This window comes from Ascaphus truei, chromosome 13, assembly GCF_040206685.1.
Source record: "Ascaphus truei isolate aAscTru1 chromosome 13, aAscTru1.hap1, whole genome shotgun sequence".
Lineage (NCBI taxonomy): Eukaryota > Metazoa > Chordata > Amphibia > Anura > Ascaphidae > Ascaphus > Ascaphus truei.
In genome coordinates this window covers 24,834,724-24,906,812 of record NC_134495.1, presented here as the reverse complement: position 1 = coordinate 24,906,812, position 72,089 = coordinate 24,834,724, and positions in this window count along the sequence as shown.

Here is a 72,089-nt window from a genome sequence, read left to right as displayed (position 1 = left end):
GATTGCGCAGTGTCGGAAATTCTGGCACTTGTCACCTCTCAGTCATTTGTTTAAATAGGCAGAAGGAAAAACACTTAGCCAAGCAATTAGTCTGTCCTTTAATTGACTGGAGAGATCTGATTTCTAATGAGAACAGGCGGACAGAAGAGTTTTTTCAGGATTCTTTAGGCTAGACATACAGTATAATGGGTTTTGTCATTTTATTATGGCTTGTCATCTGCTTGTATATACAGTAGCTACCTATTGTTTATTAATATTCATATGGAAGGTCCCCTGCTTCTTATTCATTTCAAGGTTTTTGTATTAAGGGGTAGAGTCTATATACTCCTAAGTGACCGATTGGGTCATTTTCGACTGAAATTTCCTTTGGACTCAAATGGGGATTTTAGACTAAATGGCCCTAAAGCTTTGGGCGCCGAAATGTCCGCAAGCCAATTGTGACCATATGGTGTTAATCTGGACACTCCTACTGATGTGGTTTCCATATGATGCTAGATGTCTGTGCCAGTCTGGAAACAGAACAAGGGCCATATACCAGTATGTGCTGGTTCTTTTAATTTCCAGAAGGGCACCATTTACCATATTTACAAACCAGTGCTCCTCCAACAGACAACTTCAGGAATGGCGTAGAACTGTCCCTTAAAGTCCATTCAAATGAATGAACTGTATCATGTCGTCCGGCCCAGAAGGTGTACTATAAAGTCACACCGCTTAGCGAATATGGTCCATTAGGGCTCATTCACTATAATGTGGCTGTTAGTTGTCTTCCAGCATGTAAGGTGTCTTATGAAGAAGTTCTGTACTTCTTAGTAAATTTGGCCCCATGTGGGTTAATCGAGGGGGGGGGGGGGTTTGATGGACCATCTTAGTGGCTAGAACACTGAAAATTAAACTAGGTTCCGCCACTGTATCCCCCCAGGCACTGAGATTAGATTGTAAGCCCTTTAGGGTAGGAAGTAAATGACTAATTGTGCCTGTAAAATTCTATGTGCAGCGCTGTCAGCGCCATGCAAAACAAAGGTCATTATCATTCATCTTTGTGGATTCTGTATAAATCAGTCCAGTGTATAGTCACTGCCCATGAAGTAGGTGAGCTTCCAGTCTCATGATCTTTGTGAAGTTACAAAAACTCCATAAAATACAGTATCAGATTTATTAAATAAAACTCTGTTGAACACAATAGGATGTTTTTTTCATTGATATATCGCTGCTAAGTTTTGACCCAGAAGACTTTGATGTAGAACCCAACAATAGCAAAACAATCACACATGGTTTCAACCTTTCAAGAAAAGCAGAACCCTTAATAAATGTATTTTGACTCCCTCAAATATTTATTGTGTCAACGCAGACTCTCAGTCCACTTATCCAATGTTCTTCCATACTAGAGCTGTCGTAGGACTAACATTTTTGGAAGGAACCAGCTGCATATTGTATGCTGGGTGATTTATAATATTCAAATAAAGGGAGGGCAGAGAAAGGCCTCTATTAGATATATATGGCTTAATCACATTTAATAGTACATCAAACACTTACAATTTAAAATAACACTGTGGGCATCGCTGACATCTTCCCCCTGTACCACTCCTTGGAAAAGACTGCAACGACCTCCAGATCGCTTCCTGGATTCGCTCTTTGTGCTCAGATCTTGCTGGAGCACTAAACGGCCACTTTGTCCGAGGTTGCCGGACTACAAGTCCCCGGAAACACCGTGAATCTAGCAAGTCCGAGATACATCTCAGAAAGACCAAAGTGGTGTCCAACAAATGTGTCAACTCTACAAAAATCTAAATAAATCGAATACAACGACGAGTTGAAAACTATGTCTATCTTGGCAAGCAAGTATCAAAGGATTGGAACTTTAGAATTAAATCAATAGGAGAATGAAGATGGGATGGCGGCATTTGGAAGAAGCAAGACAATCTTTAAGGGAACCTTCCACGGTGCCTCAAGAGGAAAGTTTTCGACCAGTGTATTCTGCTGGGGCTCGTGTATGATATGAAACTTGGACCCTAAATATGAAAAATCTTTCAGTAGCTTCAGACAACTCGAAGAAGTATGGAAAGGTGCATGCTGGGTATTACCCAAAGAGACAGGAAAAAGAATGAATAGGTTCGGAAGGAAACAAAAGCCTGTGACATCATCACACCGGTGTAAAAATTAAAATGGCAGACAGGTCGCAAGAAGAAATTACAATCGTTGGAAAAAGATGGTAATTGACCAAAAGTAAGATGGCAGGATTAAGTTAGGACATGTGTTGGAGAAACATGGAGAGGTCTAGCAACCAGTACCTGAAAGATCATTGTAGAGGCCTTCATGCAGCAGTGGATTGTCAAGGGCTGAAGAGGATGCTGATGATATATACAGTGTGTGTATATATATATATATATATATATACATATATATATATATATATATATATATATATATATATATATATATATATATATATGTCATAGATTTTATCAATATTTCTGTGCATGTGTTATATATATATATATATATATATATATATAATGTGATGCATTCTTAATAGCAACCCTGAAGTAATGTCGCCAACAGTCATCTTTTTATATCAAGTCAGGACCTGTTAACAGCTGTGGAGGCCTGTTAAGGTTTTCTGGTTAGTTTCTTCTGAGAAAGTACAGTAGATGACTGCAGGATTTCCACAAGTCTCCTTTATCAAGATCTGCAACTAGGAAAAAAAATTATATTGATAATGGGAGATTTCCACTTTAACCTTGATGATGCGTCTCTCATGATGGCTGTCATTGTCACGGCCTTTGCTGGTGTCCAGTTTTGATTGGAGCCAATAGTAATCACAGGACCCTGAAGCTGGAACATCTGTGGTCAGCACATATGGACATTTTTATACCAGGCTAACAAGTATTTTTTAGTTTGCAAAACTCTAGCTTACGGTTTGGGGAGCAGATAACGGGACAATGGTGGAATGTGGGGAGTCCAATAAAATTCAGCTGTGACTAAGCTGATACGGACCTTTCTGGTTAACAAATCTCCATTAATTATAAGTAACTTGTTTATAAATCTCTCCTGTACACAAAGTTTGATTTGTTTCCAGATGGGTTTTTTTTGAGAAGTTTGTTACCAAACACTGCAAATCCATTGCATTCCATCCCCTATCGTCTCTGTAAGTCTCCCAACATACCACTTAGATTGCAAGCTCTGCAGAGCATCGGTTAAAATGTGTGGCCACAATTTGCCCCATCTGACTCCCTGCTGTTTCTCTTGAATGCTAAACACATGCTTGTTTTTTTAACTGCATCTCCGGGGGTTTCTATGACGAGAATGCGTGCTCTACTATTCAACAGTGGGACACTGAAAGAGTGCTTACCCATGTTAAATATTGAGAAGTGTTGACATCCTATTTCACATAATCATCCTTTATCCTCCCTGATTCTGCCACAAATGATGAGCCTGTGCTCCCTGCGTTCTGTGAATGCGGGCACTGCAGCATTGATGGATGACTTCATTATGATATGGTGTATGGCAAATGACAGGTGTGAATGTATTGTTTTTGTTTTTTTTGTTTTTTTCTTTAAAGCTGGGAAACAGAGGAAATGATACACCATGAGATTTGGTGCTCTTGTCCTGTATGATGTATTGGATCCGTGCTCTCGTCTCCAGAATCTAGTTTCAACTAATTCACTGATAAGTCCTTTAATAAAAGCCTAAGAAATAATTAAGAAAAATTTGCTCCTAAGGTTTTCATGTAAGGTATCTATGGAAGTTGACAATGCCAACAAAGGGTTAAACATGAATACATCATTGATGCATGTTCAGCAACTAAGTGTTGCCTAGGCAGGCCTACCCACACCTTTTACAGGCCCAGGATAGGGTATTGACCTGAGCTCGGGTTGTTGAGGGAGGGTGGGGGCATGGTGTGCAAGCCCTTATTACTTGTGGCATCTGGCTGCAAGGAAAACAAGAGGCCCAGCCACATAAAGGCCGTAATGTCATGAAGCCGTGTCGTGGGTGGAGGACCGGTAAGACAGAGGGCCATATATCTGTCTCCAATCCGCCCCTGGTGGCAAGTAACGGATTCCATGTTCAGTGTTCTGCATCTCTCTGCTGTCCACATGTAATTGTTTCACTTAGAGTGTAAGCTCGTTCCTGCTTCCTATGGAGAGTTGATATTCATATTTTGAAACTCCTATGAAGACTGGAATTTACTGTATCATAAATGACATCACCAAAGTTTAAATGACAATTAAAACAAAACAGAACGACTTACGTTTTAGGGTGTAATCCTTGCAACATACAGTATATATTAGCTGTTGTCTACAACAATACATATTCCCATTGAGTTTAACCCTTTGCTAAATTCTAACTGGGTGAGATACTCCTAGTATGTTTATATAGATGCAGAAAAATACACAGAAAAAACGTTTGCCATTGCCAGTTATATTTCAAATGGGAAAAAAAAAGAATAGAACGCATAAGGCCTTTCACCTTATTCAATCAAGATACCTCTTCAGCATTCTGGGAGGATGTGTTCCTGGAGAAGAGGTCAGCTTCATTCAGTCATCATGGGACAAAAGTATCCAGCAAAGAGTAGACAACTTCACAGTCACAGTATACTGAACAGAGGCCGCAGTGATAAGTGGGGTAACACCCAGTTAATGATGTTTCCATTGACAACAATCAACATTGATGCATTATTAACTGCATGTAACCCCAATTCTCACTATATTCAACTTGGGCCACATGCTAAGATTCACTAAGCTCCGGTAAACCATAATGCGGCGTGTCACTTAATGTCACGTTAAGGCTGCAGACCGAGCAATATCCTACTTGTGTTTTATAAAATAAATCAGTTCTGGAGAGCGCCCTATTTCGGGGTCTGGATCGGAGTAACGCCAAGACTGGCATAGCTACCCGTTACAGGACGATAACGTAACATTGCGCTACAATAACGTGACTGTCACGGGAGACCAGGCAGCTTACACCTTTTATACCAGGATCATTTCACTGAGCAAAACAAGGTCATGAAATAAATTGTAGTTTATTCGCACAAATTCGCTTACACACAATGGAACACAAAATACAGACACAAAGATACACTTACTGGGGGTCTGGGGTTGAAAACTAGACTTTCCTAGGTGCAGGGAACTCTAAATAAGAGTTTTACCCTGACCGGGACTTTACATTACAATGTATTAATAAACTATACTTTAATACATCTCTATGTCCCTGGGTATGGGGAATAGAATAGAAATCTGTACTTTTATTCCTATCAGCCTTATTCCCCATACACTATCTATTGGACTTAGACTGGACTCTGAGAGTCCCCTCACAACCTTATATATGGTTGGAGCACCCATAAACCCAATACAGGTTCTGGGCTACCTGGGCACTAACTGGGGTACACCCCTTAACCTAAGGATCCCCTCAGCTACAGGGGCACTTATTCATCCCTGTGCCTCATTAATCTTTCTGGGCTATGCTGAATCAGGGAACCCTAGCGGTGAGATGCGCTCGCGTTTTCAAGGGGAGGTATTGCCGGGACAATGTGCCTACATGTATCCGAGAAATAGGCATGATTCTTGGGTACATTTATAGGAGAACCGACAACTACGGACCCCGACCTCCTAGGCACATTCTAACAACAATTCGTCCGCAAACCCCCCCTTGAAACTCATGCCCTAGCAATCCCTGCTCGCTGACATGCCCGGAAAGATAAAAACACATAAAATATTTTTATTACATGTTATGCATTGCAAAGTTACAATGTTACTGGGTCCAAGACCTAACTCTCTTGAACCATTACATACGGATCAGGGGTAATCAAAAACAGGCTAAACCTTTATTTGAGAGCCTGGTTACCCCTACCATCCCAGTGACCTAAACCTATGCTAATGAGATGTATTATGGCCGCTGTTTCTGCATATAATTAGCTTTGAGGATACCATGTTACGTCAGGGAATGTAGTGTCCGTTCCTGTTTTAGGTAACGTCACGAGCCCGGATTCAACAGCTGTGTGTGTCTGGGCCATTGAGTTCTGCAGGAAAACAAAGTGTGCACTGATTGTGTGCAATGAAGTATAAAATAAGGAAAATTACAATGTTAGCCATAATTTAGGAGTCCCTAAAACATTGTTGTACAGGCATACCCCGGTTTAAGGACACTCATTTTAAGTACACTCTCGAGTAAAGACATATATCGCCCAATAGGCAAACAGCAGTTCACGCATGCGCCTGTCAGCACATCCTGAACAGCAATACTGGCTCCCTACCTGTACCGAAGCTGTGCGCAAGCGGGGAGACTATAGAGCCTGTTACAAATGCGTTATTTACATCAGTTATGCACGTATATGATGATTGCAGTACAGTACTTGCATCGATACGTGAAAAAAGGTTGTGCTTCACTTTAAGTACATTTTCGCTTTACATACATGCTCCGGTCCCATTGCGCACGTTAATGCGGGGTATGCCTGTATGTTGTATTTATCCAAGATAGTAACATTACTTGAGTACAGCATTTCACAATAACGTATGTGATCAGCATGGAAACATCATTATTTTAAAGCTTTGCATACAACAGCCCGGTTTGTTTACCTATCAAACTTCAATTAGAAAAGTAAGCTTTTTAATACAGCTAAATAAACAATCGTGTTTTCTGCCGACGCTGAAATCCAAATTCAGAGTTTGGAAACTAATTTATTCATTCTGCTGTTTACAACACATTACGCATTTTCAAGGTGCTCAGGAGACAAAATTCCTATTAGTCATATCACAGACTTCATGCTGCAACATTAATTCCCAGGATGGAGGAGTCTGTCTTGAATTTTTATTTCGCTTCTGGGCTGTCAGGGGGAACCTAATAAACAGGCAGCTGAAAAAGTTGGGAAAAGAAAGATTGAAGGGCCGACTTCATATATTTGTCTTTATATACCCCCAACCATGTGCACAAGCAGACATGAGAAAACAGTCAATTGTAAATGTAGCCGGTGTTACCTTTCCCGTTAACGCAATGGTTTGCGTTAACGCCTGAGCGTTCTTAAAAGCGTGTAGAAAACAAGGGTTGAAGAGAACGTGCCGTTTTTAACGCGATATTTTACATTGTGGGGAATAACGTCTACTATAAAAAAAAGTTGGGCATCTTTTTGGAAGGGAAAGGTATACAGGGATATACCAAATAAATAAACATGGGAAGGATGTTGATCCAGGGAATAATCCGATGGCCGATTCTTGGAGTCGGGAAGGAATTTATTTTTCCCCTTGTGAGATATCATTAGATGATATTTCACTGGGGTTTTTTGTTTGCCTTCCTCTGGATCAAAATACTGTATGTACGGATATAGGATAAAGTATCTGTCATCAAAATTTAGCATAGGTTGAACTTGATGGACGCATGTCTTTTTTTAAACGTCATCTACTATGTAACTATGTCTGTATGACCCAATGGAGCATAGATATCAAAGTGCAATTCTGGGGCAAAGAAAAATTACTATTAGTTTGAATTGTACTACTTTTGTCTTGATACATACAGTATGGGCCAATAGGTGCATCAAACAACATAGCACTTAATTGGAAATGGAATGCATGTTCTGAATAACTATCAATCTAGTGTCCAGACCCACAAAAGGGTGCTAAGATTTTGACTGCCTCCACTATCACTCATGCCAATAGGAGTAAAATAATCCCTTTTGTGGATATGGACTTAAGTGGTATATTGGAAGACCTGCAGACAGAAGGTGTAAATGTAGTTGATAGAGTGTAGAAGGTGGTTGGTGCAAATATGGGTGTACAGAATGGCTGTTAGTGTTCCAGGCTATTGAAATGCTTTATTTAGAAGGTGCTTGGCGGATCCGGAGAAAAAGTACGTGTCATACTGTAGGCTGGGGGAAGTGAGCTGGAAAGGTTTTAGGTGCGATAAAGCAGTAGAGACAAGAGATAGGAAAGGAGATGGCCCTGAGCAGAGCGTAGGGATACAAGCACGCTACGAAAATCACTTTATAAATAAATGGACCCTCCCACCTCAAGTTTAATTAACAAGAACAATTCACAATAATCATAATGATTTGTTTTATTATTTCATTATATTTTTTATTTTAGGTAAATGTGTGTGCTGTAACAAGTTCCGTTCTGTTGCCCTATGTACTGTCTCAAACCAAAAAACACCATGTTTGTTGTTAAATTGATGTCAGAATAGGCATTTTCATCATGTCTCTCAGTCAATGGGTTAAGTTACTTTACCCCTATTTTGGGCTGGGTGTGTCCGCATATGTTTGGTGTAAATGAGAAGTCAACTCATACGCTGCTGCCCTTATGGTGTTCCCTGAACAAACCAAGTTGTAGAGAGAAAGGTTGAGTTATTAAACACAATTTTAAAGCTGCAGTTCAAGCAATATCCTACATGTGTTTTTTTTTTAAAATAAATCAGTTCTGTACTATGAGAAAATACTTGTAGCATTTAAAAAAAATTAAAATAAACAATTTTAAAGACTTAGTAATGTTTTCTAATGTAACAAGCATTTTTGTTCCTATAGCAACCATTTACAAAGCCAATAGTGTATACGATAGACATAAAGTCCAGGTATCGGTGCAACAGATTACAATCCACAGGTAGATAGTTACATCAAAAATCTGCATTGAATCCCTTGGTAGTGAGCAATAAGCATCAATCTTGAAAATATATAATTGCTCTTGGAGTATACAGAGCATCAGTAGTATACAAGATAGTAATCACCTGTAGCTCATATAATAGTAGTCGCCCAGGTAGGCTAATAAAAGTGGGATTTATAGGATACTAGGGGACATAACAACCCAAAGGTACAAGTGTACCGCCGTTCGCCACCACACTTAAATAGGACTACTAAGAACACACAGGGTATCAGGTATAAAGATATAAAGGAAGTCCATTGATAACTCACTTTAAAGTGAAGGCTCAACGGAGCCTATATCCTATAGATGCAGGTAGTAGCTCATCCAGGCATGCGTCCAGCTGTAGTAGATTATGGCAAGAAAAAGCAACCTCGTGGGAGGAATGAGTGGAGCACTGCAGGCAGGGAGGGTCGCAGGTAGAAACGGCACACCATAGATAAAAAAATCTAATTTATTGAGTGACTGGAGACATAACAAAAAGGAACAGAGTGGTGCACTCTGACGCGTTTCGGGTCAAAGTGTACTCTTTGACAAAGGGCCATGGCTCGAAACGCGTCACAGTGCACCACTCTGTTCCTTTTTGTTATGTCTCCAGTCACTCAATAAATTAGATTTTTTATCTATGGTGTGCCGTTTCTACCTGCGACCCTCCCTGCCTGCAGTGCTCCACTCATTTACAAAACCACATACCCTTCCCCTTTTGAAACAGCATCACATTTTTGACCCCTGCCCTCTCTCTAGCAGTGAACCAATTGAATCTAGCGCCTGCCTGATCACATGATCTTCCTCACAGAACTTTGCCTGTCAGTGCAGCAGAAGAGGACCCAGTATGCATTTAGTGAACCCCGAGCCGAATCTTCAGCGATCGATTACAGGAAAACAGATCGAACAGCAACTTAGCTAATCACTTGTGTGTAGACTGTATTGATGCACATATTGAATGAAAAAAAAAACAACAGCTTGAACTGCAGCTTTAATATTAATCTTTCATTAGCACTTTCAACTAAACCTTTTCTGAAACTAAAAGTTCTGAATGTAAAAAAAAATATTTTACCTGAATGGGGAACTTTCCTTATAATTAACTATAGAAATAATCAATATACATTTTTGGGGCGAAACAGTAATTTACAGAATAATATGCAGTATATCTTCCCATATTCTTCCATTTTCGCTATAAGAAATCTAATAGGATCTAACTGCAGCATCCTCTGTCTGCAGACCACCTAAGTCTGATTATACGGCATGCATAAAGCCAACAATTTGTCATGTAGTCACTTTACTTTGTTGCTTTGTACCTTAGATAATGCAGCCTAATGACCTGAGACGTTACAATGATAAATTGCTGGATCGCCACCAAATATATAAATGCTGTATACCTAATGAAGGTGTCATTCTCCCTTCTCGTATGCTCTCCATCAGAACGAACCAGGTGCAATGGGGCAAAGTAAATATTTAAAATTGGAGAGCCCGTGTCAAATAGGAAAATATGTATTAGATCTTCAAATGTTTGTTTTTGTACATGAGTCTACAGTGAAGTTATGAATACATTTTGGAGCACAGTTATTGGATTCATTTGAGGAATGATAACATCTGGCATGATATGGTTCATAAAACACAATGGACTGAGTCAACATTGCCATTGATTTCTATGTCACAAGCCCAAAAGACCTTCAGCAACTAATCAGAGAACTTGCTGAAGCTAGTAAAATATGGGGCTTCATATGGATCTCAGCAGTGATGTCCAACAAAAATGTAAACTGTACAAAGATTGAAATAAATAGAATAGAACTACAGTAGTAGAAGTTGAAAATGATGTCTACCTTGGTCAGCAAGTACCAATGGATGGAAAAATTTCAAATGAAATGAATAGGAGAATGAAGATGGGGTGGAGCGCATTTAGAAGAAACAGGACAATATTTCAAGGGAGCCTTCCACTGGGGCGCAAGAGGAAAATGTTTGACCAGTGTATTCTCCGTCTGCTCGCATGTGGATATGAAACTTGGCTCCTAAATGTAAAGATAATTCAGCAGCTTAACTTAAAGAGGAATGGAGAATTGGATGCTGGGTATTACCACAAGAGACAGGAGAAATAATGAATGGGTTTGGAAGAAGACAAGTCTGTGACATCCTCACATGGAGAAGAACGTAAAATGGCAGTTGGCCTGACATATTGACATATAGAACTTGACCGGATTCCGAAGACCAAGACAAAGACCAAATGGAAGATGGGAGGATGAAAATGGGAAATGAGTTTGATCATTGGGGAGTATTTCATGCACCAGTGGATCGACCAGGGCAGGAAATGATGATGCTGCCTGTGTGTGTACATATCTATGTATATATAGATGTAGCAAGACTTACTGTTTGTGTGATCGCGGCGCGGATGGATTAACGCTGCGGGGGGGTGGGGCGGGTCTGATCCGGAAGCATGGACTCCCCGCAACGCGATTGCAGCAAACACTATCCCCAGCACTGCGACCGTTTGCTTTTTCGGCCTTGGCACTGGCGACAGTAAGTCTTGCTACAGTACATCTGAAGAAAGAAAGAAATACAGTACACAGAGCGCAACGGAGAGTAAAAAGCTATATTATAAATGCTATAAAAAGTATATGCACACTTACAGTGTAGAACGCATTGGTAAAAATGAAATCCTGTAGAGTTAGTCGTATTTGCCTCCACAGTGCTCCACGCGCTGAAGTCTTCCTGTGTGTGGTGAGTTCACAGCACTTCCTGTAAGATCTCTTGTGGGGTATGTATGCCCACCAAGTTCTAGCGTACTATGCCACAGGATGTTGTACAACGTAACATCAACGCGTTTCGCACTTTCGTGCTTGATCATGTGTGTATGGCTTAAATTAATAAGTAGTTGCATATATCAGTGAGTGTACGTCATAACTACAGTAAGTAATATAGGTATAGTACACCCAAACACAGCACACCAAGATAATAGTATATTTGCCCAAAATAAAATAAAAATTCCAATGTTTCAGTTCTGCTAAGGACCCTTCATCTTTATTGAAATGTTCTACTCATTTCACATTACAGATGTAGTGGGTACAATTTTGCGGCAGGCCGGGGTCTATTTCATGCACGGCTAATCCTTTTCAATGGCGTCTGCTCCCGCTGGTCTGTTCTGTGTCCTGCTGCAAGGTGCCAGTGGGATCAATAATGGCTGCTATATCTGACAACAGCAGTTGAGGCTAGAGATCTGGAAACCTGTCTCAGCTCACTTTGAGGAAAGAAACAAAGATTATCTAAGGCGCTTATACCCAAACGCAGTATTTAAAAATAACAGTGTACACTGGCGACACACTTTATTCGAGCTTGGCTAGTCCCACGAATTCGGGTATACCCGGGTGTATTGAGGTTTGTGACTGTTTTCTGCCCGAGTGCATTGAGTTATTTTCCAAGCAGGGATTGAAGCATTTTATTCCCGCTGGCTGCAATACTGCACAGTATATATATATAAACTGCATTACAATTCATGAATTTATGCCATCTGGTAGACACGCGAAGCATTGCAGCCTATTAAATCCTAATCATTATCATTTAACAGATTAGCCGCCCATCAGCCAGGCATGAACCCAGGCTGGGAAGGCAAATGCAACGGGGCTTGTCAGAGGTTAGGAGCGGCACATTCCAGGTATCTGCCAGGTACATACTGGGTATTTGCTCGAATAAAGTGTGTCGGTGCAGTATTATATTCACTGATATACAGTACAGTATTCATTAAACTATAAAGTGAATTTTCCAGTTAACTAACATTTTAACTTGTGAAAGTATATAAATAACCAACCAAGTACAGTATTAAATAAGTATTAAATAACCCAAATTGTTGATTGCAGCTCTTAACCATTGATTGGGTGGATTGCTTTTTCAATCCTGTTTTGCAGCACTTTTTCAAGCTCATGGGGAGCGGAGGTCAATATGAAAACATAAAGAACATATGATAGTGACAAGGATTCACACACAGCTGCCACTAATTTAGGATATGCTACAAAGAGCTGGGAATGTGTGAGTACATTATATCCCTGTGGATTCACATACTCAGTCCACACACTGGTACAGACATAGCACTATTACTGTATATGTTCTATATGTTTTCATATTGACCTGCACTCCCCATGATCTTGAAAATCAGCTCACTTTGAGAACGTCTTGCAAATGTCTCAAAATATTGGAGAACAGACTATTTATTCATTTACAAATGTAAAATTGAGCACTGTAGGAGCCAAATGACTACATTTGTCAATATTGCATCCACTTCCTTTCATTAAGCACCGGTACAGGTTCGTGCACATGAGCCAGTGTTAACTCACATTTGCACTTTGCTTGTGCCCCTTGGATTGGGGTGATGTTATGGCATTGTACTGCATGGTGCCTCATAGGTAATAGGAAAAGGAAAAAAGAAGAAAATATCACAGCACAATATTATATAAAACTTTACTAGAATACACATAACAGAGACTGCTAGAATTACACTCACGAATTCCAACGATAAAATGTGCAGTGTGAGCTTCATGGCCGTCACCAGCTTTTATCCTCCGGTTTGTGTGGGGTTGTTTGGATCTTACTGTGGGCGCCTCAATGCCCCTCTCACTCTGTGTGTGTATATGTATATGTATATGTGTATATGTATATGTGTATATGTGTATATGTGTATATGTGTATATGTATATGTGTATGTGTATATATATATATATATATATATATATATATCAAAACAAAACAGAAATAGTAAAGGAGCGCCTAATGCAACAACCTGCCTAACTGTGAGTAAGTAGCCAACTGCGTTGATACAACCTGTGGCTAAGGTGAAATAATATAATTAAAAAACCCTATGTAATTTTAAGATAAAATGTGTAATAACTTTAATACAAAGTGTACATAACAAAATATGTTAAAAAATGTTTCTGGAAAAAAATGTGTGTTGTAATACAAAAAATATCTTGAATGAAATAAAAAATATAAAAAAATATATAAAAATATATAAAAAATATGAAAAAATGAAAATAATAACTTTTTTCCAAAAAACTTTTAAAAAGTCACAGAGTCCTGTTCCAAATGAATGCATCCAGGTATAGGCAGCCCGTTTATAAGGGATCACAACTCCCTAGGAATACCTATGAAAGAAAAAAAAAAAAAAAAAAACAGGCGCACACCTAGTGCATTAAAGTTTAACAATAATTTGATGGAACATTTAAAACCAGACAAATGCTCACTCACAAGTAAAGCGTTATTTGAAAGCAGTTATGAGATTGGCCCTCATAAGCCAGTGGTGCCTTTCGAGCCTGTAATGGTGTCCTCTCGTGCGCGGTCTCCTTCTACCGGAAGTGACGCTCACCCGGTCTGGTGTCCCGCACAAAACGGAAGTCCCTCCAGGAAACCGAGGCCTCTCCTGACTGCCTCTAGCTGCTGCACCACCAATCATGTTCCATAAAATTATTGTTAAACTTTAATGCACTAGGTGTGCGCCTGTTTTTTTTTTTTCTTTTTTTTTTTTTTGTACTATCATAATGTCCCACACGTATGGACTTTATAGTGGACTGTGCTGTGCTGACCTATGATTGCAGTACAATTGTACCAAGGAGCTGAGTATCATTTTTCATCCCATTTTCCTTTTTCCCATTTGCTTTCATTTATGTATTTGGGTCACTAAATGAACTCATTTATAGGTCTCCCTTGCTAAAGTATTATCTGAGTGGCAATAGGTTTATATTTTGTAATTTACATTCATACTGCCATTAGTACAGCACTTATGTTGTTTTTTGTGTATTTCTGCATGTTTATTTTTGTAGACCTATGATGTCTTTAAGCCTATTATACATATGGTGACCGGCCGGTCTGTTTTGCTTCATTGCGGGAATTTCGGTTCCCTCAGTGAGCTAGTAGTTTGAGGATATCATCTTCCATATTTTTGGGTCTATTATATTGTGTCTTAGTATATTTCTTTGTTTTTTGTCCACTTATTTTTCTTATTTTTTAGTCAGGCAGGCTCTTCAGTTTGTTGTTTGTATGTCTGTTATTTTTTTGATTTAATTAAAGTACCTTTTCTATTTTTGCAAACATTTGTCTGAGTGCTCCTTTAGAGGTTTTCTTTTTTTGTGTTTCCATATTCATTTTTTCCTCTAGCACCACCTACAGTTTTTATTTTTTCTGTTACAACTTTTTCAGATATATTTTTCTGATTTAGGTAGGTTTTGACATTGCAATATTTATTGGTAGTGTATGCGGTATTCGTTTTCTGGGTATGTTATATATATACTGTATATACACATATATATGTATATATATATATATTATACAAAAGACAAAAGGAAGCGTAACCTCCATAGCATAAATCTCAGAAAAACTATGGGGGTCACACGATCCCAGACTCCCTCTCCCATTGGTGAAACGTCTCCAGCACAGAGTATTATCTCTACATGCTTATATGTTTTAGCCCTCTTGTAAGTGCAGGTCCTAAAGACGGGGCTTCTCTTTTTAATAAATCCCCCATATTTTTCTCTGATTTATGCTATGGAGCTTGCGCTTCCTTTTGTTTTTTGTCTGTACGTACTCTGTGGTTGGCTAAACTGCACAAGAAGCTGCAGTTTTGCTCCAAGGGATCAGCTTGTTTGAAAATGGGATTTTCTTCTTTGTTTCAAATCGTGTGGAACAGGTTGTAAATATTACGATTTATGCACATGCCCTATTATAATTTTTGCTATTATATACTGTATTGTGTATATTTAGGATCACATTTAGTTGATTTATTTATTTATTATCACTATCACTTAGCACTTTTATATTTAAGCACATTTTAATTATAATATACCAATATCACTATTATATATACTGTATATATAAACCCCCTCCTAAATGGTTACTAGCATTGTTAGCGTGTGTAAAGCTCCATCCTTTTTTTGCGAAAGTAAGTTCCGGAGGTCAATAGGAGGGCAGCTTCGGGGAGAGTGGATACGTATGTTTATAAAGAATTAGCATAGACCAGGCCCCCTGTTTATTATGTGGTTGATAGGGACAGCACTCCTTAAGTTAGGATCCCAAAAAGAAGGAATGGAGTCATGAATAGTTGATGAGAAGGAATACTGCATGCCACAGACTTTAAGGAACTGCAGCTGAAACCCAGTTGTGTCAGTTTAGGTCTTAATCAACATTAGCAGTAAAGAGGGAGAAGCAAATCGGGGCATATTTAAGAAAGAAAACATTCTGTTAGCTCAAGGCATATTGATTCTGTGGTTATGTTCCCAGTATACAGTTTAACCCTGTAATGAGGTTGTGCTATTCATTAAACATTCTGAGGATTTAAAGAAATGGAAGTGGCAGTTCATTCCAGGGCCAAAAAAATCCTCTCCCTTTCTATCCCAAAAAGATATAGAGATGTAGCCAGGCTAACGGTCTCCAATGCCGCTACCACACATGGTCATGTGATCGCGACCCGGGCGTGAGGAGGGGAGGTCCCAGTCGTGCACGGACTTATTTATTATGGTCTCTGCCTAACATTGGAGATTTAAATGTAAATTGACAGCTTCTCCGCTAGGTGCTGAGCCCTACGATAATGAAATGAGTTTAACTGTTCCCGTTGCTAGAGCTGTTGCGTTAGTTGTAGGAGGTGATGGTCCCAGTTACCATCTCCTTGACCACTTTGCACTAAGGGGGTCCTACAACATGCAGTCTCATGGCAATACAAGGTGTTGCAAGTCCATTAAGCCTGGGATGGCCAACTCCAGTCCTCAATGGCCACCAACAGATCAGGTTTTCAGGATAACCCTGTTTTAGCACAGGTGGCTCAATCAGTGGCTCAGCCAGGGACTGATCCACTGATCGAGCCTCCTGTGCTGAAGCAGGGATATCCTGAAAACCTGACCTGCTGGTGGCCATTAAAGACTGGAGTTGGCCACTCTTGCATTAAGCAGCGAAGTTTCTAATCGAGGAGCTAACCTTTACAGTGCCCATATAAGGTACCATGAACATCATGGGCACACTTGCTAGATTTCCAAGAAGTGATTGGGCTGGACTCTAAGGAGGAGCAGTCAGCCCAACTGAAAAGGGAAGTTGAACCCCACCCCCTAGACTATTGTTTCCGGCATCCTGGACTTGGCGCGGTCATGTGATTACCCCCAGAGCAATCACATGACCTGGAGGTTGCGGTGGCACTGTTGACCCTCAGCAATGTAGAGGTTTATCACTTTCCTTCAGTGGTTCCTGTATTGGTGTCTGACTTGGGTAACAGGGCACATTGGGAAATGTTATTCTAGGGGTCCACTACAACAGACCCCATGCCCCAAGAAACACCATCCCCACCTCCCCCCACTTCCTATTACAGAGTGCGGGCGCTAACATGGTCTGTCGGCTCCCCATCCCCAATGTGTGCTGCAGCTCTGCTAACACTGAGAGAAGGAAAGCAGGGGAGGGGGAGCATGCAATGCCTCCTTGGGGTCCACCAGGACTGTAAGTGTGATTCCTATAATAACTCTGTACTATTATTTATAGTTACGCTGCATATACAGTATTGTGTGAACAGGAGCACTGTCCAACACTACATCTGTGGGAAGATGTGTGACATTTAAATTGTAGTGTTGCTCCTCTAGCAAGATAACAGTTTAGCATACAGTAGGTGTGGACATAACGGGGAAAAGATAGCCACGGTATTGTAGCAAATGTATTTAGGATGAGTGTCTTATTTGCTTCTCTGTACATTTAGGGTGTATATAATGATGGTCTATCTTAGAAGAAGTGGCTCAGTCCTGGTGATGCAACTGAGGAGAGGACCATTATGACAAGTCCTGCAGGCATTGTGTCTCAATATCATATTAGTGTCAATGAACCTCTCCTTAAACAACATGTGCGCATTCAACATATATGCCGCACAGAAACGACATAATTACATAGTTGACAGCTGAATCAGAGTGACAATGATCTCCATCTGGTTTAGTATTGTTCTGCGAACTGATAGCAACTTTTGTATAATAGAGTAAATCTGAAGAGAGACTGGTCCACGTCCTTTACAAAATTATGATATGCCAACCTGTCAAAAACACATTTGTGACATTTTAAGCATTTTTTCCCCCCAAAACAGTCACAAAATTGGTAAGCTTTCAGCCAGAAATATCACCAGGAAGTGAGAAAAACATGGTGCGCCCTACATATTGTCTCTGAATTCAGCAGGTCTCGCGATTTAAGAGCATTTTTGCACATTCGCATATTAAGGCGAGAATTCTATATCAGCCGAAGTGGACAAAAATTCCCCATTGAAGTCCATACAGGCATACCCTGCTATAAGGACACTCACTTAAAGTACACTCGCGAGTAAGGACATATCGCCCAATAGGCAAACGGCAGCTCGCGCATGCGCCTGGCAGCACGTCCTGAACTGCAATACCGGCTCCCTACCTGTACCGAAGCTGTGTGCAAGCGGGGAGACTATAGAGCCTGTTACAAATGCGTTATTTACATCAGTTATGCATGTATAGACAGAAAAACCGGCGCCTCCAAATGGAAAAAATAAATCTGACCAAATATATATATATATAGTCCAAGGTAAATGGAATGGAGTCCTGAGGGGAATCTTCAATGAAGTCTCATGGAAGGACAAACAAACATGAAAAACAAAAACAGAGAAGACAAAAGAAAAGATCATAGTGCAACTCAAATAACAAAACAAATGTAGACAAACAGACACTGAAAAGATTGGCAAAGAAATAATTACAGATTTAATGCAATTAAATAAAATATTAATAAAACAACAGGCACATGAATGTTAGGCTAAGGACACTAATAGGCTGAGTCATCCGGTTGGAGTAAAATTAAAATCCTACTTACAGCAAGGCTGAATGATTTAAACCCATGTAGCAACTGTCCTTGAATCCAGACCAGAGCCTCTGCAGAGATTGAAAACAGCACAGCCTCCAAGGATCCACACTGCCAGGACGACCACTGGTGCCACTCACGCAGACCTTCCAGGTGGGTGAGGGGTACCGCAAGGAGGAACCGGAACTACACGCTGTTGGAGGAATCACCGACACCGAAAGCACAAACCCACAGGTCGCGCGATGTGTCGGTGACGTCACACCACAGCGCGAGGGCAGGGGGAGCGCCCGAGAAGGCAGTGGAGCTCAGAGAACCGAGGCAGAGCCTGAAGGGGACAGTGCACAAACGGGGAAGAATGATCCAAGTCTAAGCCAGAAATAAACCACCCTACACGTTTCGTGACGTCAGTCACTTCGTCAGTTGCACTATGATTTTTTTCTTTTGTCTTCTCTGTTTTTGTTTTTCATGTTTGTTTGTCCTTCCATGAGACTTCATTCCCCCCAGGACTCCATTCCATTTACCTTGGACTATATATTTGGTCAGATTTATTTTTTCCATTTGGAGGCACCAGTTTTTCTGTCTTTACTGTTTGTATTGGTTTGTGTACACCTATTTGCCTAGGCAGCCCCCACTTTAAGTTTAAAGTGTACTTAATGTATGTTTGTCACTTATAGTGTCACTGTTTTATATTTACTGCATTAGCGCTGATTTCACTGCTCTTCTCTTTTATCAGTTATACACGTATATGAGGAATGCAGAACAGTACATGCATCGATAAGTGGGAAAAAGGTAAGTGTACTTTAAGTACATTTTCGCTTTACATACATGCTCCGGTCCCAATGCGTACGTTACTGCGGGGTATGCCTGTACTCCCTAAATGGAAATGCAATGCACATTGACTTCATGCTTGGAGAGCCATCTGTGACCGTTGACTCAGCCACAGCTGTTTTTGTATGGTTCATGACCTTGAACGAAAGGTTCAAACATCTCTAATCATCACACAGTTATACTGGAGTGAGTTGACAGATGCAGTATGTACAGGTATCTTATCTTTGGAAAATGCATATTAAAAATAAGATTTTTCCCATCCTAAAAAGGTGATATTCCTGTGTTGGAGCTTGAAACATAATGTAGTCCTATATGAGTTGTTATTAGTGCCAATGTTATGAAAGATTTAAGGGTCCATTTCGCTTGTGATTTTGTTGTCATCATTAAAACCCAAAAAGATGAAACCATTCATAATTAATTGGCAAGTAATGAGTTTCCGTCACGTTCTTCCCATGGTATAGTACATTCCACCTAACTTTAATTGCATGTGCATTGGAAGGTAAATACAAGACCCCACAGTATTTAATAATTTACGCAAGTTATTGGCTTTGCTGCTTATCATAAAACTTTGTGTCAAAGAAACGATTAGTAATGGTGCAGAAAAGAAGTAGGGGGTAGAAATGAGAACTTTATTGGCTACCTAGTCTTTTAAAACTCAATCTTGTAGAAGTGTTAAAGGTGCAGCTCCTCACTGGCAGTGATATGTTTAAGGGCTTAGACTATATTTACTAATCGGTGCTATTCCATAAGACACTTTCCAGCAGCAGAAGACATTGTACAACTAGGGATAGGCACATTTGGGGGGGCGAATTTGACCTGCAGGGTATCGGACAGTTACTTTGGTTCGCGGATCAATCTCAAATAGGGCGATTCAACATTTTTTCTTTTTCTTTCATCATTATTCCCAATACACTCCGCAGATTCCGCTACCGCAAATTCTTAAGAATCCACCAACAGATTGCTGAATCCACGGATTAGAATCTACAAATCAGTACACCGGTTGTATCCAATGGCGTTTTTTAACTAATCTGCGTGGATTAAAACTGGCCAAATCCATTTGTGGATTTTATACCTCGAAATGAATGTGGGGTTGAAAATGTGAGAAAATACGGAAACCGGATTTGGGGCGGATCCGCCCATCTCTACTTACAACCCATTCATTTGTTGATGATGACGATGATGATTATTATTATGATACCATCGTACTCATACAGCACCGACAAAGCTTATTCTAACACGGCTGGAGCCGCAACCCGCGTGAAGACGCGGGTTTGTCATTTTTTTTTTGCAGCGTGCCGCGCGTCACTGATGCGCGGTCACGCTGCATCGGGTGCGTGCGCGCGTGGTGCGCGTGCCCAGGGCTCCCCGAAGGGAGCCCTGGTTAAGGGAGATGTGGGGATGGCGGTGGGGGGCCCGGGGGACCCGGTGGACCCGGAGAAGCAGAGGGGAGAGGCATCGATCGGAGGACCGATCTGAGAGGCTCCGGCTGGCGTGCGGGAAAATTCGGCGCCAGCCCGGAATCTGCCGCGGGACAAACCGGGTAAGTGTTAGAATAAGCTTTGTCGCTGCTGTACCTTTTTTGTTCTTATCTGGTCCCCATGGAAAACTATTTGTAGAGTATGATGGTATGTTCCCTGGTCCCTCTTACAGTCTCTGCTTTTGATACCAGCATCACATCTTCTTTCTTGAAGTGTTCTCACTTGGAGCAACCCTTTCCCTAACTTCAGCCCTTCTTCATACACCAATTAACCACGAATAAGGCCAACAAGTTACTCAACACCCACAAGTCGAATTACCGTATGTGTATGGAATATGCACACAAATAATAATTGTGGGTCATCAAATGCGTTCTATTTTTTTCCCCCATCTTTGGAAACTTCTACAAAACCATCTTGATCTGTTTATTTATTTTTTCTTCTCCTTGGCCTGAGACTTCCTCTTCTCCTTAGATACAGATAAGACCTTTCATCGGAGGCTCCGGCTCAGAAACGCTTGAGCTATTTTCCAGTAAATAAACAGGAAATGTCATGTTTCACCTGCTTTGGGGATGATTCATTGTTTTATTTGCTGTGGAGAGTCTCCTGGGTCTATATGTGGTTGACGCACCAATCTCTTTAGAGGCCCAAGTTCAATACTGCACCGACACACTTTATTCGAGCAAATACCCAGTATGTACCTGGCAGATACCTGGAATGCGCCGCTCCTCACCTCTGGCAAGCCCCGTTGCGTTTGCCTTCCCAGCCTGGGTTCATGCCTGGCTGACGGGCGGCTGATCTGTTAAATGATAATGATTAGGATTTAATAGGCTGCAATGCTTTCCGTGTCTACCAGATGGCATAAATTCATGAATTGTAATGCAGTATATATATATATACTGTGCAGTATTGCAGCCAGCGGGAATAAAATGCTTCAATCCCTGCTTGGAAAATACCTCAATGCACTCGGGCAGAAAACAGTCACAAACCTCAATACACCCGGGTATACCCGAATTCGTGGGACTAGCCGAGCTCGAATAAAGTGTGTCGCCAGTGTATGCTTTGAAGCCACTTCTCAGTTCTGGTGAAGCTTTTAGCCCTGGTCATGTGAATGGAGCTGATCTCTTCTCCAGCATTGGGGAGCATCTTCAAAGGATAGAAAGATGTATTGGAGCTGCAATTAAGGGAAAGCAATCAACTCCAAAACACATTCAATACCATGTATCCCATTTGACCTTCATAGAGTGAGATCTATTTATTAATGCAAAGGCTTTCATTATAAGCCACAGCTTCAAGGACCAGGCCTGTGTTGTTCAAGTTCCTGAAGCAAGGGCAAAGCGGCGTTACAGCACTTAGATTGTAAGCTTTCCGAGCAGGGATTCCCACATATTGTTTGCTGCACTTACAATAATTCCCTGTATTGTCTCATTAGTAAAGTGCTGAGTATACAGTAGGCTCTATATAAATAAAGATAAACCTACAATCATAGCATATTCAGTCCTGGCCTCTTGGAGATGATTTCTCTGCTGCTGCTACTCTGGTCGGAAGAGAAATAACAGAATAATGAAATCCAGCATGCCGCCTTGGTCATTTAGCCCTCAGCACATTTTAGGAATGCTCTGATGACCACGGTTGTTAAGTCTCATCTAACAGCACCTAATTTCACCAAGCAACACGTAATATACCTACCGTATGCACACACTAATGTTCAACCCACTTCGTAATGTCTACCTCTTGACTTAAGATTGGCAGTGCAAGAATAATGGTGATTACTATAAACACATGTTTAAGGTCTCTAAATGTAACAAGGTACTTTGCTACAGAACGAAAGAGCCGCATTATCACCTTCTGCTGCGCTTAGGAAGTATTTCAAACTTTTAGAAGTGCAGTTGTGTGTTCAGCAAGTAAGTACAAAAAAGTTTAGAGCAGGCCAAATCCAGTCCTCAAGGGTAACCAAGAGGCCAGTTATTAGGGATATCCCTGCTTCAGCACAGGTGGCTCAATCAATGAGCCATTGATCACGTTGCCGCAGACAATAAGTCTTGCTTTTGTTTCCTTAAAAGAACAAATCGTTGCCCCGTGAAGTAGCATAATCTCCTTTGAACAATGATCTGTGTTCAATGTAACCCACTCGATGAACAATTTTCTTACAGTACGTCTGTAGACCCAAGGAAAAAAAATTGGGAATATTGATTGATGCGGTTTGGTGCTATTAAAAGTGTACTCTCTTAGCATTAGGTAAACAGCAAAACTGCCTTTTGTTAAGCGTGATAATATTGTACAGTAGCAGCCTCCCTGTGTGTAAAAGGGGTTTCACGCCCCTGTAGAAAACAATAACATGTACAGTACATGACAACCGGGAAACTGTTTTGGTTTTTTTTACATTTTATTTATTGTTTAATGCCTTGGGAACCAATTAAACCTGATACACTGAGATAGGGTTCAGACTCTGAAGTGTACAAACCTGAAATGATTAGAAGCACGAGTTGTCAGTCATAGATTGGCGGCTTTCTGAAAGATTTCTCCCTATTCATTTTAACTCCTTCAGAGCCGGGGAGACATGCAGCACCTGACAAAGAGGTTTACATAGGATTACTGGTGGCCAAATCCCACTATTTAATTTATTATATAGCTACCGTAGAATGCAGTGATTGACAGCATATTAAAATAGATAGTTCCGGACCCATTCTTTATAAACACATAATGGACTAGGGAGTGGCTATGGGAAGACTTGTAGGAGGGAGAGTTATAGGAACAATTAGAGAGTAGTTATTTGAGTAGTGAGGGGAGGAGTTATAGTGATTGATTTTAGGAGCAGGTAGAGGAGGAGCTATAGTGATTGCTTATAGGAGCAGTGAGGGGAGGAGTTATAGGGAGCGGCTATAGGAGCAGTGAGGGGAGGAGTTATAGGGAGCAGTTGTTTGAGCAGTGAGGTGAGGAATTGCTATAGGTGCAGTTAGGGGAGGAGTTATATGGAGGAGTAATATAGGAGTAGTGAAGGGAGGAGTTATAAGGAGGGGTTTGGGGAGTTGTTATAGGAGCAGATAGGGGATTGGTTATAGGGAGAGGTTATAGTGTAGGAAGCAGAGTGGTTATAGCAATTAGGAGAAAAGTTAGGAGCAGTTACTGTATATTGTAGAAGAAGTTAAGAAAAGGTTGGGAGTTTTTATAGGCGCCATTATGAGAAAAGTTGTAAGTAGGCAAAATGTGCACTTATTTTCGTGCTAACGTTTACCTTAATCAGAAAGTTTTGCCTAAAAAATAAAGTATTACAAGTCATTGGAGCAGTTAGGGAAGGAGTTATAGGGTGCGGTTATAGGAGCAGATAGGGAAGGAGTTATAGGGAGCAGTTAGGGAAGGAGTTATAGGGAGCAGTTAGGGAAGGAGTTATAGGGAGCGGTTATAGAAGCAGGTAGGGAAGGAGTTAGGGAGCGGTTATAGGAGCAGTTAGGGAAGGAGTTATAGGGAGCGGTTAAAGGAGCAGTTAGGGAAGGAGTTAGGGAGCGATTATAGGAGCAGTTAGGGAAGGAGTTATAGGGAGTTGTTATAGGAGCAGTTAGGGAAGGAGTTATAGGGAGTTGTTATAGGAGCAGTTAGGGAAGGAGTTATAGGGAGTTGTTATAGGAGCAGTTAGGGAAGGAGTTATAGGGTGCGGTTATACAGTAGGAGCAGTTAGGGAAGGAGTTATAGGGAGCGGTTATAGGAGCAGTAAGAGAAGGAGTTATAAGGGGTGGTTAGTGGAGCAGTTAGGGGAGGAGTTGTAGGGAGCGGTTATAGGAGCAGTTAGGGAAGGAGTTATAGGGGGGCGGTTATAGGAGCAGTTAGGAAAGGAGTTACAGGGAGCGGCTATAGGAGCAGTTAGGGAAGGAGTTATAGGGGGTGGTTATTGGAGCAGTTATGGGAGGAGTTGTAGGGGGCGGCAATAGGAGCCGTTAAGGGAAAACTAGGGGCAGTTTTCTTTTTACCTTCGTGTCAACAAACTTGACAGGTCTGAGAAGCCATTAGCAAGCAATGCATTACTGGCCTCTCTACAAACAAAGATATTTCACTGTGACAGCCACAAGGAAAGAAATAACCAGATATAACAATATCCACTTATGTTGACTGAACACTTGGCAACAGCATCCAGAAAATCAACAAGATACTCATGTGAACTGAATATTTGTGAATATTTTTTTCTTATTCTGAATTCTGTCAGTTTACAAAGAGCCCTGCTCCAAAAAATGACTTATTTTTTTCCCATAACCATCAAGGCGTGACTCACTGCTGTCACATATCGGAACAGCATTGAAGACACAGTGTACATCTTGCCGGCATGGCATATGTACTATTGCGAGTGAGCGTCTATTTGCCCCAGCAGTACTTTACAATAAAACTCCCTAGCGCCCTCATACATCAACAATATCTATATGGATACATTTAAGTTATTTGGGTCCATTTGGCATATGTCAAGCGTGTACTGTATGTAGATTTTGAGAGTGAGTATAAATTGTTATTTTATTGTTGGTGTTTGGATGTATCATTGTACACCCATGACACATTGGTCCATTTTACAGTGATGTTTGTTAAGCAAATGGTACTTACAATAGCAATAAGTTTTATGAATAATAGAAATCCGGTGCATCTGGAGTCAATAGTAATACATGATTCATTGGGAAACAGGGACTTATAATGTTACAAGTAATACATGATTCATTGGCAAACAGGGACTTATAATGTTACAACAGTATTACAAGTTTCAAGGCACAGTTTCACAGGGGAGAGTCCAGGAGCGGGTAGGATCTTGGAGGGCCGAATAGCAGGGAGCAGGCAAGACTCTTCAGGGTCAGATGGCAGATAGCGTGGTCGGGGTCACAGGCAGAGGTAGATGGCAGGCGGCAGACGATGTGGTCAAGGTCACAGGCAGAGGTCAGAGGCAGGCGGCACACGGCGTGGTCGGGGTCACAGACAGAGGTCGGAGGCAGGTGGGAGGCATCGATCGTCGGGGTCAAGGCAGGGGTCGGCAGCAGGAAGGCAGGAACTGAGACCAGGGAGCAGGAAACAAACGGGGACAAGCCAGATCACAGGCAAGGGCCTTTAATAAGTAATCAAGACTACAGGGAACAGGCCAGGTCAGATCAGGGCAGAAACAGGAGTCAGGATCACAAAACAAAGGCAAGGAGGGGCAGGAAACAGGAATCTATAAAGCAGGCAGAGACAGAAGACAGAAGCACCCAAGAGGAGACAAACAGAGGAAAACCCAGAGCAGGCAGAAACAGCAGCACACCCGGTGGACCGACAAAGGAACTGGAGAGAGGGAGATCTAGGAAACTATGTCAGGGCTATTCCTGTCACACCGTCTCCTGGGTTTAACTTTATAAAGGTCAGAGACAGGACTAGAATATTGACATTTGCAATAACGTCACCATTTATTATGCAAATATCATATGCCTTTTAATCAATTATTATGTCTGCTAAATTACCAGAATTCAGCAGGATTGCTGATAGGAACAGCAGAGTGTCCAAAGTTCAGGGAAAGCTTTGACTTGTGGGGGGTTATTCACTAAAGTCTCCCAACTACAAACCTGGGGCAAAAGAATTGCACCAGTTTTATTAAAGGAAAAACTTCCGTTGCTTCCAAATATTTAAGTGCCGGAGAGGCCACAGCCACAGCCTCTCTAGTCCATGAAAACCACGTGACCACTCCTCGGAGTGATCACATGAACGTGACATCAGTTATGAATTCCTCTTCTACTCCTCGGCCGGCTAAGGTGCGTTCAGCACTCCACAGGAATGCAGAACACAGAACACACTCTCCCTTAGAAAATTATCAGGATGCCCATAACATGTCATAGGGCATCTAGAGTGCCAGACCTAGGGTTGCCAGATGGCTTCTCCAAAAAACTGAACACAATGGTGAAAGGTGTGACATGCTCAAAACACACACACCCCTCTCACCACTCCATGCTGTTTCCTCCTCCCCTTTGCCAAACTCCAGGCCCCTGACACTTCTCCTGATTGGTTGCATTACCCATCAGCAGCCAATCAGGATGGAGGAAGCTGCTCAGCCCCCTAGCAACAGCCCTACTCAGGGAAATCCTGTGGCCCCCCCAAGCTGGTCTGGTCACTATGTCCAGAGAGGTAATACCGGTATACACATACATGTCCAGTATTGCCTCTAATTTGTTAACTGGAAAGTGTCCCCAAATACAGGACAGTCCGTTCAATTCTGGACACCTGGCAACCCTAGCCAGACCCTATGACGTGGTGGTTAGAATATGGGTCATCCAAAGGGTTAATGGGATATATTTTCTTCAATAAATATGGGAAAATAAGGGAAATGTAAGAAAAGACAAAGTGAGCGCTATTAAAACTCAAGTGAACTACCCTTCTAAAATAAAAATATGTATCAATTGAAATACCAAAATATTATAAGGTCTGAGGCTAGCACACACGCCTGTTGCCACTCAGCCTTGTGGACTGGTATATAAGGTGTCAGGCACAAGTGGATCAGAACCTGCAACCTCTGCATTTCAGAGCAGCAGGTTTAGCATTGAGCTAAACTAACTGCTGGAATGCTTTGCTGGAACAGCATTCCGCCTGCTGCTCACATCTGTTTCCATGTGAACACTCCTCCTACCGTCTTTTAAAAGCAGATCACTTCCTCTTCCTGGATGCCAGAGTAATGGGGTTTAGTGTATTGCATCCAGCCTTGCTGTCTGAGCATATTCCCGCTGTCTGATCTGCTTCCTGCCGGCCTGACTACACTCTTGTCCTCTGCCTGCCTTGACCCCGACCTAACTACAGTATGCTGTTGCTTTCTGCCTGCCCTGATCCCAGCCTGTTTAAACCTTTATCCTACCCGCTGTCTGATCTGCTTCCTGCCGGCCTGACTACACTCTTGTCCTCTGCCTGCCTTGACCCCGACCTAACTACAGTATGCTGTTGCTTTCTGCCTGCCCTGATCCCAGCCTGTTTAAACCTTTATCCTGCCTGCCCTGACCATTGCGTCTGCCTTGTTCATTGTACTGCATTTGCCTGTCGAACCTGCACAACATCTGCCTTTCACCAACTCTGACACAAAGCCCGTCTCTATGGCCCCGCTTCGGGCTCCGCCCAGTTCCACCTGCTCCAGCCATTGGGATCCACTCCCTGTTGTTGAGCCCACCATCACTTACACTAAGTGCAAAGAAAATATGTATTTAATGAGTGAACCAGGAGCTACTCAGGTTGTTTTGTTGTGTTTCCCTTCCATGGTGGGATATCGAGGTCTGCAAAAGTGGGGGGAAATAACTGCACCATATGTACCAAAGCAAAAATATTTCTGGGATCTTTTTTCTTTGATACTGTAAATCCGGTGCAATTATTGTGCCCTAGTTTGGCACTCAGGAGCTCCTGATTCATATCTTCCAAGATAGATAGTAAATAGACTCCATTGTGGTATATGTATCAAGAAAGTGGTCCGCTCTGACGCATTTGAAGTGGTCCACTCTGACGCATTTGATGTAGTCTGCTCTGACGCATTTGAAGTGGTCCGCTCTGACGCATTTGAAGTGGTCCGCTCTGACGCATTTGAAGTGGTCTGCTCTGACGCATTTGATGTAGTCTGCTCTGACGCATTTGAAGTGGTCCGCTCTCACGCATTTGAAGTGGTCCGCTCTGACGCATTTGATGTAGTCTGCTCTGACGCATTTGAAGTGGTCCGCTCTGACGCATTTGAAGTGGTCCGCTCTGACGCATTTGAAGTGGTCTGCTCTGACGCATTTGAAGTGGTCTGCTCTGACGCATTTGAAGTGGTCTGCTCTGACGCATTTGAAGTGGTCTGCTCTGACGCATTTGATGTAGTCTGCTCTGACGCATTTGAAGTGGTCCGCTCTGACGCATTTGAAGTGGTCCGCTCTGACGCATTTGATGTAGTCTGCTCTGACGCATTTGAAGTAGTCCTCTCTGACGCATTTGATGTAGTCTGCTCTGACGCATTTGAAGTGGTCCGCTCTGACGCATTTGATGTAGTCTGCTCTGACGCATTTGAAGTGCTCCGCTCTGACGCATTTGAAGTGGTCTGTTCTGACACATTTGAAGTGGTATGCTCTGATGCATGTTTGTAACAAATTGCGTTTTTTCAGTCTGAAAAGCGACATTTATTAAAAGTATTTATACTGTTGTATGTTGTAAAATCTGGCGTATGCTGAGCCAGTATTTTGCTCTAAAAAAAAAAAACAAGCCACACATTTCCTAAAGTATTAGACCTGCACTTATATGCAAATGTAGTTTCACCCTCTTTAACCCCTCATCTCGTCACAGGAAAATGCAGACATACCTGAAAATGAACACAAGTACATAGATGCTGCCTAGCACATGTATATTTCAGCGCAAATGTTGAGAAGATAACAACTTTATGCCTAAATGTTGCCTTTAATACATAGGGCCAGATCTACAAAAGGGAACTAAACTTTAGCACGCCTCAACGGAAGTAAAGGTGTGCTAAAGCTTAGAACCCTTTTGTGGACCAGGGCCATAGAGACCATTGTGTCAGGCTGGTGTGAACTGGAGATGCACGAAGAGAAGAGAGATGGAGGAGGGAGACTCTACTGTACTGTACTTCCAATTCCCGGGTCTGTGCAGAATGCGCAAGCAAATGCATTTGGGTAGTAGCTTTTTTTGTAATGCGGACATCTCAAGTATAGTTAATCCATTCCTATTGTATGATTTTCTGATTCGTATGGGCAATCTAAGTAAAAGGACCATATCTGGAGTCCAGCGTCTCACATATACATATGCACTGACCTACAGTAAAATTCAGGGTAATCTCATTTTTTTTTCTACTCTCCCAGAGAATAAGCAAGTGTCAGATCTAATTTCCTTACCGGATTTTGGTAATACCCTTGAAATGAAAAAGCAGTGTATTCCAGCGGAAGCCTCTGAGAGTGCAAGGGTTAATCCAGTTATCTCTAACAATATACTTTTGTTAAAGTGTATCTAAATGTCAAGTCATACTGACGTAATGCATCTTCCATGAGAGACTATGGGGGTCATGCACTAAGTTCCGTTAAGTCGTTTTTAGAGCGCAAAGTGCTCTTAGAACGTGTTGTTGCGCTGAACACGATGCACTAAGCCACGCAAACAGGCACTTTGCGCTCTAAAACTGACTTTTTTTCAGGAAATTTTTCTAAGTCCAACTTTGCTCGTTCGTTACCCTGTTTGCGTTAAATTCTGCCCTTAAGCGGGATGCACTTAGCTACGTAACCTTAGCGTACGCGAAAGTTCAGTTCAACAGAACACGTCAGCTCAAGGTAGACGCAAAAAAAGCTGGACTTTGAAAAATGTCTTGCTTTACATTTTTGCATGCGCAACACCCATACAACAGGCCGGCAGGTGTCCCCGGCTGACCCCGCGGGGGTCCCCGAGGGAAGCCGGGGTCGCGCGGGTGTCCCCGGCTGTCCCCGCGGGAGTCCTGGGGTACCCGCGGGCCTGCGGTACCAATGTTGTGCCTACAAAAATACTAAACATTATTTCTAACTAAATACACCCCCCTAACACATACAGTACAATAATGTGCAAAATAACTATTATCCAGATATGGATAATAGATTATTTGCCCATTATTAAACACTGCATTAGCATACATAAATAAAGTAAATAAATACAGATATACTTACCACAACAGCAGGTCCCTCTGTCCTCCGTTGAAAGAAAGCATACAGTATATACATAATAAAGACATTCTAATGGCCCCAAACCCCTTAATCACCTTAGCGGTTACTAACCGCTATAGTCATTAAGGGGTTAACCCATCCTGCCCCGATACAAACCCGGGAGGCCTAAGCACCCACCCTGAACTGACTATACCCACCCTGTACCCATTGAGTAGTATAGTGGTACATCATATCCATATAATAATAATATGGGCATGATAAGCCTCTATAGCACTCAATGGGCACCCTAATTACAATACATTAATGCACCAGATACACAATAATAAAACCTAACTCCAAAAAAACATACATCACTAAATAAAAACAGTACAGGCAGTCCTCGTTTTACAACGCTTCGTTTTACAGCGAATGGCTTATCCAACGCTATGCAATGCATACCTATATTCATTTTTACAACGCCAAAACGGCTTATCCAACGCTCTTATGACGCTTTGCAAAGTTGTTTATGTGTATATAATATATATATTATACTATATAATATATTATATTTTTATATTATATTATATATTATGTTATATTATATATAATACAGTATATGCACTATATAATTTATGTGTGTGCTGCATATCTTATTGTCTGCGTAAAATATTTTGTGTATTTTAGCATTAAAAATGCCTTCAGGAACGGAACCTTTCATTTAAACAGTGTTCCTATGTTAAAACATGTTTCGCTTTACAACGTTTCGCTATCCAACGCCATTTTGAGTAACGCATTGTGTCGGATAACCGAGGACTGCCAGTAGCCAGCAAATCCAATGAATACAAGCAATAACAACATCAACAATTAATTAATTAAACCATTAACCAATCAAAACAATTAATTTCTAAACCAACTCAAAATGAATAGTAACACTATCCAATCAAACCAATGAATTACTACAACATTAATGGATGTAAACATTAAAAGACAAAGAAATACATTCAAACAATATCTGAAATAACCATAAAACTCATTAGCTAACATAATACAACATTAACTACAAACAAACACCAATCGCAAACATTTTATTACCATTAAGCAGGAAAAAAACAAACAATCACATCCACATAAGAAACTGACATTAAAACAACCAACAGAAATACCAAGCCACAAATGCCCCCCAAATATTGTCATAATAATGTATTCATCTGTACCCTAAAGTGGTACAGATTAATATATTATCAGTCAATGTGCCTCCCCCAAAAAATCAACAAACACATCCAATGAAGAAACCTGTAAAAAGAGACATTTACAAACATTCAATATATCACTTACCATTAGAAGCGGTGGCCCTCCGACTCCCGGGGTAACTGGAAGCTCACGTACCTTGAAGGCCTCCAACAGCATCCGATGCCATCCGCCATGAAGATCTGGATCAGGTACCCAAATCTTCTTTTTTCTTTCTTTAATCACCTTCTTCTATCTTCATCTGTCACCATTTCTTGATCTTCTTTATCTTCTATCTTCATCTGTCAATCCAAAAAACCCCATGGTAAATCCCAACCGTTGTTGTCTTGTCGTCTTCTTGGGCTCAAATGAGGCGTCACGGCCTTAAATAGGGCTTGTGACGTCACATTTAGCCTCAAAATGGTTAACAGCCACCTGATTGGCTGTTAAAACCATGTTCCGACTTTAATTTTTTTTTTTTACATGACGTCACTTAAAGGGAGTGATGCCAGCCAATCAGAATGGCTGTGCTTCATTTGCCTTTAAGATGACTTCACTAGATCCAAGATGGCCGGCGTCACATGGTATTTCAGCCAATCAGAGTGTGGAATTGGTTCCCACGATCTGATTGGCTGAAATACCATGTAACGCCTGCTTCGTGACGTCATCTTAAGGGCAAATGAAGCACAGCCATTCTGATTGACTGGCATCATTCCCTTTAAGTGACGTCATGTAAAAAAAAAAGTACTTTTTTTTTTTAATTCGGGGTCCACGCTCAAACCGCGTTATAAGTGGATCCGCGTTATAGCGGATCGCGCTATAACGGGGTTGAGCTGTATATGGGAAGGAGTGGCTCAGTGAGTAAAGTCACTGACTGGAACAGAGAGTTTGAAGCAGGGGAGCCTGGTTCTTCAATTCCCGGTGTCAGCTCCTTGTGACCTTGGGCAAGTCACTTTATCTCCCTGTGCCTCAGGCACCAAAATCATAGATTGTAAGCTCCACGGGACAGGGACCTGTGCCTGCAAAATGTCTCTGTAAAGCGCTACGTAAAACTAGCAGCTCTATACAAGCACATGCTATTACTATACTTATATATATATATATATATATATATATATATATATATATATATATATATATATATATATATATATATATATATATATATAAATATAAAACACAAAAAAGTGTGGCGCCAAATAATAATAATAATAATATAACTGTGATATAAAAAATTAGATATAACTATAATTAATGAATAAAGAATTGTGTAAAGTGAATAATGTTTGAAAATATTAATATATCTCTTAAACTAATGTGACCTTAGTGCATACTATTATAACACAACCAGTAAAAGTAAACAAAACAGTGCATAAACGTGCTAGCAAAAAGGAAAAAAGAAAAACACAAAAATCAAAAAACTCCAACCAGTCCTTCCATAATTAGTCCATGATGATAAGGTTTCTGATGTTGAAAGGGGTCTTTAGGCTGCTCTCACACGGGGTAAACCAACTCCACAGATATCTATAGACAGAAAAAGAGAGAGAGCGCACGCCCCATAGCATAATACTGCATAAAATTTATTAAAACAAGGAAGGGGGATGGGAGGTGGGGGGGGTAGGAATCGCACTCACAAGATGCAAGTAGTTAAAAGGCAATTTGTGATTATATCACCACCATCCGGTTCTGGATACTGGAACACGTCTCCGTGGACTCCTTCAGGGCTGCCAGACACGATCACCAGGGACCAGATGTTAAAAGGCTCCGTTCGCTGTCTGTATAGAGTCCAAAACTCCAGCTCGCACTTCCAATGGCCGCCAATCGTATTCCCGCGCTTGGTGTAGGCTGCTGCGCGTGCGCGGCGTCGTCGTGATGACGTAATCGCGCTCTCAGTACCCTGGGTACCCTGGGTACTGAGAGCGCGATTACGTCATCACGACGACGACGCGCACGCGCAGCAGCCTACACCAAGCGCGGGAATACGATTGGCGGCCATTGGAAGTGCGAGCTGGAGTTTTGGACTCTATACAGACAGCGAACGGAGCCTTTTAACATCTGGTCCCTGGTGATCGTGTCTGGCAGCCCTGAAGGAGTCCACGGAGACGTGTTCCAGTATCCAGAACCGGATGGTGGTGATATAATCACAAATTGCCTTTTAACTACTTGCATCTTGTGAGTGCGATTCCTACCCCCCCACCTCCCATCCCCTTTCCTTGTTTTAATAAATTTTATACAGTATTATGCTATGGGGCGTGCGCTCTCTCTCTCTTTTTCTGTCTATATATATATATATATATATATGTAGTTGTACCTGGCGTGACATAAGCCGATCTACCGTTGGTGATCTGAAAGGTTATTAAACATTCATGCATTTTATTTATTTGTTATATATATTTTTTTAATCAAAGATTTCTCTAAAGACACAATTATCAATTTCTGGATTCTGTTCCGACATTACAGTAAGTAGGCCAACGGTTTGTACAAAAACTATATAGTCCCCACAAATTTGGCATTCCTCACTAACTGTACATACCATACATATATTTCAGTTAATGCTTTTTACCTGCTCATTCTAAATTAATGTATACATTTTGAGGCTACGTTCCGTAGCATAAATTTGACCCCTTCCCTGCCAGAAAGCCTTCAACACACTGCAGCTAGCCCAGATCTTACAACCGGAGCTGCAGCTCCCCAGTTAAACCCCATCAGCATGAGGTGGCCGAGTTTCAATCTCCAGTAATAACCCACACAGTTCTCATCAAGAGCTTGACTGAATTATAGAGGTAGCCACTGAGCCAAAGCCAGCAAAAGATGTTTTAACAATGCAGCTTCTACCCATAACTTTATTAATTTATCCAGTCGTATTTTCCTACCTGTCAGGAATGATAAATGTTCGCTTGCTGGTTCTAAACCTTTTCTCTCACACTTCTTAGTTTCACGATTTAATGAGGCTACAGACATACTGTATGGTGTGTGTATATATATATATATATATATATATATATATATATATATATATATATATATATATATAAAATAACTAAGTGTGCAATTAAAACACTATATACAGAAAATGTATCATTTGATGCTGCCAAAGTGTTAATACTATACACAATAGTACATGAGAATATAGAAGGGAGAGAAAAAACACAGACGCAAGGAATGATAAGTATAAACTGTTACAAAGTATCAGGGAAGAAAATAATGGCATTAAGGCCAAACCAATGGAGATGAATCTGAACGAATAAGAAAGAAGCAGAATATGGTGAAGTATGCTTGTATTCTTCAGAATGCACAAAAGACAAAAGGCTACTTACAAAGTAGCAGATATAACAGGCATGTAGGATATTAGAATCCTCTCCTCACTGCTGATCTGTATGGCGGCTAGTTGGTTCTGGCTCCACCTGGAACGCCGAGACTCCGCACAGGCTCAGATGTGTCTGCAGCTGCCTCCAGTGTTGTCCAGTGTTGCGCATTCTGAAGAATACAAGCATACTTTAACATATTTTGCTTCTTTCTTATTATTTCAGATTCATCTCCATTGGTTTTGCCTTAATGCCATTATTTTCTTCCCTGATACTTTGTAACAGTTTATACTGATCATTCTGAAGAAGACATAATTAAAGATACAGGTACAGGTACAGGACATAATAAATAGGTACAGTATCTGCTAAGCAGGGTATGTATTATTATTTGAACTTGATCCTTTATCCAGATGAATGTATTTTTTGAACATTTGGAAACGCCAGATATAAAACACGTGAATAAAAGGAAAGAAAGTGTGTGCGCGAGTCGCTGTGTGCATGCATGCATGTGCGTGTGTTTCTGCGTGCATGCGCCTAATATGAGGATCTGGTGATATATCAAATTGCATCTGTGGCTACAGACTAAACATAAATGGTGCAAGGTTGTTGATACTTTCAATCACCCTGACATTTTATTTCATGAACAGGAATACATCATAGCTGCCATAGATCATCATTTTGTGAAATGAGGCTTCTACATCACTAGAACATGATTTATTTGAGACCTAAAAGGGCTAAACATGAGAGAGTGTGAGAGTCTGAGAGTGAGTCAGAGAGTGGGAGCGTGAGAGCATGAGAGAGAGAGAGTATTAGAGAGAGAGAGAGAGAGCATTAGAGAGAGAGCATTAGAGTGAGAGAGAGAGCACAGTCAGAGAACTTGGATAGAAGCCGTGGGTAGGAGCATTCTCGTCTTCACCTCCAGTTGGCTGCACAATGCTAGTGCACTGGGGAATACTGTCCCACTTCTTACACTGGGAACTAGTGATTAGCATAAGAGGGGAGCGGCCCAGTATTTACTATCACACTATCATTAAGCAGCTGAGGGAATGGGGAGAAGCTACGATCCACACCAGTAACATCCTAATCCCTCTGCACATAGGAGAGAGTGAGATCTGGCTTCTGGGAGGCCAGTGGCTGGGGGCCACAGGTGAAGTCCTAGAAAGCTGACCTAGACGTCACCCAGTGCTGCCGCCGAGCAGCATAGTGATTATATCAGGGAGCCGGTGGAGAGGAGACAAGGAGGCATGGCGGAGGAGTGGCTGTGAGCGGTTTGCCCTCATTGGCTAGAACCGCTCACGTGACGCAGCCGTCGCCAGCCAGGAACAAATCTGCAGATTGCGCCAGGAGACAGCCGCCCTGCAGCTCCACGCGACGCGCATGGCGCCACAGGTATGTGCGCTGCTATAGTTTTTTTAATGCTGTTTTTCAGACGCGCAGCGTCTCTACATGCAGCGCCGCGTGCGTTTTCCTGTATAATCACAGCCTAAGACAGTTTATCCAGAAATGTGCGCTGAAATGCCCGGACTAGGTTGGAGGCATGGACCACCCTGGACTTAATCCATGAGTTCTCCTCAGGGTCATATCCCTTCCACTGGACCAAGTACTGTAGTCCGCCACGGGATCTTTGGCAATCAAGTATCTGGTGCACCTGAAACTCCTCCTGGCCATCCACCAAGATTGGTCTAGGATGAGGGAGACTAGGAGAAGAGAAAGTGTTCTGGACGAACGGTTTGAGGAGGCAGACATGAAACACTGGAGCTATCTTCAAACTAGCTAGGAGTTCCAATTAAATGCCACATGGTTGACCTGTTTCAGGATCTTGTATGGTCCAATGAATTTAGGACCGAATTTGGTGGAGTGCTGTTTCAGCCGGGTATTCCTTGTAGCCAGCCAAACCTGATCTCCCTCTTGAAACGGGGGAGGTGGTCGTCTACGTTTATCTGCCTGGATCTTTTGCTGATGGACGGCATTGACCAGATTGGCCTGGATCCTCTTCCAGAGTAAATCCTGGGATAGAAGGGACCAGCAAGGTGTGGGTTAAAAATATTAATTTATTTATTAAACATGGTAACGAGGGACAAAAAGAAAACACTCTGACGCTTTTCAGGCAAAACGCCCTTTATCAAAGTGTTTTCTTTTTGTCCCTCGTTACCATGTTTAATAAATAAATTCATATTTTTAACCCACACCTTGCTGGTCCCTCCTCGATTTTCTGTGCTCCGCTTCTATCCCAGGATTTTTCTTTGTCAAGACTACACTGCGTGATGCACGCACCAAAAAGAAGCAGCTGTACTGTGAGTATTGTCTCTCCCCTATCAGTATTGGGGAGTTATTGACCAGTAACAGTGTTGCAGTGACACTCTTGTTCTGTGGAGTACTACATGAGACTGTTGTATGCTGATGCTTATATTTGTCTCCACTATATGGACATTTATGAATTATTGAAAGGTCACTGTCTATTAATACACTGGGTCCAATATCTCCCTCAGCTTTATGTGGCTTCTTTCAACACCATTATATGTGTGCTTTGATACATGGATTACCAACATATGTTTTAACCTTACTGAGCACTGCAATTTGGACCGGTGCCCTAAACGACCTCTTCCAGAGTAGTTGGAATTCTTGTATTTTGTCATCCACTGCAGGAACTCCAGAGAGTGGACTGGAAAAAGGCAGGGCAGCAGGATGGTACCCATAGGCACAGAAGAACGGTGATTCCAGTATTGAATCATGCTTCATGGAATTGCGGGAAAACTGGGCCCATGGGAGCAGGTCAACCCAGTCGTCCTGTAGCTCAGAAACAAAACAACGGAGGAATTGTTCTAAGGACTGGTTGGCCCTTTCCGTGAGTCCATTGGACTGGTGATGATAGGAGGAAGAAAAATGCAGGGAGATACCCATTCTTTGGCAGAAGGCCTTCCAAAAATCTGGAGATGAATTGGGATCCGCCGTCCGAGACTATATCCATTGGGACAACATGGAGGCGGAATATCTCCTTAATAAAGATCTCCGATAGTTCAGAGGCTGTGGGTAGCTTCAAAAAGAAGGAACAAAATGGGCTTGTCGTGTAAATCGATCAACTACTACCAGTACAGTAGTCATAACCCTGGAGGGAGGCAGCTCCACAATAAAATCCATGGGTAGGTGGGCCCGGGCAGGTGGGAACTGGAAAGGGCTGGAGCAACCCACAGGGTAACGTCCTTGGCACCTTAGTCTGGGCACATACAACGCAGGCTGCCAAAAACTCTTTCACGTCTTTGCGAATCTCTGGCCACCAAAAGATCCGTTCAAGGAAATCACGTCTTCCTGACTCCCGGGTGACCAGACGTCTTGGAGTTATGACCCCATTGCAACACCTCACTTCGAAATTGGTGGGGGGGGGGGGGGGAATTAGTTTGGATGAATGAGTGGACGTTGACCTGGGACCCTCTGCCTGAGCCTGGGACATCTGTTTCAGAAGTAAAGATGAAGCTGCAGAGATGATCTGAGAAGATGGAATAATGGGCCCCTGCACTCTCCTTGGCATCGTCTGAAGAGAATTGCCTGGATAGTGTGTTTGCTTTGAAATTCTTAGATCATGGACGATAAGAGATTACAAAGTTGAACTGAGTGAAGAAGAGAGCCCACCTCGCCTGACGCGTCCCGGGTTTCTTTGCACCTTCAATGTATTTGAGGTTCTTGTGGTCCGTCAGGATTGTTATGGGAGAAGTTGTCCCTTCAAGTAAATGTCTTCATTCTTCTAGAGCCATTTTCATAGCCAGTTGTTCCCGATTTCCAACATCATAATACTTTTCTGCGGCAGAGAATTGTTTAGAAAAGAAGGCACAGAGGTGGAGTTTCCCATGAAAATCCTTCCTTTGAGAAGAACGGCTCCAGCTGCCAGATCAGATACATCCACTTCAAGCACAAAGGGTTTCGTAGGATCAGGATGGATCAGTACAGGTGCGGAAGTAAAGATGGACTTGAGTTTCTCAAAATCCAGAAGAGCCTCAGAGGGCCATATCTTGGGATTCTCCCCTTTCTTAGTAAGAGCCATAATGGGCGCAACTACCTTGGAGAAGTTCCTGATGAAACATCAGTAGTAGTTGGCAAACCCAAGAAATCGTTGAGTTGGTTTGAGGCCTGTCGGTAGGGGTCAATCCAGCACTGCTGATACTTTCGCATTATCCATCTCAAATCCACGGGAGGAGATGAAGTATCCAAGGAAGGAAATCTTCTTCTGTTCAAACTGACACTTCTCAAGCTTCGCAAAAAGGGAGTGATCCCGAAGTCTTTGGAGAGCCTGTCTAACCTGTGCCCAATGTTCGGACAAAGAACTAGAAAAAATAAGGATATCGTCCAGCTATACCATAAGAAATTGATCAAGTATATCCCGGAAAATCACATTGATCATACGTCCGGTGCGATGCATAACCAGAATGGCATGACCAAGTATTCGTAGTGGCCATCACGGTATTAAAGGCCATCTTCCACTCATCACCTTCTCTGATCCTAATTAAATTGTAAGCTCCTCTAAGATCCAGTTTGTTGAAGATCGTAGCCTTGCGTAAGCGGTTGAAAAGTTCAGGGATGAGGGGTAGAGGATACTGATTTTTTTACAGTGATTTTGTTTAGGCCTCTATAATCTATACATGGCCTGAGAGAAGTGTCCTTTTTTGAAACGAAGAAGAAACCTGCACCAGCGGGGGAACTTGATTTGTGAATAAACCCTCGCTGGAGGTTCTCTGAAATGTATTCCCACATTGCTCTGGTTTCTAATTCTGAAAGGGGGTAAGTGCGACCTCGAGAAGGGATAGCCCTGGGAACAGATCTATGGCACAATGATAAGGTTGGTGTGCTGGTAACTCCTCTTCCTGCTTTTTGTCGAAAACATCGGCAAAGTCCTGGTAGGAAACTGGAAGGCATGACGAAAAGTCTCCGTGGGTAGCCAAACCTCGGAGATGGTGCGAGACACCGGAAAACAAGATCCATGGCAATGTTGTCCCCATGCTGTCACTTGACTGCTTGTCCAAACGATCTTGGGGTTGTGGTGCAGCAACCAGGGAAGGCCTAGGACCACTGGAGTTGAGGGAGAGCAAATGACATAAAAAGAAAGTGTTTCTTTGTGAAGTACCCCAACCGACACCAGCAACGTATTAGTCTCATGGGTGATGTTCCCAGGTATCAGGGGTCTTCCATCAATGGCCACTACTGCAAGTGTAATCTCCTTAAGGCGGAGAGGAATGGAGTGGAGTTCTCCAGAATCCACAAAAGCCTGAGTGAGGATGGAGGCTGCTCCCCAGGAGAGTGGAACCGGCAGGAGGAGCAGTGAAGGTTGTGGTGAATGAAGAATAGATGAAATGTCCAGAGAATATTCCTCTATCTTCACTGGACATTGGGGTTTTCCTGATATAGGACAGTCTCTGACAAGATGACCTTTGAGCCCACAGTACAGGCACAGCCCCCTGGTTCGTTTTCGAGTTCTCTCCTTCTCAGGTAATTTGGAATCCCCTAATTGCATTGGCTCCTTATCTCAGCAAGGTGCAGTAAGAGTGTTGAAAGGGGAAGCTAGCTGAATTATCTGGGGTTTTGGGGAGTGGTCTCGCTCGGTCTGTCGTTCTCGTATCTGGAGGTCCATTCTGATACAGAGCGCAATCGGTTCCTCCAGATCTTTGGGGATGCCCCGGCAACTCAGTTCGTCCTTTAAACGCTCAGAAAGCCCCTGACAAAATGCTGCCACCAGAGCTTCATTGTTCCAGCCTGTCTCCGCAGCAAGGGTTCGGAACTCAATGGCATACTGGCTTGCGGTACGGGTTCCTTATTGAATTCGAAGGAGAGAAGCAGAGGACATGCAACCAGGGGTGTCAAATACTCTTTTTAAAGCCTGGAATAAGGCAACAGAGTCATTGATCAGTGGGGATTCTCTCTCCCACAGAGGGGAAGCCCAGGCCAAGGCCTTGTCCATCATTAGGGAAGTGACGTAGGCTACCCTGGATCGATGAGTGCCAAACATGGAGGGCTGGAGTTTGAACTGAATCGAGCATTGATTCAGAAACCCTCTATCCGTTGTCGGTAAGCAGGCAGAGGTCAGAGCTGGCGGCAGTGGTGCAGAATCCAGTGGACAGGCAAAAGGTCAGGGCAGCCAGAAAGCAGCGAGGTCGGGGTCACGGTCTGGGGTCAGCAACAAAGGAATCCAACAGGCACCAGGGAAAGGCGTGGCAGCAAAGGCCGACAGGAGCTGCAAAATGTAGAACTTTGCTCGGCGACTCCCACTGGGAACTGCAGCCTTATATAGCAGGCGGCCAGTAACCAAAATGGCCGAACTGAGGCGAAAGGGCAGGCAACCTGGAAAACCCAATCTGCTGCAAAACCCGGCACGGACTGGGCAGAATCCTTACAGCATTGCCATAAAAATACAAAAGCCAAGGAAGAATACACATATGTATATTAGAAAATAAAAGAGGTTATGTTCTGGGAACTGGACAAGATCATCATTTGAGTGTAACTTTAGATGTTGAAGAGGAGCAGCTGTGCTAACCTCTTCCGCACTCTGGGACGTACAGCAGGACTCCTCCGCAATGAAAGGGTTCTGGCCTCTCTCACTCCTGTCCTCACAAATGTACAGATAAAAATGTTCAACCCGCCCATTATTCTGATAAAAAAAGATCCCTCGTTTATATATTTTTAATTCCAACCAGCTAAAAGGCCTTCTGCCATTTGTAATAACTTCCTGGCATACTACATTTCCAATGACGTTGACAAACGCTCAGTAACATTTCCATGTAACGGTTTAGGTAAAAAAAATAATACTTTTGCATTGCAAAGGAAAAAAAACATTTCAGTAATTTCCTGATGTCCTACTAGGTTACCAAGGCAACGGGTGCAAGAAGTGAGTACAATGTATACAATGTATATTAAAGCATTAAGATCAAAGTGTACTGCTAACAGCAATTTACGCCTGTATTTGGTCTGAATATATGAATGAATATGTGAGTATCACCATAGATGGGAGGTTGAAAGTAGTTTAGTTTCTTTTTTTAAATTGTATTCAAGCTTTCAGGAATAATAGGGTATAGTTCCAGCTATACATATAGTTAGTCCCATACTCAACCCTTCCCTACTCTACTCTCACACTCAATCATTCCTAGCCCACTTCCAATGGAGTCCTTCTCAGCCCTCCACACCACTCCCATGCAAAATCTCCCTGCCCCTCCCCCTCAAAAATAAAGAACTGTAAGAGGTGCAGCGATTAGGTTAAACAGTTGGTTCATACCATCTACCAGGACCCTGGAGCACGAGCCATCATCTCATTCGCGCTTCTTCATTCCCCGCCTGCAGTTGCTTTCCTTAACCCCAAGCTTAACAGCATTAACATGGGAAGATCCATATCAGCTTTACCTCCGATCTAGAAGAAGGCTCTTGGCTAAACTCCAGGAGCCAGAGGAAGAACTGCAAGAGGTGTGAGCGGTCACCCCTCCTGCTCCTCTTCATCCATCACCTGTAGTTCCTTTCCTTCACCTGCGCTTAATAGTGCGAACAATGCCCTATCCAATATCCTCATCAGATTCAGAAGGTCTTTTTCAATGCTGTTGTAGTCTTCAACCATCAATTTGTAAGTGGCCGACTCCCAAACTCATAGCAATTGAATAAAGAGTCTTACTTACTTCACTCCACTACCGCTATGTTATATTTACTGTTCCCTCCCCACCCGTCTATCTCACTCATTATTTCCCTACTCAGCATCTCCTATAAAATAACTATCCCGAGAAATTGCACTGATTCAGGTCCTTCTCGCCAACCTCCCTTCATCCTCAAGGCTCATGTCCTCCAGCAAGATCAGACGCACCATACCACAACTTCTACACCTTATCACGATAAGGGAAGATTTGGCCCTACTGTATTTCTAATATCTAGGGGATGTAGACTGCAAATATGGAGTACGTATTTCTACGACTGTCTTAATTCATTCTTCGTAAGCACCAGCATTCTCCCACCTAACACCAGACTGGATAGGAGTGTCCAAGAGAAGAAACTATCCCTTCGCTAATGTCAAGCCCTCAGCATACCAGTTATGCAATTCCTTTTGTTATTCCTCCTCTGTGTCCTCCAACAGTGTGAGATTATCAACCTTGCTCTTCTCTACGTAATATTCCTGAATTTCCTAACATTTCATGCACTATTTCCAACCTTCCATGTGACTGCACGCAGGTGGACAAGCATGGCAGAATTATACACTACTTAGGCAATTCAGCAATGTGTATCAATTGTAATACCAAGGGACGCTCATTCAGCTCATGCCGTTGACAACACATATTTTGCATCTGTCTTCTGCCCAAACGTCTCTTTCCAGACCAATGACTAGCATATACTCCTATAGTAAGCCCTCTTTTCAGGTCAAACCTCCATCATATAATTCCATTCCTCCTGTCTATAGGGCACACATACACACACACAACAATATACTGTATAGTGATATTTTTAAATGATATACACTGTAATATATATTGTTACAGTATATATTTGTAAAAGTATATGGTATTGCACTTTTAATTCTGAAAAGTTAACATTTTGCTACAGTTTTAAAGAGTAATTGTCTTAAAGTTTCCCATATTGTAAAGTGCCAAAACATTTATTTCAATCTACTGTACTCTTAGCTAATTGCCCAAAGCACTTTCTTCTTTTTATTGTAGCTCTCTCCTAATGCCTACGCCTCATAAAATATGACACACAAAATGAATACAAGTGCCATACGCTAATAAATATTGGTAACTTTTTTTTAGGATGGCATAGAGAGATATTTTGGGCTAAAGCCCAGATGTTGCACTACTCTCCATTAGTTAGGAAAAGGTTTTCATTGCTATGACAGCTTAATAGCTAATTATATGCCGTCCAAAAACTCAGCACTCATGGGTCATCAGTCATAGCCTAGACATTCAGTGCACGCATACAAAGGGTGGCATTTCTTTGGGAAAATGCTACAGGGGTAATAAAGGTGCAGTCGCTCCTATGGTCAAAATTAACCAATGCATTGGCACATTTAAGGGTGGACATCTGGGTGATTGGACCCCTTGTTATTGTACCCCCCTCCTAAATGGTTACTAACATGTTGTATGCTGGTCCCCACCCTGGGTTGCTATGGGGATCCAGACGTCACACAGTGATATTTATGGAGGAGGGACTGTTCTAGAAGGTTAGGTTCCAGGAGGACAAAAGGAGAGGAGCCTCATGGAGAATAGATGAGTAATGTTTGTAAAATAATAGTCTAGACCAGACCCCCTATTTATTATGTTGTAGATAATGACAGTACCAATTAAGTTAGGATCCCGAAAGAAGGAACGGATCCTGAATAAGTAATGAAAAGGAAACCGGCAAATCCAGTACAATGTTGTTAACATGTGTACTATATATGAGCGGACACCAAAAAATGACGGTTGTACTAAAAACGTTCCTGGCGCCCATTATTCTACAATCTTGCTACCTCGTAGTCCAGCCGCCTGAATCCAGTCCCTGTGTTAAGGAAACCCGTACGGAGTAGCCATATATAACACACCAATGTAATCTCTCTAGAAGCCGGGCAGGGGGGGTTACATGCGGCACCCAACTTGGAGCTGGGCCAGAGAAAGAAAGAAAGAATGAAAGAAAGAAAGAAATAAAGAAAGAAAGAAAGGAGAAAGAAAGAGAAAAAGAAAGAAAGAAAAAGAAAGAAAGAGAAAAAGAAAGAAAGAGAAAGAAAAAGAAAGAAAGAGAAAGGAAAAGAGAGAAAGAGAAAGAAAGAAAGAAAGAGAAAGGAAAAGAAAGAAAGAGAAAGGAAAAGAGAGAAAGAGAAAGAAAGAAAGAAAGAAAGAAAGAAAGATGTTTGTGTTTTCCCATTTTGGAACTTTTAGAGGGTGAAGAGTTTGTTTTATGTAGACTATGTATTGCAAAACGTTTCCAATATACGAAAGAGAAGATTGCATCAATCCTGAATAGAAGTTGTACATTCAAAATGGCAGCCGTTCCCACCCAACTATACTAGCCTACGGCAGAGCCAAAATGGCGATCTTAAAAAATTGTGAGTGAGTGAGTGAATACTGTAAGTGACTGTTGATCAAAAGGAAGTGCACTTAGGGCTGAGATAAATGACTGTTGTACTACAAAAGTTCCTGGCGCCCATTATTCTACAATATTGCTACCTCAATGCCCAACCGTCTAAATCCAGCCTCTGAGTAAAGGTAACCCATGCAGAGTGTTCCTGTTTAATATGCTTCTTGCCTGAGACTGAAATCTAACAGGAAGAAGGAGAAAGAGACTCTCCGGCAGGGATTTCTCCCCTTATTCTGGGGGCTGCAAGAGATGGAGGCGCTGTCACCGTGAGTACGAGTCAGGTTATACCCCAGAAGCCTGTCCTGACATCCCCTAACATCATGTGGGAGACTCAGGGCTAATGTTTATCAGCAGGTATGCACCACACTACTTCAAGTAACCAGCATAGTTTCCCCCGTAATAGACCCTATTTGCGATTGAAGGGGGGGGGGGGGGGGGGGGACAGGGTTACATACATAAGTAAAAAATGTATTTATTTGTGCCCTGTGTAAAATGAATATGTTTTTATATTCTTCTTAAACTCATGCTTATTTGGCAAGGACGGCACATTCATAATCTGAACTGCGAAGTTTGTTCATAATCTGAACTGCGAAGTTTGTTCGGACATTTGAGTCAAACTTGTAAACAAATGTTTGAATCAGAATGAACTTAAAACCCAAAGCTAAAAAGTTCACAATGGCAAAAATAGCTTTGTTATTTTGAGATTTTCCCCTTTGTTCCCCCATAAAAAAAATCCATAAACAAATCGCATTCCAGCAAAACCAAAATATGAAATGTAATTGGAACCAAAATAAAACCAGTGAAAGTTCCCACTCTTATTATAAAGTACTTAAAGGTAGTCAAGTTTTGTCTGTTTATGGCATCATAATTACTTAACAAACAAAGATCAAAGAGAAGTGTACAAACTGAAACATAAAATAAACTGATTAAAGCTCCAGTTCAAGCAATATCCTACATGTGTTTTTTGTTTTTTTTTAAATCACTTCTGTACTATGAGCAAATACTTGTAGCATTTAAATAAAAAATAAAAAAAAACATTTTAAAAGACATTTTTAATGTATTCTAATGTAACAAGCATTTTTGTTCCTATAGCAACCATTTACAAAGTCACATCTGCTTCCCCTTCTGAAACAGCATCACCTTTTGAGCCCTGCCCTCTCTTGAAACTAGTGCCTGCCTGGTCACATGATCTTCCTCACAGAACCTTGTCTTTCAGTGCAGCAGAAAATTACCCAAGATGCACTTCGTGAAGCCCAGCCAAATTTCAGCAATCGATTACAGGAGAACTGATCGATCAGCCACTTAGCTAATCACGTGTCAGTGTGTAGATTGTATTGATGCACATATTGAATGGAAAAAAATGGAACAAAAAAAAACGACAGCTTGAACTGCAGCTTTAAAATGATTAATATATGATATTCACTGCAAATCAAATGGAACAGCCATCTCTGATGTACTGTGTGGTTTCATACAGAAGGTGGAAGTTCATTGATGTTCATTACTATTTATTACTACTCGCTCTGGCTGTTCCTTTTTCTTCAATTATACAAATCTGTTCTTTCATCGAGTAGAGGAATAAACAGGTTTGCACTTTTCCAGAAGATACAGAAGCCACCACGTCTAATAAACATTTTAAATGCTGTTCAGCCATCTTGTGTCATGAATCAAACACAAATCCAAGATGGCCGCTGAAATAAGAACTCAATAATGACGGCCAATGAATGTAGGGAACCAAACCGAACATCAATGGTCTCTTGAACTTTAGCCAAGTGTGATAAACAATGCTTGCGTTTTTATGTTTGTTAACATACATACTGTACATATATGTGTGTATAAACACCTGCTCAGAAAAGCTCACAATTACATTTTTGGGAACCAGAAGCACAGGGACATAAAGGGACTTCCTCGTGCTCTCAATAAACAATGACACTGAACCAGGCACTCCCACTTGAGAGCTGTGCTCGTTACCATTTCATCTTTGCAGTCTGAACAACTCCACTTTCACATCCATGTGAAGCTGGAAACTCACGAATCCCATACTTTGGCATAATGGGATCCTGGTGTGTATATTTAAAAAACAAAATTGGTTGGTTTTACTGCGTAGAGGCCCAGTTGAGGAATCCAGTTGGAGCATTGCCCTGGCTTTAATTTTCCATTGATTTAACACTTCGCTCGGGTACTTACTGTACTTCCGTTAGGCTTTATTTCAGGAATTTGCAGCTGAGGGCCTCCAGCATTTAAAACCCAAGGACTTAAAAGCCAATTTCACTCACAAATTATTTTTGATCTCAACGAGGTTTATAGCCGTTCACACCTGGCTGTGTTTATTGTAATACAAAACCTTATCAAAAAGGTACAGCTCCTACATTCCTGCAATAGTTTCCTTGTAGTGCCATATTCACAGCGCCTAATTGTCCATTTAGTTGAAGAGGCCGTAAGTTGTCTAATTGCGCCAATCGGTGTATTATGGAACAGGCCGCTTAATAAATATGGGCTATAATTTAAATACAATACAATACAAGCATTTATGTTTCAAATAACTCTCTTGGTAACAAAAAAATCCTAGCTGCAAAACTGGGACAAAAACTCTGCCGAGTGTATCAAAGTAATACATTTTAATGGCTTTCAATTAGATTTGTATTTTTCATTATATACCAGTGTAGCCATTCGACCAGAAATCTTAACAAGGATAGTAGTATCGTTGCTTTCTCTGCAAGAGATGACCATTTTTGTTTCTTGAAGTCATCTTTGACGCCGGAAAGCTGAAATTCATAGACCGTATATAAACATTTCTTTTGCGTCTGTATTTACTTGAACAGCACGGACCTGTCCTTTCCTCTAAAACATACGTTAAAGAAATGTAAGGGAATTAACAGGTTTTTCGCCATTTCAAGAGACGCTGGAACCAGAGTGTCTAATAATAATTGTCAATGCTCTTCAGCTCTCCAATGTCCCTAGTGACATCATAAATCCAAGATGGCTACTCTTGACTACTAAGCAAACCAGTATATCTCAATAATGTTACTATACATTTCAGCAATGATGACCAATAGCATACACCTCATTCTTTGGCTCACTGGGAATGATGTCACCAGCTGTTGTTTTTTTATTTCACGGAAGCGGAGATCAATAATTCCTGAACCGTTGACTCCTTGATCATTTTTCTTTTAACCCATTCCCTGCTAGAATCTGGTGGCAGCACGAGAGATTATTAGGGTAGAAGAGAGCCACCGGATCCAAAACACAGAACCAGCAAAGAGAGAGAATACAAAAACGAATTCAGTCTTTTCTTTTTGTGCTTCACTCCTTGAACGTTTGGCAGCTCTAATTTGAAGTTCTTTTCTCTACAGCAGGGGAACCAAAGTCACACCCTCCACCGTTGCCAAGTCTCCCGGGGCATATCCTATGCTGTATTGTTGAAATCTCTCGACAGTCCTGTGTTCTGCTCTGCAGGGCCGCCAACAGCGGGGGAGAAGGGGTACTGGCATCTCTGGCCCCGTGGGTAAGGGCCGGGCGCCAGTTAATTAGATAAATGTAAGAAAAAAATGGCGGCGATTCCCCCGCGGTCCCGGCGCGCATGCGCAGGTCCCGGCACGCATGCGCAGGGCGCGCATATGCAGGGCGAGCATGTGCAGAGTCCGCCCCCCCCCCGCTCCCAAAGTGGGATGGAGGGGGAAGTACCAGCTCCTCCTGCGGTGGCCCCTCCCCCCCGCTCCCAACGTGGGACGGAGGGGGAAGTACCAGCTCCTCCTGCGGCCTGCTTCCCCTCATGGCCAGATTCCCGTGTTCCCCCCGAGCCCACCTCCCGTGCCACACCCCACCCCGAGCCCACCTCCCATGCCCCCCCCCCGAGCCCACCTCCCGCGCCCCCAAGCCCACCTCCCCTCCCGGGCAGCGGCCGCGGGGATATCGGGGGCAGGAGTGGAAAGAGTCCGGCGGCAAGCTGCACCCACCTGGTCAAGGTAAGTCACTGTCACCCACCCAGTCACTGTCACCCAGTCAGTCTCCCACCCACTGTCACCCAGTCACTGTCACCCACCCAGTCACTGTCACCCACCTAGTCACTGTTACCCAGTCACTGTCACCCACCCAGTCACTGTCACCCACCCAGTTACTGTCTCCCACCCAGTCACTGTCCCACCCACCCAGTCACTGTCTCCCACCCACCCAGTCACTGTCATCCACCCACCCAGTCACTGTCATCCAAAGTCACTGTCATCTACCCACCCACCGTCATTCACCCACCCATCCACTGTCATTCACCCACCCACCGTCATTCACCCACCCAACCACTGTCATTCAACTGTCATTCACCCACCCACCCACTGTCATTCACCCACCCACCCACTGTCATTCACCCACCCACCCACCCACTGTCATTCACCCACCCACCCACTGTCATTCACCCACCCACCCACTGTCATTCAATGTCATTCAACCACCCACCCACCCACTGTCATTCACTCACCCACTGTCATTCACCCACCCACCCACTGTCATTCAACTGTCATTCACCCACCCACTGTCATTCACCTACCCACCCACTGTCAGGCAGGCAGTCACATGTCTTTTGTTGAAAATATAAAAATAAACAGGTTGCATTGTAACGTTTTTTTCTGTATCACAATAAGAAAACAGTTAAGTAAAAGTTGCGTGCTAAAAGATATTTTTTTCGTGGTAGGTGCGCTATTGGTTTGGGGGGGGGTACGCTATGCGTTTGGGGGGGGGCTGCTCCTTTCATTTGTCCCGGGCCGCATGATTTCTGTTGGCAGCCCTGCTGCTCTGCTCCTCTGAGCCGGAAAAATAGTTTTTGGAGTGAATAATTATTGATTTAATTGGTGGGATGCCCGTGTATTACTTTTTAGTCAACAATGCTGGCAATTGGGGGTTATACGAGTGCTTAAAACGAGGACTGCTGCACTAGTTCTGCATTAGTGTAGCACAGGGGCGTAGCCAGGATTTTGACTGAGGTACTGTAGGGCACATTGGGTTGGTGCTAGGACAAGAATGGTACGACTCGCCCCGGGAAGTAATTAGCACAGGGCAAAGCACGCAATAGAGGCGACCTGGAATTGCACCAGTGACACAGTCTGGTTATACTTAGTGTCAGTGTACAGTGCAGGTTATACTCTGTGTCAATGTAAAGTGTAGTCTCAGAGACTAAACTAACTGCATTATACACTGACACAGAGTACAACCTGACTGCAATATACACTGATCCTGAGTATAACCTGACTGCACTATAAAGTGACACAGAGTATAATCTGCACTACACACTGACACTGTGTATAACCACTTTATCTTCTAGTATTTCCATCACCGAGAAATTAGATTGCAATCTCTGTGTGTGTAAGTATTAATGGAAAATACAAAAAGCAAACACAGTAAAAACAATGCACGAGAAAATCTATCACAGCCAACAAGCTAAAGAATATAATACTGGATATTTTCTACAACAGGAATACAATTAAGATTAAACATTGACTTTTTCATCTGCATTTTTTTTTTACGCCGTCATGGAAAATTGATACATACTTCAGTATATAATCAATGTTTTGTTCCCGGTGTTGTGTTCAGACAGCTGAGATCATGTACTATATAATCACATATAACAGTTTTCTACGTCTGGTAAGTGGCACCATCCTATACACTTGACTCAAAATGATTCTATTGATGGTACGTAACTTGAGATTTCCATTTGCTACTTATTAGCAGAAATGGCCCTTGTGTTCTCTGGAAGACATGTTAATGGAGATTTAAATGCACACGGTTCCAGTGGCAATTTTACTGCTGATTTGGTATTTCTTCGGATGTGTCACAAAGTATCAGCTTGCCTTATACAGGCAGTCCTCGGTTTACAACGCTTCGTTTTACAACTAATGGCTTATCCATCGCTATGCAATGACGACGCTTTGCCACGTTGTTTAAGGGTATAATATATATATAAATGTAAATATAACTGTATGCTCATCTGCATGTCTTAGGCAGGTCTGCAACCCCGCCTTTCCCCATTATCACCCAGCATACAGCACTTCCACTGCAGCAAGGGATTCTGGGAAATGACATGCAAATGAGCACACAGTGCCACTTTTTGCTTCAAAAAACATTTTTAACATGGTTCCCTATAGGCTTAAGCTTGCTGCATGGTCACAGCTTTGAGCACAGCCAGGGTTAAGGTGCATACCCAGAAAACCACCCACAGACAGCTGTTTCGACCTTAATGGGTCTTATCAGTGTGGGGTTGATTAACTTGGTATGCAAAGAAGCTAAAGGATGGGCCAACCATAATACTGAGTTAAGTTATGGTGAGTAAAAAAAGTGACAAAATCCCTCCACAGCAAAGCAAATATGCAAATGTAAATACAACTGTATGCTCATCTTCATGTCTTAGGCAGGTCTGCAACCCCGCCTTTTCCCATTATCACCCAGCATACAGCACTTCCACTACTGCTGCGGCACAGTTTATTCGAGCATTTGCCCGTTCTGTGCCGCAGCAGTAGCCTGGCGCGCGCCCGAGTGTGACGGGCGCGCGCCGAAGCAGCGGAAGAGCGCCCTCCGATCGGGGCGCTCTCCCTCCCGCTGCCGGGTCCGCCGGGTCCCCCGGAACCCCCTGCCGCCGTCCCGCAGATCGCGGGACACCAGGGATCCCTCGGGGAGCCCTGGACGCGCGTGCAGGGGGCGCAGGCTCCCGAAGACGCGTGACCGCGCGTCTATGACGCGCGGCACGCCGAGGGGCGGCCACTAGCAAGCCGGGAAATCTCCCGGCTTGCGGATCTGGCCGCACTGCGATAAAGTGTGTCGCCAGTGTATATATATATACTGTAGATATATATATATATATATATATTATTATATAATATTATATTATTATATTATATATTATGTATATAATACAGCAGCGGTGCGCAAACTGTGGGGCGCGACCCCCAGGGGGGGCGCGACACTGCCAACGGGGGGCGCGAGGTTTACAGAGGCCCCGCGCGCTTCCCGAAGGCATTTAAATTAAGTGCCGGGGGAGCTGCAGGGCCTCTGTAAACCTAACTTACCGTGGCTCCGGCGGCTTCCTCCCTGCGTCGCCATGGCAACGCGGCGTCAAAATGACGCTGTGAGGTCATGTGACGTCACGTTGCTATGGCAACGTGACGTCATAACGCCGGAGCACGGGTTAGTTGGGGTTAGGGGGGGTGCAGGAGTGAGGGTACAGCCGGCAGGGGGGCGCAGGGAAAAAAGTTTGCGCCCCCCTGTAATACAGTATATACACTATATAATTTATGTGTGCTGCATATCGTATTGCCTGCGTAAAATATTTGGTGTATTTTAGTGTTAAAAATGCCTTCAGGAACGGAACCTTTCATTTAAACAGTGTTCCTATGGGAAACCGTGTTTCGCTTTACAACGTTTCGCTATCCAACGCCATTTTGAGTATCGCATTGTGTCGGATAACCGAGGACTGCCTGTATAGTCAATAGTGGCGACATGGCTGCTTTACAATGGAAGCCTCTCTTTAATGCCTATCTGGAGTGATCCACAAACATGAGTGTGGCAATTTGCATTCACGTCATAGAGTAAAGATTATTTAATGCAATGCTATGGGAAGCTCCATTTTAAGAGATTACTGAAACGTGGCATTGAAGCATTATCTGCAGCAAATACTTTTTGAGACGGTTATTTATCACATACCAGTATTGCTTCTTTTATACAGTTGACTTTGATGTGTTTTTTTCCATCTCAAATAAGGGAATCATCTTTTACTCCATCATTTTGTGTGCAAACAACCCAGCGAGTAATAGTTGCTATTACCGGCTGTGTTTCATTTCATGATGGAGGTCTTGTGTTTTGTTATAAGCTCCACGGGATGAAACACAGGGTGGGATCTGACGCACGCTGTGCTGTATTTTAGAAACGGTTTGTTCTGCAGGAAATAATGGCGATGTGCTTTAGAGGTCAGTACATAGAGTATCTCCCAATTCTATATAAAGCATAATTGAAAATACTGTGAGTATGTAATGTACAGTAATAAAGTACCATAGATGTTAATATAATTGCCTATGAGGTAATCCCTGTTGACTCACCAATAATAATAATGATATTGTTGTTTGAACTTTGGCAGCAGCAGAAACCAATGGGTGGTTTTTTATCTGGCTGAGACTTGTATCATCCCCTTCCGGATGTGCACTGTCCCCTTCAGACTTTGCCTCAGCTCTTTTGAGCTCCATTCCTTCCTGGGCGCTCCCCCTGCTCTCGCGCTGTGGTGTGACGTCACCAGCACATCGCGCAACCTGGTGGTCTGTGTGTATGGTGCCGGTGATCCCTCCAACATCGTGCAGCCTCGGTCCTCCCCTGTGATACTCCTCACTCACTCCAAAGGTCTGTGTGTGGCAAAACAGCGGTCGTTCAGGCAGTGTGGATCCCTGGAGGCTGCTGTTTCTATTCCTTGCAGAGGCTCCAGTCTGAATCTAAGGAAAGTTGTTTTACGGGCTAATTGTCAGGATGTGCTCACCACAAACGAGAAGGGACCGCGGTGCTGAGGTGGGAAATGTAATTACGCCACCCACAGCCACGAGGGCACGTCTTGATTGAAGAATGGTCTGGGATTCCGGGATCGGGGTAGGAGAGGTACGGATGGTAGAGGGTGCGGTAGCCAAGTCCAGGGTTAGAGAGAGAGACGTTGTCGTTTACCGTAAACCAGAATCCGAATGCCAGAGATGAGGAGAGTCGTGATGCCGTATGCCGAGTTCGGGATGCCAGAGGTGCAGGAAGACGTAGCAGAAGCCGGTCCGGTACACGAGGAAATCTGTGGAACAGAACTAGGGAGGCAGAGAGTGATGAGAACAACTGGTTCTATGCTCAGCCGATGAGTTAATAAATCTGGAGGGTATATGTAGGTATGAGGAACCAATAGCCGAGTTGCAAGGTGGGGGTGTGTGAATGGGCCAGGCTGAGACAGGGATAGGTCTAGATGAGTTCCTGGAGGAGGAGCTATAAATCCTAGAAGTATTGGTGCATTGTATAGTGGCATTGAAAAAGGGTACTGTCTCTTTAAAGGGTTGGTGCGCCCCTGTGTGGCCGCGCCTCCCTGTGGCAGTGTCTGCAGCTGCGTGCGCGGACCCACGCCCTGAACCGAGGGCAGAAGAGAAGACTTGACGTGCGCGCACGCGCATAGGAGGACCGGAGCTTGGCGCCATGGGAAAGGAGTCTATGCGAGCCGCGGGAGACCCAGACAGAGCCGCGGGTGAGTAAGGAGCACGCCGTGCACGGCGTGACTCCTGCTTCCTTACACTTATACCATTCAGCATTGCTGTAAGTAGGATTCCAATTTTACTCCTACTGGATGCTACAGCTTTATTAGCGTCTCTAGCCCAACTTACATGTGTATGTTGTTTTATTTACATTTTACACTTGCATTAAATTTGTAATTATTTTCTTGCCAATCTTTTCAGTGCTTTTTGTTTGTTTATGAGTTACACTATGATCTTTTTTCTTTTGTCTTTTCTGTTTTTGTCTTACATGTTTGTTTGTCCTCTATGAGACTTCATTGAAGATTCCTCCCAGGACTCCTCTCCATTCGTGTTGGACTTTATGTTTGGTCAGATCTTATTTTTATATTTCGGAGGCGCCGTTTTTTTTCTCTGTATTCTCAGCACCAGAAACCTCCAACATTTCTACAGCAGATAAAGCTATTTCTCATAAACTATCCTGGGCGAAAAAATATTCCCCTAGGATGTGCACCACAAATCCTATTGGGCAGTCTTTCTCAACCTGGGTGCTTGGGAACACTGGGGTGCAGCAACCCTCTGCAAAGGGTGCAGTGTGATGGCTCTGTGCGTGTGGGTATTGGCTTTGTAAGGCGGGGGAGGTGAGGAAGGCTAGTACTTTTTGTTGGGTAGGGAAGGTGTGTAGTGTAAATAAGAAAAGAGAATGTGGTGTTTATGATTAAGAAGGAGGGTGAGTGTGCTGTGTGAGAAAGGGGGATACGTGTGTATTGAGTAAACGGGTGAGTATGATGTGTGAATGTGGAGTGTGTAAGAAGAGGATGGGTGAGTGTGTTATCTGTAAGTGACGAGGGGGATGAGTGAGGTCTAAAGAGCAGGGGTGCCCTGAGATTTAAACAAATCCTCCAGGAGTGCCCAGCTCAAAAAAGGTTGAAAGCCACTGCTATAGGAAATAGAAACATTTCCAGGTTTCTTTAATTTGCATGTAAAGAGCCTGTTTTGTCCTCAAAAGTTGAATTGAATGTGGGCTTTCATGCTTAATTTAAAACCAAGTGGCATGACACCATATAGAGTTCCTATCCCTCCTGGGGTGTCACAGCTGAGACAGCTGAAAATAAGTTAACAAACACACAGAACCCCAGCAAGCTCTTTTTGGGAACCCCTGAGCCTCCACAAAATATATATGTATATAAGTGTGTAACAGTGTTTCCCTGGGCCCTTCTGATCCTGACCCTATATGTGAGAAACTACAATTACATGTCTGTGTAGTGTGGTGCACCTGCTGGCTCACAGGACTCCTGAGTCTTCCGCTTGATGTTGTTGGGGATATCACCATGACAGGCGTCTGAGGTAGTGTGCTGAGTCCTACTCACATTTGGTACAGCGCCTCCACCCCATCCAGATCCCCACGATAGCAGGGAGGAGTCTCTGAAGGGGAACTCCTAGGTGCACCTTCTCCATGCACAGGCAAGAATGGTCTTTTCATGGCCATCTTTATTAGCATGTCTTGTGGCAGACTGCCCATCACAGCGGCCGACACTTAGTCGCACATCTTGTAGTGGCCCTCCATTCAGAAGGTTCCTCCTGACTCTTTAATCAAGTTGTCTTTCCACCTCTCCCATAAGGGAGACCACCAGCTGTGCCAGAGCCCTGGACACAGTGTGTACTCAGCTTGTCACTTGCCACGTGCCTCTCTGACAGTCAGACTTGAACTGCTGCAGACATTTAGGATGAACGCCTTGAACCACTAACTTTTGGGAGTGCTGTGCAATATATAGGCTCCAGATAGACCCACCTCTGTGTCACTAACAGTGGACACAAAGCATGCTGTCACTTCCTTTGCTACATATGACACATCACAGGGGTTTGAGGGCAAACCTCCATGATAACTACTGGCAACCCTGCCTTCTTACCAGGATTACTGCCAGCATGAGAGAGATCTGTACACAAATTTTTCACATGGCTACAAGTGTCAAAAAGGAGAGCTATGCTGGGGTTCTGTGTGTTGTTTGTTAACTTATTTTCAGCTGTCTCAGGTGTTGGAGGTTAGTGGCTCCTCCTTCCCAGGTTTTAAGCTCGCCCTCCCCACTTCCCAAGTCAGCAGGTCCTTTCATTCTACTGGATATAGATCCAATGTGGTCTTTCTCCCTCCTAATAGAGGTAAATGAGAATTGTAATCCTAATAGAGGAATATTAGTATTTTATCTGGTAGTGTTAGGACCTGTGAACAGGGTCTGCCTTGTCGGGGCTCAAAGGCTTACAATGCCTTGGCCAAAGGGTTACACTAATTGACCCTTTTTCCAGAGAATACAGGCATACCCCGGTTTAAGTACACTGACTTTAAGTACACTCGCGAGTAAGTACATCTCGCTCAATAGGCAAATGGCAGCTCACGCATGCGCCAGTCAGCACATCCTGAACAGCAATACCGGCTCCCTACCTGTACCGAAGCTGTGCGTAAGCAGGGAGACTATAGAGCCTGTTACACATGCGTTATTTATATCAGTTATGCACGTATATGACGATTGCAGTACAGTACATGCACCGATAAGTGGGAAAAAGGTAGTGCTTCACTTTAAGTACATTTTCGCTTTACATACATGCTACGGTCCCATTGCGTACGTTAATGTGGGGTATGCCTGTATATAAGTATTTTACTGTGCATTTTTGTCATATTGGATGTAGCATTGGGCTTCTCTGTTGCTTGCTGATAGGTGTAGCTGCAGCAAGTCTGAATCAAACTGGAGCGGAGCCTGCGCCCGATCCTCACAGTTTGGCTGCGGCCATGGCAGGGGGCCACCAAATTGCCACCGACGCTCCGCTGCCAGAACTACTCACCACAGGTCACCTCGCCTCCTTCCACCATCCACCGTCTTTACATTTCCTCGGATCTCCTGAGCCACAGAAGGGCACCTCGCGTGGCTGCCACTCCGACTGCATATGTGAGCGCGCCAATGTGTGCACACCAGCAGGACACGGTCACCGCCGGCAGCCAGGACAAATTTTACCATTTCCCACAGCAAGTGGTCCCTGGGTGTCATCTTTATTACTCAACACTTTGATTGCTGGAATGGTTACGGCACCAGTGACCCAGCCCGTCGGCAGATTGCGATTACAAGTTCTCTTCTTCCATTCCCCTGCCGGCTAGATCCCGTTCAGAATGCAATCTCCTCTAGACAACGAGTTGTAAGGTCATGATGCAGTCACCGTCATAGGGCTTCCGGAGTGCCAGACCCATGATGTGGTGGCTGCGTCAAGGGCACGCCAAGAATTAAAGCAACATTCCCCACTTTTTTGGTATTTTTTACAAAATGTACCTAAACCAGGGAGTCCCCTGGAAATAATCCACGGGGTCTGTCCTGACCTCAAGGGACCCCCCCAATGTGAGACACAAAAAAACGTACATATATGGTCAAGGGGGTTATGGCAGCTTTTTCATAGCCACAAGAGGAAAGTTGACTCTGACAGCCATACTGTGTCCGCTGGAAAGTATTCTTGCCCAGTAGGGAAATTAAGTGATATCTCTGAGACAAAGAGGTCTCTGGCGGTCAGGGCACCATAGATTGTCTCCGAGGGACTGCCTGGTTAACCCCCCATGAGAATCACGGACTGTTTCATTCAAACTGAGATGGCACAGCTGTTCTCAGGGATACTGGAGAGACAAGCTTACTATTGACAAATGGGGGAAGAGTTTAAACCTAATCCTGATCCATAAATGCTTTTACATTTGTGCTATTCTGTGATCTTTATCACTGAGATTGACATGATATAGCACTGACAGAGGATGCCGGGATGCACATAGAATTTACAGATTCAATGGGATTTTATTTTCGTTGATAAATCCGGGACTCTTTTGTTGCCTGTTAACATCAGATTAATAAACTTTAATACCCCCAATTTAACTAATAGGGTGCATTAACAAACTTTGGCATGTGTACCTATTATAATGAATTATCCCCTAGTTCAGGACTCTTCAACTAGTTCTTCAAAGGGGTCGGCTCAGAAAACATTTAGGATTAGGACAACAAGCAGAATAATGTCCCTTTACATACAGTTAAAGACTTCAAAATCATCATATTGCAACATTTTGCCAGCATGTGTAACATCTGTAGCATATATACAGTAAGCAAGATTTTTAACCTATCCCATGCCATGATGTCTACCATGGAATAAAGGACTTTTATACCGGTATCTAGCCCCCTCATTGCTGCATTGCTGTGCTCCGTTTTCTTCCGTGAGGATATCCTGTCATATATACAGTAAGTCCTCGTTTTACGACGCTTCGCTTTACAACGAATGGCTTATCCGACGCTGTCCAATGCATCCCCATGGCCGGTTTTACGACGCCAAAATGGCTTATCCGACGCTCATACGACGCTTTGCAAAGTTGAAACATTATGTCAATCAGAAAGCTGCAGTTAGGGAAATCATCCAGATCAGTCTGTGTGACGGTTTTGTGGTGTATTTATGCCCTTAAACATGTCTAACAGTTTATTATACAGTTCTGGATTCAATAAATAGAATCTTTACATCATAATGTATGTGTGTGCTGTATAATCTTATTGTTTGAGTAAAATATTTTGTGTATTTTAGCATTAAAAATGCCTTCAGGAACGGAACGTTTGATTTAAACAGTGTTCCTATGGGAAATTGTGATTCGCTTTACAACGCTTCGCTATCCGACGCATCTTTGAGTAACACATTGTGTCGGATAACCGAGGACTGTCTGTATATGTATACATTACTTTAACTTAAGGGAGTCTTGGTGTAAAAAACTGCACTTACAGTACCTGCTTAAGCAACTAATATGAAATTAGCAGGAGCAGAGAGTCCAAGCGCACTTCGCAAGTGGACCTGGGCTGCCAGTTGAAGATGTTGAGACAAAAGAAAAACACAGTACAAGTGCGCAACTATAATGAATAAACAGAGTGAAGTAAGAATTAACAATTTATATTAAAAAGTAATTCAAGGTTCTGCGTACATCAAATAAAGGTAAAACAGGCATGTAACTGTAACTATGACAGTTGTTACCACTCAGGTATCAGGACACAGGAGAAGGCTGCAGCGGATCACCCAATGTCAGGAATCTGCAGTCATATCAGGCTGTACTTTCATCTGCTGGGCTCTTTAGAAGCGGAGGGTTCCCTTTAGGCTTCCACGTAATCCCATCAGGGAATCCCTGATGAAGTGGCCTTTATAGTTGCTACAAAACTAGTTGGAATTATACTTTTATTGATCTACTAGTACCCTTAGTATTCTATCACTTTGCTGGTTAAGTGAAGCTGGCGTAGGAGGCAGAGCTGACCCTGATCAGTGAGACTGTCCCTCTACCAGCTACTCCTAAACGGAGCTTGGGACTTATCTACCTGGATTACGTGGAAGCCTAAAGGGAACCCTCCGCTTCTAAAGAGCCCAGCAGATGAAAGCACAGCCTGATATGACTGCAGATTCCTGACATTGGGTAATCCGCTGCAGCCTTCTCCTGTGTCCTGATACCTGAGTGGTAACAATTGTCATAGTTACAGTTACATGCCTGTTTTACCTTTATCTGATGTACGCAGAACCTTGAATTACTTTTTAATATAAATTGTTCATTCTCACTTCACCATGAGTGTTGTGCGCTGTTTTGTGTTTTGTTTTGTGAAGATGTTGAGAGTCTGCACAAGGAAGTTGACCTAGATGATGATGAGCAAACAACTCCTAACGTATCACTTGCCAGGAACAGATAATATTGTTTGGGTCACTAAAGAGAAGCATTATTCTGCAGTGATGCACAATGCGTTGCAGTCCCTTCTGGCAGCAAAACAATTCAAGTTCCACTGGAAAAATACAGAAATTACAGATTGATTGCCTCCTATTATTTTATTTTCCATTTTAAACTTCCACTTTTTAATTATTTTGTAATAAGTGCTGTGCTCGACTAATTAGAATGCAAGGAGCTAAGAATCCTGCCATAGCCAAGAGTTGAACAGTTATATTAACTGACAGTGTAGGACTCCTATACCATCTGCATGTTATTTAAAGTTCTAAAGAACACATCATCCAATGGTATTAATATTACTTGAAACCTCTAAGTTACTTGCATGGGGATGTTTGTGCATAGAAGCATTTTAACTTAGTAATACATGCTGGGCATTCTTGTAATGGCAGGTTAAGGTAACATACTCTGCAATGTTTCTATATACCTAGTAGTGTATCTAGGTCATATGCCCTGTACCTTTTGAGTACCAGATGTGTGCTTTGCTGCCCATATGTGAGAAGACACATCTCCACTATTTCCTCCTCCTCCTCCCATTGGTTTCGGCTTTAACCCTTTACCTAGGAAATTAATTACTGATTTGATAAATTATTAGTGGGCTTCAGGAAATCTATCACCACTTCTGTTGTGTGTGTGTGTGTGTGTGTGTGTGTGTGTGTGTGTATGTATACATTGTTCGATTAGTCAAATAATACTCGTATATAGTAAACTGTATGTGTTACCCTTTGAGTGCCTGAGGCCTCCAGCACTCGTGGTTATGGGACCCTGGTCGTTTCGTCACTGATGATGGGACTGAAGGGGAGAAGTCCTCTCCCTTCTGTTCCACTCACAGACCGATCGCATTCTGCACTTCACAGTACCGCAAAATGCGATCTCCCCTAGGAAAGGGAGCAGGAACTTTATGACGTAGTTACTATGTCACGGGGTCGCTGGAGTGCCAGAAACCATGACGTGGTAGCTACTGTACGTCTCGAGGGCACCCAAAGGGTGGAGGTGCCAAGTACGTCATGGACGCTTGCATATTTTCTCAGTGACAGAGCAGGTTGATCACTCTGGCGAGTCGGTAAGCACGATCAAAATGTAAGTCTCCACTTCCATTTCCAGCATCCGAGGCCTGGGAGCTCCACGTGATGACTTTAGGAGCGCTCACATGATCCAGATGTGCCGGAGGGTCGGTGGCACTGGCACTGTGAAGGTTAAGGGATTAAATATAGGTGTCAGATGATTAGTGAGGCTGTTAGTACAGTTTCATTATTTCATAGGGTTATATTTCCTTGGCCTTGCTAAGGTACCATATGACTCGTTCATTTGACTGAAACCAACACATTTTGGGCCCCTCTGGCATCAAAGGGTTAAGGTATCAGACACATTCTGTAAACTTACAAGGTTGAGAAAATATGGCCATTTCTGTCCTGAAATGAAAAACATCATTACCCTGGACAGAAGAAAAATGGTGGTGTGTGCGCTTTCTGCAGGCGCTGGTTAAGGTAGAGCAACCTCTAATACACAGTGATGGATTCTATCTGTTCAGTCCTGCCCGGTTCCACATTCCGTACACTTTGATATATATCCTGAGTGTCTCATAACACTCAGTTTCCTGGGGTTTTCCATAAGACGCCTTGTCAGAAAGTTAAAAGCAATACCTGGCTCTGGTTTTCTAAACCGCCAAGATAATGTTAAACATTTGTCATGCTTTCCGCTCAAGCAAAGCTTTAAATCTAAACTTTTAGCAAAAAAACATCTCTCATCCCTTAGTATCTATATAGCATAGTTACCAGTCCGTGAACTAATGAAGGAGACAGCATACAGCAAGGGGTAGTCAAAAAAAGATGTATTCAAAACACAGTGTGTGTGTGTGTGTGTGTGTGTGTGTGTGTGTGTGTGTGTGTGTGTGTGTGTGTGTGTGTGTGTGTGTGTTTAGTTGGTTGCAATCAGTAATAAATGAGGTGTAGCTATCATATCACCTGACGAAGGGGTAGCGACCCATGAAAACTGAAAACTTGTGCTTTCTCTGTAAAAATAAAAGAGACATGTTTGAAATGTCTGTGACTGCATTTCATTTTTACTGAGTGCAACCAACTAAACGCTTTCACTTATTGAAATTGGGATTGGTGAAGGAGTTTGATCCTGTCGGTCTGAACCAGATGCAAGAACAAAACGCTATCTTACGCATAAAGACACAGTGAGCCCCTCTCGATATATATATATACTGTACAGTATGTAACACATGTACCGCCCCGCCCCCTCCTCCCCCACCCCCCCTCTGGGAGATACACGGCTAGTTATTGTCTCTGTGTGGTGCTGAGGCATACCTTTTGGTTCAGGAGAGCTGAGTGGATCTGCGATGTAGTGGAGATCAGGACAGGCTTGTGATGTCTTCTGGTTCGGTGTCAGCGCCTCCAGCTTCAGTGGGTTCTGGGAATACCAGAAACAGTCTCCTCCTGAAGCACTCTCTCATACATCTCCTCACTGACTCAGTCCAGGCAGGTATATGATAGAACAGGGACTTTATTGCATCACTGCATAGATGTTACAATCAGCGGGTTACAGAGTCTCAGAAGATTCCAGGCTTCTGGATGATGCATGCTCTCTTTTTGAGTCTGCATCCATAGATCTTACAGACCAGTCAGCCTTGCGGCCTGACTGGCCTCTCACACTCGCAGGAGGGGAGATAAGGGAACTCACGTCCACTCCCTACAAAGGGTGTACACAGACTAACTCACTAACCTTTGGCCCTTCCCTTCAGAGAGGAACCAGAAGGGGCGGGCTCAAGGTCTGTACCTATACCAGAGAGACTGTTACCAGGTCATGAGTCACTACCACCCCCTGTCATTCAGAAGGGAGCAGGAGGAGGGTCAAAAGACCACAGATTTAACCTGTTAGAAAGAGATAGAATAGTTGCGCCAAAAAAGTCCTACTGTACAATTCGTAACTTCAGTCCTTCACACAATACAGTTCAGCTGCCCGAGTCTCTGAGAGGTGATTCGCCAACCTCTGTATTGATGTGTAGAAGGGAAAGGGGAGGGATCCTCAGGCGCGTTGTTCTGCTTGTGGCTCCAGGACATATATGAACGTAGGAAATAAAAGAAAGAGGGGGACCACAATGAGGAAAAATTCAACCCATACAGATACCTTGGATCTCTTTATGGGGGTAAATAATAAATAGGAGAGGAGACACACTCACATTAGGTGTCTGGTCTTGCTCAGATGACTAATCCCCTGGGGGGGGGAGGGTTGGGGGAGAGGGAGAGCCCCCTGATGATTCCTCAGAAAATAGGGAAGAGAAGGGAAAAAAATAGTGTAATAACGTTTATTGACATATAGTAAAATAGAGATTAAAAACTCACAAGCGGCCAAATAATATTGGCATAGGGAGGAGATATGTCCAGACTCCACAGAGGGTCCCTCTCGAAGATGGGTTGTCTTGTGTGGCCTGATTTCCAGCTGATAGAGTCTTGGGATAGTGCGTGGAGTTCAGCAAGCGGCAGGGAAAGTTTCCTCAGTCACTGAGGAAGCTAATGCAAAACGCGTCTGACGGTTTTTGGTCATCACAGTCCACCGTAGTGAGGAAGTTGAGTTTTCCAAGTCTGGCCAGCATCTCGCCGGGAGCGCATGCGCATGCGCGACGGAACAGCAGCTGTGGAAGGTGTGTGCAAAGAGGAAAGCAGACGGAGGAGGACCCAGCTCGTGCACAGGCTTATGGAGACTTTCCCTGCCGCTTGCTTAACTCCACGCACTATCCCAAGACTCTACCAGCTGGAAACCAGGCCACACAAGACAACCCATCTTCGAGAGGGACGCTCTGTGGAGTCTGGACATATCTCCTCCCTATGCCAATATTATTTGGCCGCTTGTGAGTTTTTAATCTCTATTTTACTATATGTCAATAAACGTTATTACACTATTTTTTTCCCTTCTCTTCCCTATTTTCTGAGGAATCATCAGGGGGCTCTCCCTCTCCCCCAACCCTCCCTCCCCCCAGAGGATTAGTCATCTGACCAAGACCAGACACCTAATGTGAGTGTGTCTCCTCTCCTATTTATTATTTACCCCCATAAAGAGATCCAAGGTATCTATATGGGTTGAATTTTTCCTCATTGTGGTCCCCCTCTTTCTTTTATTTCCTACGTTCATATATGTCCTGGAGCCACAAGCAGAACAACGCGCCTGAGGATCCCTCCGCTTTCCCTTAACCTGTTATAACCTGCAGCTAGCAGGGACTTACGTGACAGGGAAAGAACAGGTAGAAAGAGACATACTATATATATATATATGTATATATAAATATATACACACACACACACACACACTGTATAGCTAAATTTAAATAATTGTAAGCTAGGCATTCCCCAGAATAATATACTGGTATGTTGTGGCGTGTGCACAGATGCTTGGGAAGTACAGTGGCTAAGAAAGATGCATAAATGTCAATAAACGCAATACGTTCTGACAGTTCTTCTATGAGTTTTGTTTCCAGAGAAACAGTGTAGACAAAATATAATGTTTCAGAGCATGTTACCATCTGAATGATTTATATGTAAAATAATGCAAATAGCTCTCAAACACTTTGAAAACTCTATTAAAACTGTGCCAAGTTCAGACTTCTAAAATGTTTGTGACAATTGTTGTTTATTTTTAAATCCCCCAACCCATCTCCTGTAGCCGAGTAGTTCTTGTGCCATTTTTAACCTTCCCATAACACATCACCAGCTGGCCACAGATATTTCAGCACTGTGATTATGTGATGGCTTGTGTAGCGATCGCCATAGTCCCGATACATCTGTTGACATCAGAAACAGAGGAGGAAGTTTTCATCTTCCATTCCAACTGCGTCCCATATAAGGTCTACCCTATAAATGTGCAATGTAGAGGTGATGTTCATGGGGTGCCATAAGGGACACCAGCAAGCAGAGACATGAAAAGCACTTGGACATAGGGTAACAGGGAATAATTCTACAGTATGTAGTCCAAAAAGGCCATAGACTTTAATGGGCCTTTCTGCCCAAAAACGACTACAGAAATTCGAGCTACATAGAATTTAGCCAAAAATCTTCCTTTAACCCGGGGCTCCTCAGATCAAAATCAATGTGGTTTCTTATAACCCAGAATCCCTTGCCCAGGGAGAAATGGAGTGCTGATTTTCCAGTCAACAAAGAAATCAAAACAGCTCTTTTGCCATAAACGAGGGAAGTGTTTCCTGATGTGCTTTGTGTTTGTCAATTTACATCAGGATTTCCCCCACTTAATTCTTTAAAACCCACTCAGATAAAAAAAAATTTTTTTGGTGTGGGAGGATTGCTGCTCTAAGGTTAGAACTATCTGTCTTTCCCTATGGTTATAGATACATGGATACTGAGTTTTATATAAATAAATCAAGCAGCGCCACGTGACAAACAAATAGTATACTGATGATACAAAATAATAATTAGGAATAAAGTAATAAAACAATCCAATACAAAATAAGTGCACAGTTAAAATAATATAACAACCATTAAAAAATAATGTATAACCCTAATGACAAAACAACACAAGAACACAGACAAACAAAGAAAAAAAGAAAAATTAATAGAACCAATCCTTTTGATAGTCCACTTAATAGAATAAAAGTCCAAGCTGGGAGAAGGCTGCTTTCAAAGGGAGGGAACCAAATCCAAAACGGAATCTAAAACAAGAGAAAAAAAGAAAGTGCATGGCCCATAGCATAAAATCTTTAAACATTTAATGGAAAAGGATAAGGGAAGGGGAGGAAACAGGCTCACTCACAAGGGAAACAAAATTTAAAGCAGTTGTGAACACAAATAGTCACCGCCACATCGGGTTGGTACGCCATCGGCAACCGCATGTGAAGTCCTCAGCAACCTTTACAAAGCTCCGGGAAGAGTATAAAAATTCCCAGCAAGACAGCTAGCTCCAATCAGCAGTAAGTGCTGTTAGCCTCCTGCAGCTCCAGAGACGAGATCCAGCCACGATACACGTACATACCCCAGTGATGACGTAATGACTCTGCGTGCATCCTGACGCGTTTCGTCACTCAAGGCAACTTTTTCAAAGGATACTCATAGCTAACCATAGAGGGCTTTAAAGACCATACAGGCTACCCAGCAACCATTTCGAGGCCCTCCCATAGCAACACATTAAAAAAATCAAACCCAGGTAGCAGACATGGGAGGAACTAAGACTAATAGCATAACATAAGTAAATAATACAAATGGAACCTCAGAAATAGTATAATAGGAAGCAAACAAGAAGATAAAGACATATTATATACCAGGGTACTATAACACTATTAGTCTTAGTTCCTCCCTTGTCTGCTACCTGGGTTTGATTTTTTTAATGTGTTGCTATGCTTTTGATTGCGTATTTTTGTTTATTGTGGGTAGAGGGATTGGGTGAAGGGGGTAGTAGCCCCATGGATGTTTAGGCCTACCGGGTGATAGCAGGAGGGGTTAACCCCTTCATTACCCTAGCGGTATTAACCGCTAAGGTAATGAAGGGTTAACTCCACCCGCAACCCCCCCGCAAGGCCTAAACACCCACCAAGGGCCAAATACCACCTTTGCCTACCCCCGCTACCCATGATAAACCGAACACTGGTATTTAACCCCTTTATTACCTGAGCGGTTAGCCGCTAAGGTAATGAAGTTGCCTGTAAATGCATTTTTCATGGATCTGATTCATGCCAGGGTTCTCCTGTGCTGATATTAATGTGCATCAGCTCCAGAGACCCCCGGCATCAATCTGATGCAGGAAGAATGCATTTTTCTCTTGCCGCTGCCTCCTGAAGCTTCTTGGCAGCTTCACGTCAACCATTTTTGGCTTGTTGAATTTGGGAGAAACTAGACTTGCTCGAGTTTCAAAACTGGCGATAAGTGGCTTATCGCCGCTCACTTGGCGATTTGTTTTTGACGGCAGAAAAGATTGTCGATTCAACCCACTTATCGACGCTTGCTTGCTTGAATTGCTGTAGGCATTTTGGCCGATAACATAACAGCTAAAAAGCCTTGATAAGTGGATTAGGAAGCCTACTAGCATAGGCCCCTAAGTGCTTAGTGTGTAATATACAGTATGGTTTAGAGCCAAGAATGTCCCTTGAGTTGAGAATAACATTGCAGACTATTTATCTCAGTTCCAGATCGCAATAAGAACCACCGGTGAAGAAGACTCCAAGATCCCATTTCCTGCTGACGCCACACCCAAATTGTCAGACGTACAGTAAATATGATTCCCTGATTGGCCAGAGCTTTCCCCCCGCCCCCAGCCTCACTGCCACCAGGAGAGAGAATAACTCCAGAGATGTCAGATTACACAGAGGGAAAAAATCTAGTGATATCCGGTAACCAAATAGGTGTTTTGTGCCACGGGAATCTAGCCACCTCTCCATGCACCAGCACCCGCCAAAATAAGCCCCTAATTCCACATAACCTGACACATGCGTGAACAACGCAATCTGCTAGCTATCCACTGCCCTGTTCAACGTGCATGTTCTACTCGTATTTAATTCTGGAAAACAGTCCCACACCCTGAGATGGTGAGTGAAATTTCCTTTGAGACCTTTGGTGCTGAGACTTGATGCTGGACATCGCTATTGCTACTGCATCCTCTGACAAAACACTCTCCCCATAGGCAGAACCCACTTTGCAACATTAAAGTGACCTAGCAGTGACTGAAATTACCTACAGTAGTACAGTAGCCTTCTTGAGTTCCACAAAAAATCTTTACCATGTCCCTTTGCACCTTCAGCTTCCTAGCTGCTCCTCTGACCTTAACCCCTTTAGCAAGCTCGCTTCAACCACACTCTGAGCATGTTTACCATCTCCCCCCTACGGACTCTCCACTTGGCGGAGCTTCATCCTTCCCCCCAGTGCTGGAAGAGCCTAAATACTTTCCTTGATCCTGCCTCACACTAGCCATTCAGCCAGCCAACAAACTATGTTGGGTCATACCACCCCTCCCCTTGTAGTCCAGGGCTTTCTTTAAATGAAGATCATTAGTTAGGGGAGTTTACGCCAAGTTAATTTAGACACACAGTACATACAGTAAAGTACCACAGCAAAAGTAAACTACCCAGAGAATTGTATACAATACACTATACAACTTATTAGAAAATATAGTTCTACTAACTCTATCCCAACTTATCCTACAACTAGAGCTATTTTTGTGGGGAGACCCAGGGGAACCCTTTACAGGAATCGAGAAGAAACTCCATATAGCGATCATATCATTATTAAAAATTGGTTTGGGAGAGAGGGATACATGCTTTTTGTTACCACATTTCTTTATTTAAAGCTGAATTATTTATTGTAGCTTAGACAAAAATATTATTTTCTCTGTCCCTTTTCTCTTACAAAAACGCCACTTCATTTAATACACGGACACTTGTCCTATACGCTTTATAGTTAAGTCATGCACACCCTTTATACTATACATACATGTACATAGCTCAAGAAGATCCCTGTTCAAAAAGCACTGAAGAGGTCTTCGCTGTGCTGGAAAAGATTGAAGTCCCAGTCATTTGGCTGGTGTAGAACTCTCCTCTATCACAGGGAATGTGGCTTCACATCATATTGCAAGAGGGGCCAAAGTGTTGGCATTGATCCAGTATACCAGAGTGATGCTACAATACAATTAATTCTGATACGTAGTGTCTCAGATCAATTGCTCGTACTGAAGCAGAGAGGACATGATACACAAGGTTGCCTAGCAACTCCATTTTCCATGACACGCAAAGGCCATCGCAGTGTTAATTGTTAATTATATGTGAGCTACTTCTTCTGTTCCAGTCTTGACACTTTGTATTGTCTGTGCTCACGGTCTAACCGAAAATGTTATCGTTATCAAATGCATTTAATAGTGCTCAGCGTAAACACCTACAAGAACATTGCCACAAATTGGGGACAATTAGAATGTCAGACATCATATCACAAGTGGACATCATCTTCAAGCACGACACGTCCCAGGACTGCGATTAACCCTATTGCTTTCTTGTAACAGGATTTAGCAGCAAGACGGAGCACACGTTTCGTTGTTCTTACTCCTATACAGAGGCATCGTCTATTCGGCTTGGATTTTTGGAAGGTGCGCAATTGTGTCACTTCGGTAACCATTTTAATTTGAATTTACTTTATCGCACAACTGCACGTCCATTGATTTCAAACATTTGACACTCCCGGCAATAACTTACTCACACAATCGGTAACACTAGCCAGAGAAACGTCACCCAAAATGTTTTTAGGGAGAGAGACCCAAAAGTTCGATATTAGACAGTTTCGTGACATCGTGAAAAGTTTTGCACATCTATATTGCAGAAGAAGCAGGAAATTCGGTATAAACAGGGATTAATAATTAAACTCAATACTCTTTGATACTTCCAGTGTCATAAATTACCTTCCTAATCCAAGGCAGACGTGTCTACTGACTGATTATGCGCAGTCTCATTGAATTCAATTGCGTCTCACTGATAGAAGTGGGTTATTTAGCACCTAACGCTCCTTGATTTATTTAATTTTTTTTTCTAACTTCCTTTTTTTTTAATTTAAAATTTTGTTGGGAAGGGCAACCGAAAAAATAAAAGGGTAATTGAGGGGAGAACAGTCACCATCATCTTTGATTTTCAAAGTATCAATCCCTTTGCAATCTGAAACACAGGGAAATGGAAGAGGGCGGAATTCCTGATTAAGGGCGATGTCGTGATTGCTCAGAGGAGCTGGCAAGTGAGTGCCACGACCCTTCCGGCAACCACAGGGTTAAACACCAGAAACAAATATCTTTCTAAAACGTAAAGAAATCAGGCCTCAAAATTCTAGAAAATCCATTTCTATCTAGATCAGAACTCCCCTTCCTCCCTTCCCCCCAATGGAAAACGTAATATAGTTCCCCAGGTTTACTAAACAGTGCTAATGCATGGGTCCAATTTAGAGGTCTATGTACTAAGCATCGCAAACGGCATTTTTGACACGAAATTGATGGAAAGAAATCTCATTTGAAGTTGCTCGTGTGCGCCTCTGTGCTAAACTGAAACTACTCCGTGTGTGCCATCGGCGTCAGAAACGGTTGTTTTATTTGGCGCACAGAAACGGACAGTGCTGCATACAGATCTTAATGGGATGAACCAAAAAAGTGTGCGGCCAAAAATAAAGAGAAAGTGCTAAAAAGTGTGTTAACTGCGTTAGCGAAGAAGGAAGTTGCTGTAGATCAACTAGAGATCTATTTGACGTAGCATGGATAATTCGTTACGTAGGTTAACGAAATATATTATTTTTACAGTATGGCTATTATCTATCAATAATATTATCCTTATAATTGATATTTACGAAAGTCTTCATTTAAAATGTATCAATCAGCATGAGGTAATGCCCCCAAAATAACGTGAAGCAATAAATTATCCGCCATATGTATGGTCTTCCCATTTGATTTGTACTACTTTCCTTTCAGTGAAAGTTACTTTTTTTTATAAAGGGTTGTCTTACTTCCGAGTCGTCGAATCAAAGCTCGTTCACACATCACTTAATAGCAACCAACACTTGAACAAGTGACCACCAGGGGTCACCAAAAAGCCCTATATATTGCACTCAAAAGTTACAGTATCCACGTCAGACACTGAGTGAATGGATATTGTGTAGTAATATAGGACCAAAGGAAGGGTCCAAAACCCCATAATAGTAGACTCAAATGCAAAATATTTAAAACCAAAAATAATAAAATTTTATTAAAACTATATTTGACAAACCAACATCAATATACAAATACACTTAGGATTTAAAATCCTCAGGTGGGAGAGACGGTGGAAACGGGGGGTAAGCAGGTATGTATTTAGCCTTAGCTTAAGTGTGGAACCAATGTCCATTTCAGTATGAGGTATATATGATATGCCCATAGGCTACTGGACAGGGCAAATAAAATGAATAAATACCCTGTTTGCCCAAAATACACAGAAATGACACACATATGGATATCGCTAGTGAGGAGTACCGTGGCACACCGGGATGCCTGTAGTACTAACACTACCAGAGTAAGTGCTCAATATTGAGTCCTCAGGGATATCCCATATCATCGGGTATTCCTGTTGTGTCAAAGTGTGTAAATCAATAATACACACCACTGTAGTTGCGTATGCTGCGCCCCAAACTTGAAAGGTATACTCTTCAGAGAGAAAAAATGTGAGAATCGGTTAGGTCCAGCGCTATATTACCTCGTTTGTATTTCCCCCTTACCAAACCGTCCCTCCTGGTGTACGTCACACGTCCGACGTCACCATGCCCCGGCGTATGCTTCACCTGCTAGGCACGCTTCTTCATGGGAAGGAGTCACAAAACGTGAAAGTGGAAGCCGCAATTTAAGTCTAAAATCAGGGGAGGAACCGCCGTATAAACCAATGGAGGTAAGGATGGGGTCCCGCCTTATATATATGTATGAATAATAATAAACAACTTGAGGGCTTCATCTTCATCTTCTGTATAAATTCTTGTAATGTGGACAGTGTCCCACTCCACAGTAAAAAGATGTCATCTATGTATCTTGACCAGTATATATATATTGTAGTCCTCCATATATTTATACAGAAGTTGAATCAAAACAATCATAACTTAAAATTGACGTACTAGGCACATAGGGATAAAATCAACTTCCTGGATCTGACTATCATGAAAAGTGAGACCGGTAAACTTGAATCAACTATCTTTAGAAAAACTACATCAACTAATAGTCTGCTAAAGGCAGACAGTCATCATCCACCATATATGATAAATAGCATCCCCACAGGGCAATTCCTGCGCCTCAGAAGGAACTGTTCAAACATGAAAGAATACAAACAACAATCACGAGACATGACAGACAGGTTTAGCGAACGAGGCTATAACAAAGCGGTTATTAAGAAAGCTTATTGTAAGGCCCTTAACACCAACAGGTCTACACTCCTTACGAAAAGCCAGCGTACCCAGTCCAGTATTGACACCACCATAAGGTTTATAGGTACATACAACGACCAATGGGGATCTATTAGACAAACTCTACAGAAACACTGGCATATCTTAATGCAGGATACAGACTTGTCACACGTTCTTAAACATTCTCCAGATATGGTATGTCGAAGGCCCAAAAACCTAAGGGACCATCTAGTACATAGCCATCATAAAACCAAACCCAATCGAACATGGCTTGGTCCAAAACATGTGGCTTTTA